Raw genomic sequence first — 67,604 nt, 5'->3', positions numbered from 1 at the left:
ACATTTTACTTGGGCAGAGACTGAAGAAGGATGCAAGTCCTTTACTATAGATTTACTGAATTTTTTAGGATTATCTGGATACCAGGTACCAAAAAAGAAAGCACAACTAGTGCAAACTGCAGTAACGTACCTGGGATTTGAGATCTCTCAAGGGACTAGAAAACAAGGGATGGAAAGAAAAGAAGCTATTTGTCGGCTAGGTCCACCAAAATCCAAGAGAACTATGAGGGTTCTTAGGAATGGCCAGCTGGTGTAGACTTTGGATACCAAATTTCAGTTTACTTGCTAAACCATTATAGGCGGCCATTAAAGGACCTGGGGAAATCCTGGAATGGACCCCAGAATGCCACGTAGGATTTGATGCTGTAAAGGAGGAATTGATGAGAGCTCCAGCTTTAGGTTTGTGCAATCTGAGCAAACCCTTTGCTTTGTACGTGCATGAGAGAAAACAAGTCGCGCTAGGAGTTCCGACGCAAACTTTGGGAAATTGGAAAAGACCAGTGGCATACTTCTCTAAACAGCTAGATGAAGTAAGCAAAGGATGGCCTGCGTGCCTCGGGGCAGTAGCGGCAGTAGTGTTGCTGGTGAAAGAGGCCCGAAAGCTGACTTTAGGGCAGCCAGCCACAGTATTGGTACCACACACAGTGATGGCTGTGCTTAAACAACAGGGACATCATTGGATCTCTCCTAGCAGATTAGCCCAGTATCAGGCGACATTAATTGAACAAGATGATGTTACCCTCAAACTGACCACAACTTTAAACCTGGCTACCCTATTACCAGCAAATGAAGAAGGAATACTAGAACATGATTGTTTACATGTTATAGAACAAGTGTATTCCAGCTGACCCAATCTGAAAGATGAACCTTTGACTAACCCCGAACTCGAACTTTACACAGATGGGAGCAGTTTTATGATAAATGGGGAGCGAAGGGCTGGATATGCAGCCGTAACTCCGTGAGAGGAAATCGAGGCCCAAACGTTGCTGCCCAATACTTCTGCCCGAAAGGCTGAAATTGTAGCACTGACCCGTGCCTTACAGCTGTCAGAATGGAAAAGAGTGTATATATATATATATATATATATATATATATATATATATATATATATACACGGACTCTAAATATGTGTTCGGAGTAGTTCATGCTCATGGAGCCATTTGGAAAGAATGTGGACTATTATCTTCCCAAGGAACTTCCATTAAATATGGATCAGAGATTCTGAAACTATTACAAGCCGTGTTGCAACCAAAAGAAGTTGCCATCATTCACTGTAAAGCTCATCAAAAGGGGTCAACTGAAGTAATTAAAGGTAATTGAAGGGCAGATGAAGCGGCAAAGAGAGCAGCCATAAAGAAATTGGTAGTTGGGGCACTGGTACCATTAAAAGAGGTTCAATTGAAGCTCCCAAGATATTCTGAGAAGGATGACCGCTTGGCTAACCAGCTGCAGTGTACTAAGTCCCAAGAAGGTTGGTGAGTAACCAAAGACGAGCGGGTAGTGATCACCGCTCCAATGGTGAGAGAAATCCTAAGGAAAACACATAATGAGTCCCATATGGGGGTGGATACTCTAGTTGCTAGTGTTAAAAGATATGCAATAGGGCCAGGGATACAGAAATTAGCCGACGTGATCGTTTGGCAATGCCAGTACTGTTGCCAAAACAATTCCAAAATTAGAAGGAAACCTCCGCTGGGGAAAGTGAGACAAGGTCGGACCCCAGGAGAATATTGGCAAATAGACTTCACAGAGTTACCGAAGAGTAACCAATTTAAGTACCTTTTGGTTTAGTAGATACCTTTTCCAGATGGCCTGAAGCTTTCCCGTGTCGTACCAATAAATCTAGGGAAGTAGTTAAGATTTTGCTTAAAGAAATTATTCCTACGTTCGGTGTCCCAGAAGGAATATCATCTTATAACAGGCCTCATTTTATCGCTGAGGTAGTACAAGGAATAGCTAGGTTCCTACAGATACAATGGGACCTACATACTCCATGGAGACCCCAATCTAGTGGGAAAATAGAAAGAATGAATCAAACTTTGAAGAGACAACTTGCAAAACTTCGGCAGGAAACTCAGATGAAATGGGTCCATGTGTTACCGACAGCACTAATGAGAATTACAATTACCCCTAGGGCAGGGGAAGGTGTAAGTCCTTTTGAAATATTGTACGGGAAACCATACCCAGTGAACTCAATGACAGGGAAAGGAGATCAAATGCATGTAAAAGGCGAAGGAATGTTGGTTGATCACTTGCTGTCACTATCGCAAACCTTATCCTCCTTGCATAGATACCTTATTCTACGAGCTCCTTTGCCTTTAGATACACCTGTACACGAATTTCATCTTGGCGATGAAGTGTATCTTTGCACTTGGAAAGACGAGCCATTAAAAGAGAAGTGGAAAGGACCTTATTTAGTCTTACTCACTACCTATACTGCTGTGAAGGTGAAGGGTATCGACTCGTGGATTCATTATACACGTGTAAGAAAAGACCCCACTGAAGGAAAAGGAATGGACTTCTGAAAAACGGGACCTTTGAAACTGAAAATTTCTAGATCTTAATGAACTGTACTTGGAACTCTGGGAAATCGTATATTAAAATAAGACTATACACAGGGTTTCATACTCCTGTATTGCGTTATATTTGTAGCAACCATATTCCTTTTCATTTATCTGTGCAGGTTCACTGACCTTTTAGGATAAGAAATGGAGGAACTAAGGGAGGTGATGCTCCTCTGTTGTCTGTGGATAAAACTAAACAGCTCTAAGGTACTTCCCGGGAAATTGGAAAACCCATGGGAAAAGAATATGCATTTTCGAATTACTACAAAAAATGGTCCAAATTGCAAATAAATCAAACTGTTGGGTCTGTACACACTTCCCAGAGCATACAAAGAAAGGAATACTGTTAATTCTAGTTCCTATACCTGCTAATATAAGCTGGGCCAATCCATGGAAAATATTACCTTTAGTGTCAGTATAGAACTGGAAGAACAAGAATGGGAAATTGATCTCCCAGACACACAAGAAAAATATTGTACTTGTATACAGGGGTGTAATCCACCAAAAGGGACCGATAAAATAGATTGTAAATTGAAAAGTACGTTTGTAGGAAACTGTACTCGGTGTCACCATACTATTGATGTATTAGCCCCTGTTGTAAAAGGAGAAGTTTCCTCTTGGCCAATCCCAGAAGGTCACAGATGGTTCTGGATTTGCGGAAAGAGGAAGAAAAAGGTTCTCCCCAAAAGATGGTCGGGGAGTTGTACCCTGGGAGCAGTGGTCCCGAATATAACAGTGGTTGATCGAATCGGTTCAGGCTCGGTGCGAACTTATTTACAAAGACATAAGCGAGGCCATAATCCTTTAATAGACAGACCAATGGCATTTCATCCATTTGCCAGGTGTTTTTTACCTTGGTTAGGAGTTAGCAAATTAGAAAAAGCAATAGTAAATATTTCAGCAGTCATTGAAAAAAATAGGGAATGAAACAATGAATGCAATATCTGCTTTACAGGAAGAAGTTAACCAGTTAGCAGAAATTACAGGATAGGATGGCATTAGATATGCTGTTAACTTCCAAAGGAGGGGTGTGTACAGTCCTAAACACCAGTTGTTGTGTCTATGTTGATCAAAATAAAAGAATTACAACCAATTTAAAAGAAATTTGGAAATAAAAGAGAATATTACATGAGCTTCAAAAGGATAACACCTCCCTGGGGTTCGAAGAAACCTGGAGATGGCCAACTTCCTTGTTTCCAGACTTAAGTCTGTGAGTTAAAAAATTGATTATCACAGCAATCATAGGATACTGAACTTTTGTTTGTATTTATGTAGTTGCCCCATGTATTGGGAAATGTTTTTTACTGGGAAGGCAAATATATGAAAGAATTGTGTCAGACTGATAGAGGAAAAACATAAAAAGTCTCCTCTATAAGTCTCAAAGGAAGGAAAATGTAATACGTAAGCTGTCACCATAAAGTAATCTTATCTTGTATGTGTACAGAGGATTACAAAAGGATGGCTGATCGCTTCAGGATGTTCTGGAGGCCGGTATATCTGGTGGATCTTGAAGGAAGATGCAAACAGACAGTAGTTAATCAACTTTACTTAGATAACTCTGAAACAGACTCAGCAGTATTGTGGAGTTAAGTTACCCTTTAACGAATTGTCTCATTGGAATACTTAGAGTCACACCCACAAACGTAGAAGCCCCTTACTCACAGAAGCCCCTTCCTCTCTGAGTATGTGTGGTAGAAAAAGGAAACTCTGTACCTTTAAATTAAACCAAAGACTACCGGGACCAATAAGAATCTTGAAAGACTACATGTAAACAGTATTGTCCTGATAACGAATGGTCAGACAGTATAAAACTGTCCACTGTGTGTTAACCAGGTGTGCTAGCTTTGTGGAATTACCAGTTAGCACCCATCTCGGCTCTGTGTGTGAGATTGGATTATTACACACCGGGTAAAAGAATGCTGATTTTGGGACAACAGTGGGGTAGGGAGAGATTATTCTATTAATTAGATCAGTTAATATAGCTGGGAAGACACTGACAGACTTTTCTACATGCAATTCCTTCATCAGGTCTGTCTGTGTAGAGAAACAACACATCTATTGGGCCAGTTCCCTAAGATGACCCTCTGTAGTAACCACACATACTTTTAAAAAACTTTTAAAAGTTTTTTTTAAGAATCATACTCTTAAAAAACTTTAAAAAAACATACTTTTAAAAATTTTTGGCAGTATGTACAATAACGGTGGGCAAAACTTGCAGAAAATAATTACAAAAATGGTTTTCTTCACTTTACTTGGATGTGAAAAGTTTCTAAATTAATCTAGTCGTTAAAAATGGGGGAAATAAAATGTCAAGTTGGTGTCAATACAGATTTTTTTAAAAGAAAAAGGGATAAAGCAAATAGATTTGGCTATGAAATGAACCTGCATTAAAATGAGATCTGCTCATATTTAAGTATGTGCAAGATCCTATTATCATGCTGGTCATCTGGTCTCCTTATTTCAAAATTAACATGCTTTAAGTTTACAAGTTAGCTAGGTTCATTTTAGGGAAAATACAGGAATTTCATTTTATAAAGAAAAGGGTAAAGAGAAGCATCTTATGAAAAATTAGTCACTTGATATTGTATGTTCAGTTCATAATTCCTTCAACTTATTCCTTTTCATCTAAACTGTTTCTTGTGATTAACAGTTATTATTTTGAGTTCTTTGTGAAATTTAGAACAGTAGGTATTCACTTGCTGTTATTTCACTTTCCTGGGTGGAACAGGGGAGAAGTTAAGTACATTTAGGATTTAATGGCTTATTATTTTAGAGAAGTTGTATACCATGACTTTATCCTTCAACAGAATAAATATCATGTAGACAGCATTCATCCGGGACGTATTTGAAGAACAGTTGCACCCTTTTAACCTCAATTCCTTAGCTGGATAACTTACGTGAAAGGAATACTACTTAATGCAGATAAACCATTAAAACAGTTTCAAATAACCCTTGGTTTAATACTGCCCAGTGTTTCTGAAATGCGTTCTTGGAGATGGATGCTTTTACTGCCAAAGGGAAAAAAGCTACTAGTCAGGCTATTTTCAGTTACAATATAGGTGAAAAACATGAAATGGAGAAGCTGCTCTTTTAAAAGCTTCGTTCTTAATAATCTTTTTACCTCCAATTAGTATAAAGAAAAGAATGGCCTCTGAGTTCTTATCCTGGCTTTTCACTAGTGTCACCAAGACATTGATTCTTTCAAGTAGAAACAGTCATTATCTTGAGAGAGATAAAATGATCAATTAATTTCAATAATATAGGTCAAATTTATACTGATGTGTCATTCAAAATTAATACCTAGGTATTGCTTCAAAATATAAACTGTTACCTACAGCTTTATTGAAGTCTTTGCCCAGAATGCTGGCTTACTGCTCCCCTCAAAGTCAGTGGTAATTTTTAATATTAAAGTTCTTCAGAAAAGAATGAGTCAATAAGCACTTATGTTTTAATTTTCAGACCTGTTTAGTACTTGCTAATTGTATTAAAGTGCATTGGACATGGAGATGCTCAGAACTCTTGAAAAACTGAATAACTAGAGGTTATACATCCTACGATGCAAATAATAATGGTCAATTCTTTAATGCAGTCAAATCCCATTGTCTTATTTGTGTAGGTAGACCCACTGAAATCCTGAAGCAATTGGAAAAGTCATCTTACCTTACTTTCCTGGAAGGGATAAGACATATAAATAGACAAGCCCAGATACTTTACACTAGTGTTCATCATGTTACTCCTAATGATAATGACTAGAGGTTGCTATGGACTTTTTTATAATCCTTCCATTCTTTTTATTTTATTACTTAAAATGTTTCACATTGTGAACATGCAGCTGGAAGATATTTAAAACTTTGCAGTAAGAACTGTTTATTAGAACTGCGTTTGTACTGAGGAGTTCTCACTGTGTTTGGGATCTGATTGTACAAATACTCCTCCGTTGAGAAGAACATACATTAGAATTGGGGTTTTATTGTTAATATTAGGTGGCCATTTTCTTTCTAGTTTTTAAATATTGGGCTCACTGCATCAGAAACATTTTGGATCAAATCTGTATTAATCAGATTTTAAACCTGCTATATGAAAATTTTGATTTTGGCCTTCTGCCTGATTCTTTGGTTGAGGTTGATTGTATATTGGGCACACTGGGTCTTTATTATAAGGTCAAGTGTTTTGTACATCTTCATGGAGTGACACAAAGATGTGTAACAGTAAGGAACTAAGTATGTTTCCATATTTTTCTTTGATATTTGCTTAATTAACAATCTGAGTGTGTAACATACATAAGTATCTTGCATTCTACTCCTAGAACAAATGAAAGTCAGCACATTTCAAGTGCCTGCCAAAATACATTTTTAACTTTTGGTCTTGTACTTCATTCCATGATCCAAGTTTGTGCAGTAAATAATTTAAAATTCATTATACATTTTTCATATTTAAATGAGTTCTAAAACTTGTATTTAAATATGGATGGTTAGTATTTGGTGGGAGTTAAAATGCTTCCAATTTCATTTCTTATACCTCAGCATTTTCCACACATTTTTGTTTCATTGTATTTATTCAATGCTTTCATATACTGATGTAGACAGTCCCTGAATATAGAATGAGCCATCTCTCTACAGTTATCTCACAGTCTGCAGTCTGATCTACACCAAACAGAACCTTAAATTACATGTAGTATTCAGAATACTAAATTTGGATGAAAGTGCTAAATGTGTTTTTTCTTCTCTCTTCATCAAACTACCCAGACGTACCTCAGTCATTCAAAACCAGTAATTCTTAGCTTGTTCTTAAATTTCAACTGTTGTCTAAATTCCACGAGTTACCCTTTGCTCATATCATAGTTCATTGAAAGGACTTTTAAAAACACGTGTGAGCATCTGTGACAAAAATCTTTGCCTACTTTTCCAAGCTTGCTTAACAAAAGAGAACTGTTCATATGGATATATCTTCCCCTCCACCCCCCCCCATTAATTTCCAACATAAATATCATCATAACCTCCTATAGCATTTTCCAAAATAGGCATGTTCTGCTCAGCCTACCTAGTTTCAGAAGCTGATTCTGTTAAATATCCATCACTTTAATGCTCTCACCCTCCTCTGTGTTCTATATACTTCTGAAGATCCAGGTATGGTTTGGGTTCAGAAGATCAAACAACATGTTTTACAACCAAAAAATGCTATAAATATTGCTTCACAAATTTGCCATTCTGGCAATCTTCTGTCTTTCCTCTTGTTCTTCATGACAGACAATGACTATGTTTATGCTAGGATTTCTTCATCAGTTAGGGAATACATACGCTTTTATCAGTGTAGTTTAATTATTCCCCACACAAGCAAAACAACCTGTATTAGTAGAAGCAATGTTTTGCTGGTATAAACTCTGTGTATACCAGGAGAACCAGCTGATATAGTTAGGCTGTGCATGGCAGAAACCTCTTCACAAACCAAATTCACATGCCAGCAGGCTTGCAAATTAATTCCTTTAAACTAATCCTTGCATGCTAAGAATGTCCTGTTGACTTTGCCAAACTGCTTGAATGCTTGTGACACGTAAACTAAAGTGCGTTAAAAGAGGAGAGCTCTTGATTTGAATTCAGTGTGAGGTTTGCCACTAATGTCAGTAAGGTAAGGACACCCTCTCAGCTGTTTGCTGGGTCAAAGCCTTGCTTTTCATGAAGTGGAAATGGCATTATACCTTCCTTTATGGAACAATTAGAGATATAAATCAAACCCATTTCCCATTACTACTGTAAAGTAATTGCCCCAATGACTATCACAGCTTTTCCTGTGGTTACTAAAATTGATGTGGTTATTGTCACCGGAAGGAAACAGAAGGACCATATATGAAGCAACACAAACAGGAACCTATTAGGAGGACCGATACGGATAAATTTATAATCTCCTGCTACTTACTGTGTTTCTCTTTTGATACCCACGGTATATAATGTATTGCAAAGCCAGAAGATGCTCAGAATAGCTGTGCAGTGTGGAGGCTTTAGCCATAACTCACTCAAATGAATTGAAAGGTCATTTCAGATCATTAATATAGCCTTAAGTGTGTGCGGTCAAGGTGGCCTGGAGATGCTTTATTGACTCTATACCCTTTGTTTTCACGTTGCTTTGGGTTCACGTCTTCTCTTGTTTTCCTAGATACTGTTACCCATCATATTTTAGGATTGTATATGTTGCTTTGGGACTTGTATATGATCCCTTTGGTCAGAGCTTTCTTGGTATCACATGTGTCTGAATCACACAGCATAGTGAGTTCTGGAGTGCCGAGATGTTTTTGGTGACTTCCTGATTGAACAAACCTGTTAGCTTCTAGCTACTACTGCAGCATATGTCTGGTATGGGTTAAATCGATCAATACATAGGTTATAAATTGCTATTTTGAAAAAGATGTTGATAATGAAACTTGAGAGCGTGGGCAGTTTTGGTACCGTGGTCCTGGTGACTGCACGTAGGCGCACTGGACTCAGCTCCTTGGCTAGCGCCGTGGTTCACAGTCGGGCCAGGTGGCAGAGCACTGCCCTGCCTTTCCTGTTCGTGGCTTCGGGCTTGGCAACAGACTGTGAAAATAACCGAGGGGCACGGGGTGTGCTCCGTCACCCTGCCTGGGAAGCCTCGCTTCTGCAGCACGGGTCAAGGTAAATAAAAGGAGAATCAATTTCAAGGATGAGGCCGAGAAAGGAGATTGCAGCGCAGTCAAGATTGTGATGGGAACCTAGAAAAACACCGTTGCCGTTAGAAATTGGAACCGGGGTTGACTACTCAGAGTTGAGCTGAAGGTAAATGTGACCATAGCAGTTTTGGAGTTTCTGTCAGTTTTTTAAAGATGAAACTCTCATGTATCTTTCTACTTTCTGATTTTCTCAGTTGTTGATTTTGAGTAATTTTTCTAGTAATTGTTGCTTTCTAGTAATTTTATCAAAGGATGAAAATGGGTTATTTTGACAGCATATATGTGCCTGCAAAATACATTAAAAAATCCTACTGTTTGTCAGGACTTTTGAGACATTTTTGTAAAAAATTGGTGCATAATTTCAGTTCCTGCAATCATTTAAATCTCACAGAGGAAACTGCCATTGCAAGAAAATCCAGAATCAAATGCAGGCTCTAAAAACACTTGCCAGTACCCTTTCTAATTATATTTAAACATAATTTCATATATTTTTTTTTAACCTATATTTAATTTTTCAGCTAATTAGTTGCAAGTTGACTTGCGTTGGGAATGAGACTTCAAAATTGCAAAACGTTAATTCAGACTTGGTTCCCAGGCTGCAAAAGGCCATCATGTTTCTCTCAAAAAGGCACGCGCCGCATGACCGCATGTGCGTTAAGCGTATTTCCACTCGTATGCTTGTAAATTGAAGCTACTTCTGCCGGTTCAGTGAAGATCCTGATTTTTTTTTGCTGTTGTTTGTTTAAATGGCGGCGGTTGGCTCTTTCACTCGCCTCGGGCCCCCCCGGCGCCGCGATCTAACCCGCCGCCTGCGCGAGCTGCGCGCAGCCTTGCTGAGGTGCGGGAGACCTCGGGTCCCCGCAGCGGCCGGGACCTGCGCGTCCAGGTGCCCGCTGCACCCCCGCCGCCCACGCGCCTCGTCACGGGGGTAGCGGGGCCCTCTCCGACACTGACCAGGCTGCGCCCGGGGCCGCCGGGGCCGGAGCCGCGCTCGCCGACCGTTCCCGCCCACGTGCGCGGCGCACGGACCTTCCAGCGGCCAGCCGCGGCCCCGCGGCGCCCGCCCGCGCTGGTTCGACCGGCCCGCAGCCCGAGCCCGCGTCTCGGTTTCGGTGGCGCGTTTCGGCACCTCAGCGTAGCCGGTAGGGGTGGCGCCGCGCGGGCTGCGGGGCTGCGCCGCTGCACGGTTAATTACGGCGGCGCGGCGGCGCCGGGGACTCCCGCGGGCGGGGTCCGCGCTGGGGATTCCCCCGCCGCCCGCGCGGAACGTTCGGGATTGTTCCGTGACGTCACGGCAGGGGGGCTCCCGCCGGCGGGGCGGGGGCGGCGCCGCACCCTCGGCGGCGGCCGGGAAGCCCCGCCCCCGGCTCCCGCGGGGTCGCGCGGCGGCTCTCGCGAGGCTTGTGCGCGCAGAGCATTGCGGCTCGGAGCGGCGCCATTTTGGGAGCGAGGCGAGCGGGGTGTGTGTGTGTGTGTGCGCGCGTGTGTCTGTGTGTGTGCGTGCGTGCGCGCGCGGAGGGTGTGCGCGTGCGGCGCTCTCGCGCCCCTGGCCCCCGCGGCTCTCGGGGGGCGGGCGGGGGGGGGCGGCCGCCGCCAGCCCCGGGGCACCCCCCCAGGGGCGGTCTGGCGGCGGCGGGCCGGGGGCGTCGGGGGCCGGGGGAGGAGGCGCGGAGAGGCCGGGGCGGGTACTGGCGTGCGGGGCGCCGGGCCGCCCCGTTCCCTCCCCCGCCGCGCGGCCAGGCCCGCCCTCGGGGAGGGCAGGAGGAGCCGCCCCCGGGCCCCGGCGGGGCGGCCGGCGGCGGCGGCGGCGGCGGCTGCTGCTGCTGCGCGGGGGCGGTGCGGCCCCCCCCCGGGAAGGCAGGGCGAGCGCCCAGCGCGGGCTGGCGGAGCCCTTCCCGCTGCGGCGCCGCGACAAAAGGCCGGTCGTGGCCGGGGAGCTGGGGGTCTGCCCCCGCGCTTGGCAGGCGGGCGGCCCCGAAGCGGCGAGGCTTCCCCGGGGCGCGCTGGGGCTTCCCCAGGCGGCTCCCGCCGCTCCCCCGGGCTCGTTCTGTGCTTCCATTCCGTGTCCCTGGCCCAGGTCAGCGCCTCCCTCCCGGGTGCTTTCTGCAGACCTGTTCATCTTTCCCAATAAAATGAGAAATACCCCCTTCTTTCCTTTTTTTTTTTTCCCCCCCTTCTTTCCTTTTTTCCTTCCGTGCTCTCGGGAATGAGAGGCAGGAGAACGTTTTCGCTGATGGGCTGTGTTCTCCGATAAACATGCCTGCTGTTTTCTCCGGGATGTGAGTGAAGGTTTAACCGAGGCTTCTGTACTCGGGTTCGGCTCCCTGATTGCATGTGTGTTTGCTTTTTAAGATTGAGGCTTATGTGTTTGTCTAACGCCAGTTCAGGTTTCAAAAGGGAAAACTGATTGTTCTGGTTCTTTTTACCATAGGCAGTTTGGATTACAGAGGGAGTCCTGGATGTTTGCAGCCTTTTGCTTCAGCTGGTAGGGAGGAAAAAAGGTGGAAACCGACCTGCAGCAGTTGCTTCTTGTGAAAGGGGAGAAATATCAGACACTGTTCCGGGATTATTTATCCAAGTGCTTCGTCCTGAAAAGGCTTCTGAAACAATCAGGCATCTGAGAAGTGAATTGGAAGTTTGAAGTCGTGAGCTTTTTCTTTCTAGCAGTGCCGAGCACGTCACCCTTGGACGCTCTTGTCCAGATGGCATGGATACATGGCTAAATTGATCACGTTCTGAATACTTCAGCTGCCAAAATAAAGTGCTTTCTTGCTTTTTAGATACTTTTTTTTCTTCTAGGCAACGTTCTGTCTGAGTCATAGGCATAACCAGTTTTGTTAACTGGCTCCAGCTTAAATGCAGCCTGAGTCACTGTGTAGACATTGCTGAAAAGTTTCATGGCAGATATTTTTCCCCTTGTCTTATTTTTTAGATTTTCTGACATAGCCTTCTGTCATTTTACAATGAGACCTGTTTTCTAAATGAAGAATCTAACAGACGTTTGTTTATCATTTTTTCTTTTATTTAATATTTTTGTTGAAAAATGTTGTTGCCAATAAGCAGTATGGAGATATCCAGATAGCTGTTGTTTACAAATGCCTCTGTTACCTGAAGCTAGGAAATGTTGCACAGTTCAGATGTGAAATTTGGATTTTTGGCTTCACAGTTTGTGCTGTAAAAAGTGTATGTATTTCACCTGGATCTGATGCTTCTTAGAGTGATATGTCCATGGAATAGACGAGAGAAGAAGCTGTCATAGGAAGAAAAAAAAGCTTTTTAAGACAGAGTTGGCAAACTTTGGAAATAGCCTTGCAGAATCTGTAAGCAAGAAGGATGGGTAGCTGATTTCTGTGAGGTCAAATCTATGTCAAACAGCTACGAATGTAGTATCAACAAGAACTCGGGATATTATCTCAAGGAAAACAAACTGGAAAAATATAAATCACGCAGTACTAACACCTTGTGCAGTCCTCTTGGATTAGGTAAGTGACGTAGTGTTCATAAATGAATTTACACTTGAATATACATTTTATCAGTAGAACGGTTAAACCAGTAACGTTTACTGCCTAGAGGCTGTTGGTTTTTTTGAGAACGTTGAAATTAGCTTGCAGAATCTAATTTGTACTTGCTGTTTTTAATAATTAATGGAATAATTCTTTAAGAATTTCAAGCATACATGTACAAGGAGAAATGTGTAGGTACGAGTGTCATTTTTCTGGGAGATTAAAAAATAGGTACATCTAGACTGAATCCGTAGGTAGCTTAGCCTTCCCGTTAATATCGTAATCTCAACAATGAGCTATTATACTTATTGAACAAGTCTGCTGGATGGCTTGCCCATCTCAATCTTTCCATTTGTATTAGATGTTTTTGCAGCATGAAGGTACTAATAATGTAGAGGTTTGGGTTGTGGTTTTTTTTTTTTTTTTTAAATTTCCTTCCACTATTCTTTGTCACTTACGGAAGCCAGATACTTTTTGCCAAAAATTAGTTTACTGCCTATGCAAACTAGCTTTTTAATGTGTTGATATTTTAAGGTTGGGTTCAGAGTAATTTCCTGTTCTGTAATGGAAATGAATGAGTCTGACTAGTCTGCAAGTGTAACATTACAAAAAACCTCCACCTTTTTGGAAGGATTCAAAACAAAATCTAGTGGTGAACTAACTAATTTTACATGTTATTTTTAGATGTATTGCTGTCCCCTTCCTCCCATAGTGGTTAAATGTTTCTGAAGATAGATATATGTTGAAATTAATATGTTTACAATAATTTTTTGTAGGTTTGTATTCAGCTGAATTGCTACTGCCTCAAAGAAAATTAAGATGGACAGAACAACTTAATTCAAAAGTCAGTGGTAATTTTACTTAAGTTCTCTCCCCCCTACTCCACCTTGATTATTCATAAAGCTTTAAATAATTAAAGCATTATTGGGTAGACTGTAAACTGAGTATCTGGTAAAGGTGACAAATTTACCTTAGTCGCCACCTTTTAAAAAATTTTTCAGAGCTTCTGCAATACTGAAGTATTAGTAGTAGCGAGCTAATGGAAAAAAAAAATGGTTTTCTCTAAGGGCAATGCAAAGATGTTTGGGAAAATGGCTTGTGTTAAAGCCTTGGGGGAAAAAATAAAGTTAAGCATGTGAAACTGTATCTAAAGATTACTACAGTGTTTTTTCCCCCTGTAACTCGTTATTTTGACCACAAATGAAAGACTTCTGTCTAAATAAGTTTTTTAAATTGTCAGGCTCACTGAAATAGTTCTATTCTGTGTGTTGTCTTGTCAATATCTAAAAGTTGATCTAGCTTGAGTATTTTGCTTTCTTTGCATGGCCTTGCTGTTTTGTTATTTTAACTTTTATTTCAGTGGTGGTGTTTTGAAAACATGGAAACTGTGGAACATACATAGGAGGCTGTTTCTGTAATGTCTTGTGGCTGTGGCTTGTGGCTCTTCTACATCAAGCCTCAGTGTGGCTGGGGATTGACTGAATGAACTGAGCCACATGTGAAGGAACTAAACCAACAGAGAAGAATGATCTTCCTCATTCCTTTAGTTGGATTAATCTGTGTTTTGTTTGAAAGCCTTTGGTAAATGGAAAGAGTTCAGGCATGGGTGGCCATTTCATTAATTTTTGTCTATTGTATGGTCGTAAGCAACAGTAATACAAGTACTTGCTTCTTAACTCAGAAAAAGTCATGTGTGTCTCTTTTCAAGCTATTAACTTTCAGTGCTGTAAGATACTTTTACCTCTTGACAAGAGGCTCTCACTGAAATCAAGGAGCTGCATCCCCCACTTACTATTTTGAGTGACATCTTTATCTGGACTCTTTCCCTTCTGGATGTTTTGAAGAGTTTGCTTTTGAGCTTCATTAAATTAACTCTGTCTTTATATCTCTCTGTTTACTGGTAGGATAATTCTTTTTTTTCTTTTCACCGTGTTTGCACCTGGGAAGTGCATTTGTTCTTATTTATATGCATACGTACTTGACAAGGATTCAGGCACGTTTTACAGCTGTGCCCTTGTACCCTAAGCAAAATTCATACATGGGTGAGGCCCATAGAGGAGAAAATGCCTAGCATGCTGGTCCACTTTAATTCCTTCTTTAGGTTTTTGTTTGTATAGTGCTGACAGTCTGTTAAGTGGTTTGCAGACAACTATGAAGATAAGGTCCTTGCCCCCAAGAGCTTACTTTAAGCCTTGATGTAAACATAGCTTTTGTACTGGAATAGCTGCCAGCAGCTTGGCTCTTTTACTGATGTGTTTATTCTGGTAAAATCTTAAAATGGGTACATTTGTATTGAGAAGTTATCTTGAATGGTGTAGGCTGCTCTGCTGTGTGAAAAAACTGTTGGTGGAACCTTTTAAGCGTAAGCAGAATTTAAACTTGCAGCAAAGCTTAAGTGGAATTACATCTGTAAAATGATACAGGGAAATAGTGTAGATACTTAGCTTTGTTAGTACTTCACAAGTTAATGTACTTTATGCTCCTTTTTTTTCCTCCATTCTAATGAAATTCTTCTGTTTAAAATGTGTGGATAGAACAGTGTGACAGTGATAGTTCATCAGTAACTTGTGGGGAAGTTGCTTTTATTTATTTTTTAGTACTAGGAGTAAATTCTGTCCTGCAAGGAGAACTATTTGCAGACCTTATTATAAACGAACTTGAATGAGACTTGGCATGCTTTTTGTTTTGGTTTTTGTTACTGTGTGTGTTTGAGCAGTAGTATTACACAGTAACTGATGATAATGCCCTATGTGGTGCTATCAACTCTTCCACAATCACCTCCTTTCATATTTTGGGTAAACATAGTCAGGGAAACAGCTGAAATACATAGAATTGTTTTTTTGCTTTATGTGCTCAGAATATGTCAAAACCGCTACCTTTTTCAGCTGCTTTTTCTTCAGATCCTTGTGAAGACTCCGAAGTGCAGAATTCCTGGTGGTTTTGTTACATAATGTATGCTGAATGGGCTGGTGATGTTATTGCACTAACACTTCAGCTTTTGGACTTTGAACCCTGCAAAGGGCAAGAGATTAGCGTTTATCTAGCTTTCCGCTAAATGGTACTGCAAGTGTGTGGGGTTTCAAGCAGAAAGAACCTGTTTGTAGTTTACCTTCAAATATGAAGTTATTCTGTGTTACAAAATAGTTTGCTTTTTTAATTTACATTTTGGTACAGTGCAAGAAGGAAAAACTTTTTTTGAAAGAAGTGATGATTAAGTTATTTGAAGCTCTCTCATTAATTTTGGCTGTTCTAAAACATTTCCTAAAAGATGTTTTGATTGTTGTGACATTAATATTTAATTCATGTAAACCCTGTTGCTTGTGAACCATATCTATATATAGAAAGGGAACCATACAATAAAGAACAGTGGTTGGGATTTTTAGAACACCAGTGTCTGCCCCCCCGCTGATCGTTATGCAAAACAAAGTGTGCTTTAGTTGATTCATCCTCACGTTAGGAACTTGAGCCCTAAGTAGAAATGAAAGTGGGTTTTCCTTAGTTTTTTTTGTCTGTGTTTTGCTAAGTCACTGTAAAGCTAGGTTTTAGGGCTGTGGCTATACTAGAGAATGTGTTGGCTTTAAATGGTTAAAAAATTGACTGTTACAGTTTGACTCCATACACTTCTCACACCTAGGTATGTCATAAGACTTCTGGAACTGTTCAGATTTGACAGAGGACCTTGCTTCTTCCTCAGTGTTCTGCAGGAAGCCTTAGTTCTCATACTTCTTTTTAAAAGATAAGGCAAGAAGGTAAATTAAAAAAACGTATGGATATTTTCTTTTATTCTTCCTTATTGTCCAGTGCTAGAATGCTCATCAGAACAGTTCTGTTTTGGATGGTGGGGACAGTAAGACTAAAACCAGAGATTTTACTTCCTCTGCAGTAGCACAGTTGAGAAAGTAGAGGCTTCAGCTGAATTGTTCAGAACCTCTTAATGTCTGGTGAACCAGCGGGACAGAAGACCTTTAAAGGTTCAGCTCCCTTTCCTTTTATTGGAGGTGTGAGTCTTTGACAATAAATTTTAGAGAACCAAAGAACTTGAGAGAGTTACCATACCCAAACTTAACCTTGTTTGTAAATTACATGTCTGTAAACTGTCTTCTATACTGAAATGTAGCAGGAGGGGCGACATGCACACTTTCCCTTCAAAGTGTTAAAAGGTTGGTTCTAAAGATTTAAGCTTATTCTGTTGTTGTGACTGTGCATTTACATGGAGAGAAAAGAAAGGAAATAAATAATCTTTAGTTGAAGTAGTTGTCATGCTTTTGCAGCAATTTGTGATCAGTAGAAATGCTTCCATTTTCAAAAACTCCATCAAGCTCGTGTTAGGGTTTGAATATTATTTTCTGTTTTATTAACATGCACATTTTGGATAGCAAAATAACCTGAAATTAGCTTGTTTTGCTTTGTTCAAACTAAATCACAGAGTGAGGAAGATCTCTAATAAGCTGTGTCTTTAAAAGAGGAATGAAAATTGAGATGTATAGGGTTTAAACAAAAGTATTTTTTAAAGCTTACACTTACCAACTTTACTTCAAATTAGCGCTACTCTTGAGTAGAGATAACAGGGAAGGATCTGTTATCACAAGAATTTTTTTGTTTAAAAGAGAATGTGTCTTGTGGCAGAAGGAAAAACTTTTGGTGGAGTGGGTTATTTTAAAGGCCTGCTTAGTTTGAGAAAAATCCTGAATGTTTCTGTTGGTGAAGAAGAGAGACTCTGTAGTCTGATGGCTAGGACCTGTGCATGTAGGTTCTTTGCCTAATTCAGAGCAAAACTGTAGTTTTTCTATGGCTGATGCTAAATAGGTGAAATAAACATTTGAAGCTGGCCCAAGATGGGAGAACAGAAGGGTCAATTTATTCTGTAGCTTGGTTATTCCAGAGTTGCTCTGTTTTAGTGCGAACTTTGCCTGCTGCTGCTGCTTCTTCAGAAGGAAAAATTGACCTTCGCAAATAGGTTTCTCTTTTTGTTGTCATGAAATGCAGTACAGTTGGTGTTTGGCATATCTCTGATAGTAAACATTCAGTTTTAATTCCCTCCTAGAAAATTGTGTGTCTCCTTTCCCTTCTTGTTAGATGGTCACTCTTTTCTAAGATGTCATACAGACTTGCTTATTGGACCCCTCTGAAATTCATATATACGCTTTGTTTGTCTTCCTGACTTAATAAGGATGTGATGTACTTGCTGTAGCTTATTACCAACGAAGCAAAGCAGTAGCAACAAACTGGAGACACTGAATAATAAGTAACCTTTTATTTTTTCTGCTGTCATAACAACACTGTAGTATACTTTAATTCTGATGGCTTACAACCTTCTTTTACCCCATTTATAAATATTATACTAAAAATTATGGTGACAAGGTGAGGGTGGGTTGTCAAACAAGTGTGTAGCTGAGGGGTGGAGTTAAGGTTCCCACATGTAGTTTGTGGTGTGCTGTACTTATGGTAATAATAATCTATGAAGCATTAGGTAAAAGATCATAGGTATACGCCACTTAGATATGCGTACATGCTAATGTTAGACTTTCCTGAAAACTGTGAATGTGCATGTATCCATGTGCTTTTAACATTTATTCTGTTCATGGGTTTCTTTATGCAAATCAATAGACTGAATTTCTAAACTGGTCTTCAGGGAGCATGAAGAAATTTGAATTCATATCTCCCTTCTAACTTCGGGAATTCATGGCTTGAAGCTTCCTTATTTTTTTTTTTCCCTGGTAATAACTTTGCTGCTCCACTCACAAGCTTCAGGTATTCCTAGCTATTTGAGTTTATATTGCCTCTTATTTTAATTGACTTCTGACAATCTCTGAAATACCCAGTGTCACAGAAGCTGCTTCCTGTAAAATAATATAGGCTATCCACAGAGCATGGGAAGTATAGAAGCTGAAAATGCAGAAGTATTTTTCCTTGTTTCTAGCTTCTGGTTAGATGCATTCAGCTGTCAGGGTTTTTTTTTTTCCTAATTTTTAGTATTATTTTAAAATTTATTTTCTCTATTAAATTTTGGTCAGCTCCATTTAAATTGGATGTATTTATTAATATGGTAAATCCATAAGATGGCCAAAAGCATACGATCTTTTAGTAAATTAAGTTTTTGGATTGAAGGTGTTTTGGCTATTTAACTATTATACTGACCAGCCTTTTCCTTATTATAGTGATGTCACCATTTTTATCTGTTTCTTCATGCTAGGACATTAAGAAAAAGCAAAGCTTTTTTTATTTATTTTGGTAGTTCAGACAAATAGTGTTACCAAATGTATCTCGCCAACAGTAATGAAACCTGTCTTAAATACCGAAGACAGCTTTCTGGCCTAGGGAAATATTTTTATTTTGTACACTTAAAGAGATCTCCCTGAAGTTGGATCTCTTCAATACCAGTGGGACTGTCTTTCCTCTGCCAGCGAAATACTGGTTAGACAAGTTAAACAACATGCCCTCAAAATTGGGTGGGGACGGTCTCTGATCTCATGTCCTTGTCATCTTAAAGTTCTGCTGTGCTTTTTTCTCCACCCTCAGTGGAGAAAGGATCAGGTTAGGGAACACTTGCACATAAATCCATGGGGCTTGAGACGATGCTCCCATGAGTGCAGAGGGAGTCCATTGCAAGGCCATTCCTTATTATCTTTGAGAGGTTTCACGGTCATTGGGAGAGGCTCTTGAGTACTAGAACAGAGCAAATGTCAATCCTGTCATCAAGAAGGGTAAGAAGGAGGATCCAGGGAACTGCAGGCCAATCAGCCTCACTTCAGTCCATGGGAAGGTGGTACAGCAACTAATCCTGGAAACTGTCTACAAACACATGAAGGACAGGAAGGTGAGTGGGAGCAGTCAGAATGGCTTTATGAAGGGGAAATCGTGCTTAACCAAGCTAATAGCCCTCTACAATGAGGTGACTAGCTCGATAGATGAATGGAGAGCAATGAATGGTGTTTATCTTGACTTCAGTAAGGCTTTTGACGTTGCCTTCCATGACATCCTCATAGAGAAGCTGACAAAGTATGCGTAGAGAAGAGAATGATGAGGTGTATCAAACACTGGCTGAATGGCCAGGCCCAGCTCGTCAGGGTTGTGATCAGTGGCATAAAGGCCATTTGGAGGAAGCTGTTATTGTTGTACCCCAGGGTTCAATACTGGAGCCCGTACTATTTAACATCTTCATTAAAGTCCTGGACAGTGGGGCAGCGTTTACCTTCAGCAAGTTTGCAGATGATACAAAATGCAGAGGAGTGGCTGATACACTAGATGTTTGTGCTGCCATTCAGATGGAGAACTGGATAGAGGGTCCTCGTGAAGTTCAGCAAAGGGAAAATGCGAAGTCCTGCCTCTGGGGAGTAGTAGCTGCATATGTCAGTACGTGCTGGGGGCTGACTAGCTGGTAAGCGGCTGCGCAGAGAAGGACCTCGGGGTCCTGTTGGACAAACAAGCCAACCATGAGCCAGCAATGCATGCTCATAACAAATAAGGCTAACAACTCCCTGGGCTACATTAGAAAGAGTGTTGCTGGCAGGTTGAGGGGAGCTCATCTTTCTCCTCTACTCAGCCCTGGTGAGGCCACATGTGGAGCGCTGTGTCCTGTTATAGGCTCCCTCGTACAAGAAAGGTATGTACGTAGTGGAGCGAGTTCAGCAAAGTATCACAAAGATGATTAAGGGACTGGAGCATCTTTCCTATGGGGAGAGGCTGATGTTCTTTTTGATCTTCTAAGGAAGTATGAGTTGGTCCTGAGTCTTTCAGAACATTCTCTGGATGTTATATTTTAATTTTTCAGAAGATACTTTCCCAATTTAAAATTAGTAAGCCATCAAACTCAGTTTTCTCATGTAAAATTCTGTGAAGGTGAAAATGATGAGGGAGGCTTCATCTTTATTAATGCTATTGATGGGGCTACAGACTGTTGCGACTAGTAGACAGTATGTCCTCAGAAGGCTGTTACAAGGTAGCAATGGTTCGTTACAAGGTGATGCTTAAAGTTCATAACCCTGTCTGTGGTAAATTGAAGAGTTGTGTTGTTGAGGCATTCCTCCTATAATCTGCAATGGAGGTGGACCTGGGAAAATAAAAGGTAGGATTACATGTTTTTACACTTGATTCTTATGAGTTGCAAAATTGTTATAGTGCTTATAGTTAAATATATTTAAAATGTGATACTAAATGCATTTGCTCTAGTTAGAGCTACTTAAACCAAATAATGAAAATAGTCTCAAAAAATCACAGCAGTTAAATGTGAATGCATATTGCCTTGTATGCCATAGTCCTTTCAGGATTCTGTACTTTAATAACCAGGCTCATTTTTTCTTATTTGACCTGTTTATAGAAAACAGAACATGGAACTAAAATTCAGAATGGTTTGATTATATCTGCTTGCTCTGCTCTCTGCCCTCACAATGTCCTAGAAGATCATTTCTTCCTCACGCATTGTGTACATGCATTGTGCTACACATTAAGCTCTTTAGTTACAATTATTAGTTTCTGATTTAGAGCATAATAGGAATTAAGAGGTTCAAATATTTGTCTTAAGTCTTAAAGTTGTTCTAGAGTCTTGTTCTTCTGATCTTCAGGACTGTGTGTCCAGCTTAAATCTACTATGGTTGGTATCTTCTTGTGATTCTTACGGTGTTTTGGATTAAGACATCTCTTTTCTTGGTGGAATTTACTGCTTCAGGTGTTTCTAACCACTGTTTAAATACATCTTAGGTCCTCATTTTGTGCGGTGAACCAAGCCAAGTAGTTTTTTTTTTACTTTTCTTGTTCCTGACCACTGAAATAGTTCATTATTGCACCAAGTAAAATTTTAAATTTCTGTGCTGTTATTCTAAGTGTGATTTTACTTGTATCTTTTTCTGTGATGATTAAAAAAAGAAAAATGTAGTAGTGCAGGGAAAATTAACTATACTGTTTCATATTTGATTTCTTCATTTGATTTGGTAAGCAGAAGATAAACTAATGATAGTTGTTTTAGTTCTATTTTTTGTTGTTTTTGCAGAGTTTTGGGAGTTGACTGTAGATGTTTTTTCTTAGCCTTTTCACAGAAGTCTTGACTCCAGATTCATGCAGTGGCTTTCTGCTTCCCTTTTCTCAGCATGTTACTTCTTTTTCTGAAACAGAGGCAATACATTAAATTTTCCCAAATGCTCTTCAGATGATGCAAATAAGTTTGTTTAAAAAGTAGTGTTTCCAGCTGCTTTAAAACTGGTGAAAAAATAGTTTCTGTCACAAAAGGACCTTACTGGCTCAACCGTAAAGAAGCCCAGCCCAACCTTTTTGGATGTGGGTTAAGCATGCTTGGTGCAGTGTTCCTATTTCAGCTGCTAATGTGGCTCAGAGTGGATGACTGAGTTGTATTTGTGTCAAATCTCTTCACTGCACATCATTTGGAACCAGCTGTTCATTATTCCTTGGCATTCACTGCCTTATTACTGAAGATGATACTTCACAAAACTATAGAATTAAATTTTATGTAATTGAATATTGGAATAATTTTTACATGTTACATATGAAACAAAATGCTTTACACACTTCTCTCAGATCCCCCACAAGAAGTAAAATTTAAGAACAGGGTTTTTTCTTTGCTGTAAACTATTCTACGATCTACAACACAGCAAAACATAGATTTTATCTAAATTTATGGGCTATGGAAGACTTTCTTTTCTGAAGTCACTATGCAGTACTTGAATCAGACACCTGAGGCTGTTGCAGAGATGAGACTGAATATTTTGACCACTCTGATTAAAGAAATTTAAATGCATTTGAGTGTTAATAGTACGAGGATAGCAGTATTTCAGTATCTTTTTCTTACCTTTCTAGAATTGTGCAGCTCTGCTTCGGTAATAGACAACCTGAGCCAAGTTGGCTTTTATGACACTTTGGTTAAAGAATGGCAGATGTATTTTGAGTTTGTGCTGCTAGGGAATGGTGACTTAAACATTCAGTGATAAATTTTGGGCCTGCTCTTGTTACCAAGAGAGTTCCTGAAAGCAGTGGAATCGTGTTTGGATCTGTGGTATTCACCTCAATAAGCTTACTTCTGATAGCTGTATTAATGCTGGGAGTACAACAGCTGTTTTATCAGTGTTAATGAACAGCAGTTGATCCATTGCGTGGTATATACGTAAGAGAAGGCTTGCTAGCAGACGAATGGGTTCTTCACATCTGTCAGTATAATTAAAGCTGTTTCTTGTAAATGATTGTATGGGTGCATACTACTGACTTTCATTCTAATCAAATACTTTTAAGTAGTTTTGGTTTTGTTTTTTTTTTTTAATTTAAAAGTAGTTCTATGTTTCTGAAAGGCAGAAGTGTTCTTCTAAAGTAAATTGCTGATCAACGTTACCTATTTGCCTTAGTAGCTCTTTGTAAAGGCAGCTCTTGTTTGAGGTCAAGCTGGAAGGAGGTATCAGGTAAGTTTCTAAAGAAGTCGCTTCAGTATTTTTATTAATGTCGTGGTTTAACCCAGTCAGCAACTAAGCACCAGGCAGCCGCTTTCCCCTCCCCCTCCCAGTGGGGTGAGGAGGAGGAAAGGGAAAAGAAAAGTAAAACTTGTGGGTTGAGATAAGAACAGTTGAATAACTAAAGTAAAATACAATACTAACAATAGTAATAATGAAATATAATAGTAATAATAGTAATGAAAAGGAATATAACAAAAAAAGGAAGGGGGGGGGGGAGAAACCAGTGATGCACAATGCAGTTGCTCACCACCTGCTGACCGGTGCCCGAGCCACGATCCGCGCCTCCCGGCCAGCTCCCCCCGATTGTATACTGGGCATGATGTTCCCTGGTATGGAATACCCCTTTGGCTAGTTCAGGTCAGCTGCCCCAGCTATGCTCCCTCCCAGCTTCTTGCACACCTGCTTGCTGGCACAGCATGGGAAACTGAAAAGTCCTTGGCTTAAGATAAGTGCTACTTAGCAACAACTAAAACATCAGAGTGTTATCAACATTATTCTCACACTAAATCCAAAACACAGCACTATACCAGCTACTAAGAAGAAAGTTAACTCTGTCCCAGCCAAAACCAGGACAATTAATAACCTCAATCATGAAATAAGAGTGTATGCTTATTAAATTTGTAGATAGTACGAATCTGAATAGAGGTTGCAAGTGCTTTGGGGGACACAGAATGCAGAAACGTCTCTGCTGGGGGTAGCTTAGGTAATGGACCTCAATAGCAGGAAAAAAGACTTAGGTCAGACCTGGTAGAAGGAACCTTTCTAGTGATGGGACGTGTTGCAGAATAACATGGTAGTCTCAGTTGTTGGTCTGACTTAAGTTGGAAAGCAAGCAAGGAACAAACTGGTGTTTGGCAACCAAGCTGATCACGAAGGGTTTAAGCGTAGTAAATCGTGCCTGTGGCAGCAGAGTGGTCTTGCTGACATCCCATTCTCACTTTGTGATCTGTTTTCAATTTACCAAAAATATCTTCCTGAGAACGAAGAGTATCCTAGAGCTATCGAATATTTGCTGGATCATGAAAACAGAGCTCATGCTTGTAATGAAAATGTTTTTGTATTAAAATACATTCTAGGACATACTTGTTGGCAACATCAGAAAGCTAACATCTGTAAGAGTATTTATGAAGCCTGATAAAACATGGAATTGGCAACTTAAAGCTGGGTAGGCTATGTACTCTAAAATACAGTTTTAAAAAAAGATGTTAATATTTATCCTTTCCTGATCTGCTGTTTGTTTCCCAATTTAATTATGGCTAGGGTGTTTGTGCCTATTAGAAGTTAGTAAGGTTTAATAATGAAAATACTCAATTTTCCCATGTCTAATTGCCAGACCAATAATATGTGCAATAAGATGAGAGAAAGTGTTTTCTTGACTTTGTGGTGTGAGGTCAATATCCTCAATAGTTACTTTTCTTGGTAGTTTTTGACTATAAACCTGTGAAATTGGTCAGGTAGTGTTCTAAAAATACATCTGTGCTTTTGTTACTGCTGTTCTATCAAAACTAGCTGGAAGAATTAGGCCTAGAAGAGTTTTTCTTTTATGGGCTTATTGAGATTTAGATATATTCTGCTGCTGACTTTGCACTCTGAGTATTGTGTAGTTTTGTCCCAGGCCTCTGTCTTTACCACTTCACTATACTCCTTTGTAGGAAAGGCCTTGACTCATCTCATGGAGCAGCACTATCAAAAACCTTTTTAGAGCTTTTAGTTGAAGAACTGAGGACATGAGGAAGACTTAAATCTGCTTCTAGAATAATTTTTGCGGGAAGAAATATACACCCAGTATCAGTGAGCTGTGGACAAAGCTCTGCTAAAAACACCTTTCCAGTCCTTTGGGTACTTGGTGATCACCAAATCTCACCTGAGCCCTTGATTTATGTGCAAGAGGTAAAGGTAGGGATGTTAGTGAGTTACGAATAAACTCTTTTCGTGGCAGTTGTATAAAAAGTAGTGTTAGGAAGCTTCACTGGTTTTCTAAAACCAGTAAGATGAATTTATTAAGAAATCACATTGTTTGTGCCTGTGTTGTCCCATACGTAATAGCTGATTCACCAATAACTCGGTAATACTTCCAGGATCCTTTGTTGTTCTTATTCAGTGTAAACCTAATCTCTCCCTTTGTTTTTAAGACTGTAAGTGCCTTGGTCTGAAGATTTATTGTTGTGCTGATCTTCCAGTATTGATAGCTGTCTTGATCCTTTCTAAAGATTTCATGATTCTCCTGCTTGGAGATGAGAACTGTATCTGAGGGAAGGAGAAGAAAATTTTTTTTCTTGCTGTAGTCTGCTCACACTTAATTTGCTGTTTCTTAATTTAACATGTCTTGTATTGGTTCATCTGTAAACGTATACCCTTTTTTGTTTCTATACCATTGCTGAACATGATTAGTCAGTAAAAGTGAACTTGGTTCCTGTTAGAAGGAGAAGCCATTTTTGTGATGGTTCTGTGACTCTAGAACTTCTTTCATTTGTGTTTTACTAGTCTGACATAATTGGATTCTTTAGAAAATTTCTCTGGAATTTTTGTTGAGGTTAATTTAGAAGAGAGTGTTGGATGACTTCAGCAGAGGAATTTATAACAAGTTATTTGGGTGAGACATACCTTTAAACTTGTCTCTATTTAATGATAGTAGATTTTGTGCATCTTACCTTACAGTATAATTCTGGAATTGGAGGTACCTAAAAACCTAAGTATGAGCTCACAGCATAAAAAAGAACCGGCAGCTCAACTAAGTGCAGTTTAATGCTTACAAATCTGTTAGACTTCCTTTTAGAAGCTGGAAAATTCTTTTCTGTCACTGGAAGTCTGCAATAGCCTGGTTCAGGCCAGAATACAACAATAATTATCAGTTATCAAGTTCAGATTCCACAGCTCCTACTAATACTCACGTTGCAGCAGCCTTAAAGTGAGGTACATCCATGCTCACTGACTAACAGATCTGCACTCGGTTGCGCAGAGATGTGGAATACATGTTTATTTGGGTCTCCCTATGAAATGCATGTGGGTGTTTATTATGTTTTCACTAGCTGAATTTCTAATAGTGTGTATATCATACTTAAAATATTTTTGAATCATTGACAAGTTTGCAGTGTCTAGCTGCAGAGCATGATTCAGATACCTTTATAATTCAGGCAGTATTTCATCCATTTCTTTCCTTTCTGTGCTATAGTTCAGCTTCAGGTAATATAGTTCACATTATCTTGCATTCTCTTGCTTATTGAGAGATGTTTTCCTACCTGTGGGGAGAGCGTGGGGTAGAAAAAGTATTCCTGGGTTTTAACCTTAAGCCATTACTTTCTCTTGCCCATTTTCAAACTACACAATTTTACTGGATTTTGACACTGTTTCTGGACATGTAGACTCTGTTTCCATTGAATCTAGAGATAATATGGGGTTTGTGGTGGCCCTGAGCATCTATTTTTTTCATAAGGAACCTTAATATGGCCTCTGAGACTAACTTTTAGGGACTAATGAAAAAAATCAGCTTCTTCTAGGAAGCTAGTGAAATAGCTCCTGAAATCCATTCTAGATAGTACCAGAAAGTATTTCAACAAGCTAATTTTGCCACAGCTTTCTGGATCAGACGTTACACAAGATGCTTCATCCCATTAGTAAGAGAAAATAAAGGGAGGAATGTTACAGTTGTATTTTCATGATACCTGTGATATATTTGATTCGTGTGACGCTTTGGTAATAAAAGCACAAATGTGATGCTGTAAACGAGATCAGGATAGTTAGGTTCTAAAGTAGATCTGTGTCAGAAAATAATACTGGAAAACAGAAGGGAAATAATGATCAAAACACCACAAGTGTAATCCTCTTGTAACATAAGCATCTGGAAAGTACTCATTTATTGTTTTTCTAATTACAGGAACTTGCTATGAGGTGCTAAAGCCTTGTTTCATTGATTCGGAGAGACTGGACCTAAATGGCGCAGCATGACTTTGCTCCAGCCTGGCTTAATTTTCCTACTCCACCATCATCAACAAAGGTATGTTCTTTGTTGTTCTTCTGAACAGGCACTCTTGTTATTAGAGAAGTCATATACCTCAATCATAGTAAAAATGCAAATCTCTTTGAGTAGGGTGATAACAGATGATATCTAGCATTTCTCGTTGTCATGATTTAAGTAGTTGTACCGTGCTTGTCAAGCTCATACCTCCAGTAGAGTTTTTTGCTTGAGCAGATGAGTTCATGGAAGGAAGCATATGCCTGGCCATATTATCAGAGCTGTTGTTGGATTAAGATTACCTTCATTAGGAGTTTAAAATGAATTATTGTATTTTATGCTAGAAGTACCAAGACAGAGGCATGTGCTTGATGTTCTTGCTTCTGATTTTGGTCTATGTCCTATAAATTTTACAGAATTGTTATTCTATCATCCAAGTGATTAAAAAAATGCTTTTGAAATAAACCTTCTGAAATGGCTCTTCAGTTGCTGGTGGGATGGTTGTTACTACTGGTGGAGTGTGGCACTTTCAAATAGTTGTGCATCTTCACTCTGGTTTTTTCATCTAGATGACTGTTACTTTATACAATGGGACAGTTAGCTTGGAAACAGGAAATAGCAATCTCTGAATCATTAGGATTTGCAAATATTCTAGGAAGTCATGAGTGTGTCTATTTCTCAAATGTTTCTTTTTTGGTGGCCTATGCTTCCACTCTTTCTTAATTTGTATGAATGCAGAAGCAGAGGCAGCACTGGATATTCAAACTCCTGTCATCTGTTTCCCTATTTGTACACCTGTCTTCTTCGTTATAATCTTTTGAATGCAATATCCATATCTGCAGCTATGAGAGTGGAAATGCCTTGCTTTAATGTATTTATGTAAGTTTCTTGCTGTCTTTCGTGTCCATGGAAAATGTTTAGCCTTTATAAACTTACGGAAATAGGCTTGTGCTATTGTTAAATGCAGTTAGCCATCAGTATTAGTTGTGTTCCCATTGCTTTGCTTATATATGTCTACATACACATACACGCATGCATTTTTTTAGTCACGTCGTTGAATGTCCTTATTCATATTGTTCTATTTATCTTTCTTCTACACTGACCTAGCTAGCTTCTTTGTTTATTATAGTCTATCAACAACTCTCAGTTGCTGTTCTAGGAACATCAGGCCTATCTGTTCCAGCATGGTTCCTGCAATCTGTTTGTTTTCATTCTACTTGATTTCTGATATACTCAACTCTTTTGATCTGCTTTTTCCAATTTAATACATTTTCAACTGGAAAAGTAATCAGAGCTTAGTTTAGTATGGTGTCACAATTACAAAATCTTCACCACATATTTCAAGAATCTGCTGGAAGAGCTTTACCTGCGTGCTTGAAGTGTCAATATAGCAGGATAAAAGTAAGTTTCAGAACTAGTCCAGTATCACTCGAATACGTCTGAGGTATGGGTTGTATTTGTCACCTCATTCCTGAATTGTGGCAAATTTCATTGCAAGCATATGTTGTGGATCCTGTTCTCTTCCATGATTCTTTGCCTCAGGGAGTTTAGATAGACTTTCTTTCATCTCTTCCAAAAACTCCATAGTTGTATGCTTTCTCCATTATAGTCTTTGTGCTTCATTGTTTGAAATGCAGCTTATTTCCTTGCAGCACTTCCTCCCTCAATGATCAGCATTCTGTGATATACAGAATATGAATATATTTGGATATTAAACACTTGCAAAGTCTTTTTGGTCCTACCCAATGTGTAGTAGTTCTTAGCTTACAGAATAAGGCTTGTCCTGTCATTCCTCTACAAGACAGGTCTCAAATGTTGTGGCCCCCTGTCCCCTCAATTTCCTAGAACAGATTTTTATTTCTGCTTCCCATATGTCAACAAAGCAGCTGAAGAGAAGAGCAGATAAGAGGGATGGAGATGAAGAGGAAGGATGGGGTGAGGAAGGCAAGGTGTGTCATGTTTCATGCAGAATGGAGCTGGGGTAAGGCTGTGGTATCAACAACATTTAGACTTGAGGAGGAGAAACTGAACTCTGCTGGGTCGGTTTTTATTTCCCTGAAGAGGCACTTCTAGGAATTGCATCTTTAGGAGATTGGTTTCCCACCTCAATCCTGGGTAGCCGAGGCTTTTCCTTACATAGGTAAAGGCTGGCATTAGAAAAACCTGATGCCAGGAAGTTGGGATTGTGAATGAGCTTTCTTAATGTGACTACTGATAGAGATTACAGCTTGACTGAAATCCATCTCACCTATTGCTGATTATTTCCTCTTAAGGATAAGCTTTTATATCGTCTCCCTGTCACTGACATAGCAAAGTCCACCTAAATAGCTGGGTATCCATTGCTCAGTAGCTTTCGTTCAGGTCTGGAACTACTATATTTGCATCGGTGCAGTATTGCAGTTGGGCAGATGGAAATGGGAAGGTGTTGTGAGTAGTGACGCCAACTTGAGATATGGATGAAACTTTTAAGAAAGGATTGCTGTAGAATGTGGATGGGGAGATTGCAGACAGACTGGTAAACTCGGTTTTTGCAAGCTTATTTTTACTTCCTGTTAAGCAATAAGACTTCTTATACTTCAAAAATCTGTGTTGCTTGCTTTCTTGGCTGGCTGAACCTAGTCAGATAATTTCTCAACTTCCAGAAATTGCCAATAGATTTCCTGTTGATTACAAAGTTTACTGTCATCTCTGCCACAAGAGGCTTGATAGACTGATACCCCCATCATGTGGGGAAAATGCAAACTGCATGATTTTTGCACACAATTTAGACTTTAGATTGATTATATCATGTACAACTCAAACACTATATATAAAATACTGTCAGTTATACTTTGTGAAAATGTGATTGTTCTTCAAAGTTCATACAAAAAAAAAAGTTAAACTCAAAAGGCAATATTAGAAGGTTGTCTTATGTAAATGAACACATGAAGCTATCTTCTAAAATTTCACCTATGATCAACAGATCTGGAGCTTTCTGAAACTTTTGGTAGCTTATTCAAAATCTGTTTATAAGGATTTATTTTTTACTTAAATATTGAGATTCATTATCATAATTTTTGAACTACTTAAATCTTTTGATAGTTTCGTGTGGTTTTCTGTTTTTCTCTCTCTCCAAGTTTGTCAAGGAAGTAATTCACTTCCCAGGTCTCAAAATGAGAGGGCAGTCCCTTTTCATTTGACTTCTGTATGATTTGGAAAAACATGCTTTGTATTTTAAACATATCTGTTGCTTACTTGAGTTTTAATTTTAAGCAGTGAATTTCGAACAGCACCTTGAGCTCTGCCATGGCATTGTCAGTAGAACTTGAGTATCATTTTGTGTGAGTGTCGTTTGCGGGGGTGGGGGAGGTGAGAAGGAGGAAATAATTTTCTTCAACATATTTTCCAAAGTAGTTAAACCTATTACTGTGATTCCTCCCCCCCCCCTTTGATCAGTGGAGTACTTTAAATATTAATATAGCTTGATTAGACGTTAGTGGATAATAACTGTTGAAATAAACTTAGGGCTTTCATTTTCAGACATACACCATTACTGCTGTACTTTTTTTCCTGAATGTTACTCAGTTTGGAGAGGGAGTGAGCTTCAGGCAGCGAAGTTGATACTTTGGGTGCAGTAAAGTTGATACTTGCTGGAATCATTAAGCTTAGTTTGCTGACACAGTACATTTCCACACAGCTGTGCGTTTATGCATTTGTAGCTCTTATGGCCCTGGGACATGTTGGATCTCTTGTACATGTGCAATACAATGGACATATATGCGCACAGTAGGTCTGCTGGGAGGGAAGAGGGCTTTGGTTCATCTGCATCAAAGGCTGGCTGTGTGGCAGGGAGGTGCTGGGTTAACACAGCACTCTGCTGTCGCTCACTGGGAGATGTGTGGTGTGAACAACAGTGAGGCTAAGCACTACTTTTGCAGAATGAAAATTTATTCTTGAATTTTTAAGATGGAACAGCGAAAAAAATGTTATAGTGTTAGAATAGTAAAGCCAGATACAAGTAATAGGGAAGACAGCTCCTGTAAGACATGATCTTTTTTGGTTTAATCCCCTTAGGTATGAGTTCTAGTCAGGATGTATTTTGATTTCTGAGTGCTGTTCTCAATATAAGGTTTTAGTTTATAAAGTACTTCCTACTGATATTAAAGATTTATTTCTTTAAAATTTCTGCAATGCCTACTTATAAGCTGAATAATTTGAAGTATATTTATGAATCTGTACACTCTTGACTCTAGGTTTTCTTTGTATTTCATAACTAGTTGCATTTGCCTTATTAAGTTATAATGACAAGACTAATTAATTGAGCCTTTTTTGGGTACAGCTGCCTCTGGTGGAAGTGACTCCTTGCTTTCTATGGAATGCACATGTGCGGTCTCTGACCACCCAAATTAAGATCCCAGACTTCTTCTCTGCCTTCCAAACTGTGATCTCTTGTCCTTTCTTACCTTTTTTATTTTTCCTCTCCTGCAACATGTGTCACTTGTGCTGTGTTCTGCTGCCAAAGCAAAATAGACACTTGGGTTTTTACCTTGTGTCACAAGCATAGTCCTCAGCGCTGTTTCAGTGTCCTGGAGCAGAAGGTAGAGCTTCCAGTTTGCTGGCATGGGAGATGGTGTCATAGCTCTGAACATACACATACTTGAAGACTGCTGCATTGTCTGTCATTCAAAGTCCTTTTAAAAATGAATGGTATATACCATGAGTAATGTGCATGTTAAAGTTCTGATAATTCAGTTCTGTTATTAATCAGATATCTCAGGTCTACCACTTGTGCTCCTTTACAGTCATCACTGAGCTTTGAGAAACATTCTGAAAATTTTTCGTGGACAGGGAATCGTTATGAAGCAAATCGCAGAAGACACAACTCTTCAGATGGGTTTGATGCTAACATCGGACGGCCTAATGGAGGTATAATTTAGCTTTCATGGAACACTTTGAAATGTTTACATCATTGCTTTGTAGCACTCTTGCTAGAAAAAAAGTCTGATGATAATAGCTCTCCTATGCTAAATTCTTATTCTGTAGTAAAATAGAGGTAATGGAAAGACACATCTTCTGGGAGAGGATGTGATGACTAAGGGTTAGTTAAAGTAGTGTGATTCCAGGTGTATTTTTCTCTTAAGAAGAATAAGAGTGTAGAGTTAATATTCTAGCCAACAACATATAAATGAGCAGCCAGAAAAGGAGGTTGACTTGTCTTAATGTTGGACTACTATCCTCTTTCTCTGGCACTGTTTTGTAAGATTCTTCCCTGCTGCTTATGTGAATGAAAACTTAACTTTACTATGCTATCACATCCCAGAGTATAGAGCCGCTGACTTAACTTCTTTAACAATTTTGCGAAAGTAGACTATTCTTTTAAAATGGTTTGTAGTGACATTGCTTTAAAATTTAAAAATTTAAGGGCATTTTGGGAGAAAAGAGAAGAATGGTTGGCGTTCACAAGGCAGAAATGGTGCAGAAAATATAAACCATCGTGGGGGATACCGTGGCGGAGGTTCCCGCGCTCGTACCAGCACTTTCCACTGTGGAAAAGGCCAAGGACTGCATGAAAACAATGTACCGGATAATGAAACTGGGAAAAAGGAAGACGAAGTACCCAAACAGTTTGAGGCTGAGGATTTTGTAAGTTAATTGTAATTATAATAAACAAGGTTTCATTGTTTCTGCAAGTGCCATTTTGTCCATTACAAGCTACTTCATGAGATTTCACCAGTTTCAGATCATCATATAAGGGATCACCCTTCCCATAGGTAAGAGGGTGTTAGTCGTTTGTCCACTAACTTGTTTCTCCTTTTATATCCAGTTTTTATCATTATATGTTTATTGTTGTCCCTTAAGTGTGTCAAGTGAAACTACAATTGGGTTCCAGTTTACTGTGGTGTGTGTATGTATTAAATTCTACACAGTTACCTTACTGGAAATCTGAAGTACTAACAAAGTGGTCTTTCTGCCAGTGGCCCTTTGAGATCCCATGCTTCAACCTAGAATTGTAGGATGTAAGAGGAACGGTGAGCTTCCTCTTTGAAGAACCATACATCGCTCTTATTTGCTTTCTCTGGACAGTTCACGTAATGGTATTGACTGCTGCCTGAGATGTTTTGTTGGAGAAGATAAACAAGTGAGCATTGGCCTATTTGGGTTGCAGGAGAAGTGTCTAGTCTGTCTCCGTTTAAAAATCTTTGACAGCAGAGGTCATAGTGCCGATATTACTGTGATTATTTATTTCATTGGTCCCAGAACTGAAGACTTATTTTTTTAATAATAATAAAATTTTCTTCCAGCCGTCTTTGAACCCTAAGTATGAGAGGGAACCAAACCAGAATAAATCTTTAGCTGCAGGTGTGTGGGGTGAGTATCTGTGATGTTTTTAAATGTAAAAACGTAGCAGAGATCTGAAGTTTATTTTATTTGAAACATGGGATTTTTTTTAGAATTATAAAGGTATAGATTGAAATTGTGGAAACTTCAATATTATTACAATATAAGTATCTTGTTGTTAGAGAGGTAACAATTCTGTTTGAATATCAGTCTGCTGGTCTGGAGATGCAGCCACAACTAGGATTGTATCCCAGAACAAGTATACATCTGTTTAGTAAAGATGTCAAGAATTTATCTTCACCTTTATTTTCAAGAGGAAATGCAATGAAGGTGGGTCACCTGAACTAGCGATGTGATTGCTAGCTGAAGACTTTGTAAAAGAATGCTTGTGACTGATTAGAACTGTTGGAAGAGTTTGGAGAGAAACCTAGGATGGCTGGGAAGAGCAGATTAGCTTGCAGAGGTTTAAGGTCTCTTCCTGGAAGCAAATGTCTTAAGCTGTTGGTTTTGTTTACGAATTACTTGTTACAAATCCATTCCTGAGAGTGGGCCTTGAACTGAACTGTATTATGGGATTGTTTTCTCATCTCTCCTGATGAAATTTGGCTACCACTTTACAATTCTGTGGGCTTTATCTAGTCAATTGTTCACCCTTAAGAAGGTGGCAGCTTTAGACTGCACAGGTTTTAAAGTAAGAAACTTACTCAAAATAAGAACCTTTCTCTTTATGAAGAAATAACTTTAGTTAAACATAAAAGCTACTACTTAAACTGTTGCTAATACTGAGATCTGAAACTTGTTGCTCATTTTAAATGGTACTTTAATTTGCTGATTCTTTTTCTCATACTTCCCCAGTATGTTTTGTGCTCTTAGGTAACACTAGATGTAGGCCAGCCCCTCAATATAAATATCTCATTGCTAAGAACTTTTGCAGGAGCCTAAACAATTGGACTGCTTTCCTGTTTTGTGTGTTTAGCAGCTTTCATGTTGTCGTGGTTTAACCCCAGCCAGCAACTAAGCACCACACAGCCACTTCCCCCTCCCCACTCCTAGTGGGGTGGGGAGGAGGAGGGGAAAAAAAAAGTAAAACTCATGGATTGAGATAAGAACAGTTTAATAACTAAAGTAAAATAAAATACAGTACTACTGCTAATAATATAATGGTAATTGTAATGAAAAGGAATATAACAAAAAAAAAGAGATAACACCCAAGAAAAGACACGTGATGCACAATGCAGTTGCTCACCACCTGCTGACTGATGCCTGAGCAGCAATCCATACCTCCCGGCCAACTCCCCCCTGTTTATATACTGGGCATGATGTTCCATGGTATGGAATACCCCTTTGGGTAGTTCGGGTCAGCTGCCCCGGCTGTGCTCCCTCCCAGCTTCTTGCACACCTGCTTGGTGGCAGAGCATGGGAAACTGAAAAGTCCTTAACTTAAGATAAGCACTACTTAGCCACAACTAAAACATCAGCGTGTTATCAACATTATTCTCACACTAAATCCAAAACACAGCACTGTACCAGCTACTAAGAAGAGTAGTATCTCTTTTGAAGATTAGGTAACTATCAACAACTAATAGTATTTGGACTTTAGATTTGCAAACAAGTACTGTGTAGCTGGCTTCTTTGAAGAATATCTTTGCTTTCTGAAAGTAAAATTCCTGCCACGGAATTTGCCAAGTGAAATATTTTACAAATGGGGGTTGTAGAAAATGGAACAGAACTTGTGTTTATCGATGTTTGTACAGTGTGTTATTTGTGGAACTAATATTGGACTAAGTTCCTGATTTATGCCTTTTTGCTCTGGACCATGTGGCTGTCCAGTACCTTATGAAATAGAAACTTAAGATTGTATACACATGCACACACACATATATATATATATACACACTTCTTTTTTTTCCAGAGTACCCTTTGAATCCTAAATCTAGATCACAGAGAATGCTGGTCATTAAAAAGGGCAGTACAAAAGAACTGCAGATATCTGGATTCCCAGTAGTAGGAAGTCTTCATTCACAGCCAATAAGGAATGGAACTGGCACAAGTGTTTATAAAGGATTAGTCCCTAAACCTGTCACTCCACCCGCAAAGGTGAGTCTTAGATACCGATGGCATGAACAAGATGCTGAAAAAAATCATGCTGTAATTCTGAATGTGCTTATTTCACCCCTGAGAGTACTCTTCCTAGAGTATTATGCTTTCAACTCTTGCTAAGGGCAACACACCCCAAAAGTGAATGGAAACAACTTTTTCTCATTTTTCTTTTTAAACTATACTGTAATTGGATCTCTTTGTTTCTCATTTACCTCTTTTGAGAACTGCAAGAGCTGTCCAAGTGAGAGTGAAAAGGATGTTTTTAACTTATGGAATAGCAAGGCCTTTTGTATATAAATGTGTTAACAGAAAAATAGATACCTAGTGGAGAGATATAGTCAGCATACAAATAACTTCAGAATTTATCCCAATTACTGATAGACATGATGTTGCAACCTGTTAGTGTCATTCTAGTCACTTTCCAAATGCAACTTTCCGTGTTCATGTCTTGATTTTTGTTTCAGGAATTTTTCTGTGCTCCTGAGAGCATATAATGGAGTAGTTCTTAACTCTCTAATATTCTACATTAAAAACAATACTTTCAGCTGTTGAAGACTCATATTTTGATTCTTAATACCTCAAATATGAAGGTCTTAATTGTTTTGAAATTTTAGTCTTTATATAAGAAGTGTAAACTGTATTTGTGAGCGGATGAATTGCTCATAAACAGTCTCTCTTCCACAAGAAAACAGGTGTTTGCACTAAATCATGGTTGTAGTTACAGTTTGCTTTTGCTTAATCATATTTCTGGAGATTCCTGAAAATAATCCTGTTGTAGGTAATGACTCTTTAAGTTTCTGTTTAAATTTTTGTTTAGCCTACACAGTGGAAAAGCCAAGCAAAAGAAAATAAATTTGGGAATCCGTTTCCTCATGAATCTGCATATGGCGTTGGCAATTTCAGTCCCTTCAGATCGACTGCCAAGGCATTTACTGTATCACAAAATGCAGTGAAAGAGGTAAAGCAATATCTGTAGTTTTTATCAACTCTATAAAATGTTGAATTTGGTTAGATAAGGGGATCAGTAAGTTTTATGCAGAATTCTATTAAATAGGTTTTTTTTTGGAAGTTAATGTGTGAGAAATATGGAAGGCACATGACTGGCCTCTAAGTACTGCACAGTTTGCTTTGTAGGTTTGATTTGGAGTAAAAATGGTGCATTAGGAAGTATAACCTGATAGGTTTAAACTTCAAAACTGCTAATGGTATGATACACTTCAGAAGGTCTGCTGTTCATTAGCAGTGCTCCATAAAGCTGCATCTCTGGGTTTACATGTAAGAACTATATATACTGAAATACAGACATCTTCCTTCTGCTTTTGACTGTGGATGTATGTGGAACCTGAAACTACAAGTGCCAGGGAGTCTCTTTCTTTCATTCAGGGTTTTCTAAATGAATAAACTTCTGATATTCTTTCTTTTTCTGACTCCCTACATTAGCGTAATAGGTCAAATTCTTCATCCCCTGTTGACAAAGTTGGTCAGCCTCGTTTAACAAAATTGACAAGAACGCGGACTGATAAGAAGAGTGAATTTTTGAAAGCACTGAAACAAGATAGAGTGGAAGAGGAACATGAAGATGAGAATCATGCTGGGCAAGAGAAGGTAGATGTATTCATACCTGTTGTAGATCCAGCAGTAGTAGTTTTCAGACGGACCATAAACTACTTTTTATTTTGCTGTAAACAGCTGTTAAGTCATGGTCTTCGATCTCTAAATGAAGGAAAGGAATTATATTTTGATGAATTTCAAAAAGCTGTTCCAAGTACTGCTCTTCCTCCAGTGCTTCTTAGTAGTTTTTTTTTTCTTTCTGCAGTATCTGTTCGTACTTATTAATAACTCAGGTACATCTGTGTCTTTAGCAACAATAAAAAGAATAAATTAAGCTTAGTACACTAACCTAATCATAGAATCATACAATTGTTTAGGTTGGAAAAGACCTTTAAGATTGAGTCCAACTGTAAACCTAACACTGCCAAGTCCACCACTAAACCATGTCCCTAAGTGCCACACCTACACGTCTTTTAAATACCTCCAGGGATGGTGACTCAACCACTTCCCTGGGCAGCCTGTTCCAGTGCTTAACAACCCTTTTGGTGAAGAAATTTTTCCTCATATCCAATCTAAACCTCCCCTGGCGCAACTAGAAGCCATTTCCTCTTGTCCTGTTGCTTGAGAGAAGAGACTAACACCCACCTCGCTACAACCTCCTTTCAGGCAGTTGGAGAGAGCGATAAGGTCTCCCCTCAGCCTCCTTTTCTCCAGACTAAAAAACCCCAGTTCCCTCAGCCACTTCTCATAAGACTTGTTCTCTAGATGCTTCACCAGCTTCGTTGTCCTTCTTCGGACGTGCTTTAGCACCTCAGTGACTGTCCTGTGGTGAGGTGCCCAAAACTGAACACAGTATTCGAGCTGTGGCCTCACCAGTGCTGCGTACAGGGGGATGATCACTTCCTTAGTCCTGCTGGCCACACCATTTCTGATACAAGCCAGGATGCTGTTGGCCTTCTTGGCCACCTGGCCACACTGCTGGCTCGTATTCAGCTGGCTGTTGACCAACACTCCCAGGTCCTTTTCCTCTAGGCAGCTTTCCAGGCACTCTTCCCCAAGCCTGTAGCGTTGCATGGGGTGGTTGTGACCCAAGCGCAGGACCTGGCACTTAGCTTTGTTGAACCTCATACAATTGGCCTTGGCCCATCGCTCCAGCCTGTCCAGATCGCTCTGTAGATCCTTCCTACCCTCAAGCAGATCAACTCTCCCACCCAACTTGGTGTCATCTGCAAACTTACTGAGGGTGCACTCAATCCCCTCATGCAGGTCATTGATAAAGATATTAAACAGAACTGGCCCCAATACTGAGCCCTGGGGAACACCACTTGTGACTGGCCGCCAACTGGATTTAACTTCATTCACCACAACTCTTTGGGCCCAGCCATCCAGCCAGTTTGTTACCCAGCGAAGAGTACGCCTGTCCAAGCCATGAGCAGCCAGTTTCTCCAGGAGAATGCTGTGGGAAATGATGTCAAAGGCTTTACTGAAGTCTATGTAGACAACATCCACAGCCTTTCCCTCGTCCACTAAGCGGATTATCTTGTCATAGAAGGAGATCAGGTTAGTCAAGTAGGACCTGCCTTTCATAAACTCATGCTGACTGGGCCTGATCACCTGGTTGTCCTTTGCATGCTGTGTGATGGCACTCAAGATGATCTGCTCCATAACCTTGTCCGGCACTGAGGTCAGACTGACAGGCCTGTAGTTCCCCAGATCCTCCTTCTTGGCCCTTCTTGTAGGTGGGTGTCACACTTGCTAACCTCTGGTCAACTGGGACCTCCCCAGTTAGCCAGGACTGCTGATAAATGATTGAAAGTGACTTGGGGAGCACTTCTGCCAGCTTCCTCAGTACCTTTGGGTGGATCCCATCCAGCCCCATAGAGTTGTGGAGGGCAGTGTTTCATACCTTGGCTGTTATCCTCCAAAACAATTAATGGAAAAACTTGGTTCTACTTCTCAAACCATTTCCTTTCTAATTAGTGTTTAGATAGCCAGAAGTTCTCTATTCTTGATCTAGTCATAGGAGCAATAGTTCAATTTATGCATATATAAAGAACCTGGTTTTACTTCCTAGTTGAGAACTTGCAGGCCTACACTGTCTGTATATAATATGTGTGAGTTTTCTTTCAATCTGGATCGGTTTATGCATTGCTTGGCTGGCACCAGAGAATATTTGTGTCAGTGCTACCAGCCACCAACAAGCACAGTTATCATACATAGTCCAACTGAAGATAAGTATTGTATTATTCAGGATGAGGTGATTACAAGCCTGTTTGCTGTAAATGAGTGGTTTAAAGTGTTTTAACAAAACAAAAAAACCATCATAAATTACAAATCAGCCAGACAAATGAGTGGTTTTGAGGAAGGTTTATTTGGATTCAGAGACATGAAAAAAGAAACAGTGCCAGTGTGCATTGCTCATAAAAGTAAGATTGACTTTTCTGATACTGTTCCTATTTCAGGCAAAATAAAATTTGCTGTAATGAGACTGTACAACTTAGCTGTATGTGTGAGTTAAGAAAGGTCTGCATCTTTCCATTAGTTGTTCTGTGGCTGAGCACCCTGAGATTGGTGTTGGGGGTAATGTTGGTCATGTGTTTTTCAGAAATAATAAGATTTTGACTTAAGATTAAAAAGATATTGGGAAACACTGTCTTGAGCTTCAGAATTCTGAAAATAATACATGAACTTGGTGGGGGTTTCTGTTCCTGAAATTGTCTTGAGTTCATAATATCTTTATGATACATATGTCAAATGTATTTGGTTGTCCCGTTGTACACAGCTGGTTTTCAGAAGCAAGTGTATTTTTAAAAAAAAAAAAAAGGCTTTTAGTAGTGGAAGCTGTAATGTCCTTGGACAGGTGTATGTAACATGTCGCCTGGAGTAGTTGTTGGTAAGTGCATTCTTCCTTTTTCCTGCCATTGCTGTTTCACTAGTCGATGTGAAAAGATGTTAAATCATGTAACTAATAGTTGTCCTACTTCCAACATTGATTTTAATGATCATCAGTAGAAGACATGGTGTGCAACTGAGTGGATGGGGAGATAACTGCACAACAGTTTTCTATAATATGATCCTCTTGATGGAATTTTAAGGCCTGCAGTAACAGATTTCACGTCTGAAATAACGAGGCATAATCAGCAGCTGAATCATGCTTGGAAGAAGCTATTTTGCCCTATATATATTAAAATTGTTTAATATTTTTATGAATTTTGTTTGATAATGTGAGATGCATTCTTCAGGTGTATGATTTAACAGCTGAATGTATGTTTACTGGGATACTTGTTCTTAAATTCTTGCTGAGCATTCTAAAATTTCTGGAAGCAGACAACACTGTGAGTGGGAGGGAAATGATGATGATGGTCTTGATCCTGGACTCTCAAGTATGGTTTCTTACAAGTGCAGAACTGGCTGATTAAGTCATTGCCTCCTGCTATGGATAATGCTGTTATATGCCCAGTTTAGGGATTTTGTTGTCAAAGGGTGTTAACTAAATAATGATCGTACTCTCCTCTGTTTTTACAATTGGTAAGACTTCTGAGGCTATTTGGCTCATTATTAAATAAGAATTGCAGGTTGCTGAATGAGTACAATAAAAAGAAACTTCTCTGGTTTATAGGATTAAAGAGCTTTTAATATTTAAGTGAACCTGAACAGTCTGCTTTCTAAATACTTTCTTCCTAGTTCTTACTTCATGGCTAGGAAGTTACAGTTGCTGTTAACAACAGCCTCAGAAGCTGTGGTGAGTGTATGTGCATATGGGAAGTTGTTGTTTGAATTTAAAGAGCAGTATCCAGTCTTTCTGAACTTGTGGCAGATGAATTTGCGGGTTGAAGTGTGGTGGCTGTGACCTCCCCCTTACACTAAGTAAACTTGAGAGCTCTATGCTTTCAAACTTCTCCTGACACACATGGCTCTGATATTTAATTAGGAACATTGTTTGTAAGTTCAACAGATAACCTGTTATTTCTGTAAGTATGAAAGGCAGCTTAAAGAAGTTTGGAATTTAAGGTATGTTTGAAACGTTGTAGAAAAAAGTTTGAGGCAGAGCATGGAAATTGCTTTCTACATTACTTGATGAGTGGCATAACTTAAGATTTCTGTAGTATGCAGGTATTGCAAACTCTAGAAGTATGAACATAGTTACCCCTGAAGTAGTATAGAGTGTCTCCATTTAAAATTAAATTAAATGGAATCACTGAATTGCAGCACTTGCAGTCATTTCCTTGTGAATGGAATTTACTTTTAAACTTTGTAATATATAATTATTTTTAACAGGATGATGAGTCCTTTAACTTGCATAACAGCAACAGTCCTCATCATGAGAGAGATATAAACCGAAACTTTGAAAATGAAATTCCACAGGAGAATGGCAATACTTCAGTTACATCTCAACAGATCATTCGATCTTCAGCTTTCCCTCAGGCGGATGTTCTTTCAAGCTCACTTGAGGCAGAGCATAGGTATGTACTTTACACAATATAAAGAGTGTTCCTGCATGGTAAGTGAGCATGTCATAAATTTTTACTAGTTCAGAAGTCAGAATCTGAAAACTGAGAACGCATAAAATGTTTAACAAGTACTGTCAAAGTTTAACTTTTAGACGTGTACTAATTTAATGTGAAATATACTTTGTTTCTACTAGACTTGTATACTGACTTAAACTTACTTTACTAAAAATTTGATGTATTTCCTTATAAAGAAATAAAGCAAACTACATAGTGACTTCATCCCTCTGATTTTGGTCTGCATGTCTAGGAGGAACAATGCATGTAATTGCTATTTGTATTAATAATACTTTAAATGCTGCATCTTATGTAAAACTCCAGTGAGTTTTTCCTCATTGTTAAAATAGTTAATTATTTCTGTAGCTGACTAGTTGAGACTGTCAGTGATATCACAAGATGATGCACTGGAAAGGGAGAAAGTAACTTCAAAAAAGGATTGAAACAATTCTAGTATCTCATAAAAGTAACTGCAGTAGCAACTGGTAGAGATGAGAATGATGCTGCTGGGAAATAGCAACTCAGTCTGGAGATGAGCTTGTCATGAGCTCTGTCAGATTCTTATTGTTTCTGGCAACTACAGAATTGTGGTGATAGATTAGATAGATTTTTTTTTTTTTTGGTGATAGATTATATGTATACATTGGACGAGAGAACTTTCCCTTTTGTAGTACCTGCAGAGGAAACTTTCATGACTTCTTATCCCTCATGAGTATGAAAAGTGAAATGCATCCTCCTCTGTTCCTTTTTTTGCACCGCTGGCTATGGAGACAGAAATCTTTGGCCACTAGAGGCTGCTGACGACGATTTTTTGACTAGAAGATAGGAGTCAAATCTAACTCTCATTTTTCAATTCAAATGACTTTGAATGGCCTTCATAGGGTTTCTGGGCAAGTGTCTTTCCTTTCTGGTATCCTAGAGAGGCTGTGTCTCCATACTGTCCCAGCCCTTTGGCTGTGACCTCTGCATGCATGTAGACAGATGTTATGGTTAACCCTTTTTGTGGTAAATTGGACTTGAAGTGACCAGCTTAACTCACAGGATACTTGTGCATACCTAGTAACAGTATTGGCACATCTTGTACAAAATATGTCTTGGGCTTCCCTTCTGCTGGGGAAGTTCCCAACATGCAGCCATCCTGTTGGTGTCAAGTTTGCTAATCTGAAGTTTTAATTTTTTTACGTAGTTCACACTTTCAACTGTTCTAGAAGCCTAGTGTCGCTTTAAAGGGACAGCAGTCCTGCTAACTTTAGACAGTGTTGCTTAAAAGTTAATTAGCCATTGCCCTAAATTTTATTTACATTAACAGGTGCTCTGCAACTATTCACTTTATTGTACCTAATACTGTTAACATCTTAGCTTGCTTGCAGTAAAACTTTCTAACTCAAATTCCTGTTGGAAGAAATATAACTAGCATTGAACTGCATTTGGTATTGCGAGTCTTTTTCTGTCTGTCTATACAAATGCACGTATTCTCTTAAAAGAGAGTTTTGGATGACTTGCATATTATTTCTGCAGCTTCCTGAGGATTTAATTGTTCCTGGCTGTCACATTGTCCAATTTGGTCCAAATACTACAGAGGATGTAATTTCCATTTCTATTATTGTCCTGTTAACTTTTTTTTTAAACAGAGTAGTGCTGTTCTCCCCTTCTTCTACAATTCCAGGCTTTCATTATGGTTTTAACAACAGTCATTGGTGTCATTGGTCACCTGCAAGTTTGCCCAATGCACATCCATTGTGTTGGGACCTAGAGTTCTTTGTGGGGAGGGTTATGTTGAAGGGCATTTTTTGCTGACATTTGGCTAAATGAAGTACCTGGCACATGACATCAACTGTGAGTTCATCTTACTTCCCTGTTTTAATATATTCATTGTTCTTCAGCTGTAAGTGTCAGTTTCTTGTGTCAGTTCTGGCATATACTTTAGAAACCTCTTTATTTTTTGTGAAATAGCTTTAACCTCCTTTAACATTTAAGGTCAACAGGCACATGGTTTGCCTGAAGAAGGTGCTAATCCTTTTGGCAAAAACTTTGCAGCAAGAGAACTTACTATCTTCATTGTTAAATGTCACGGTGTCTTCACCCTCAGATAACCCCTGTCTTCACACTGTCTTCACATGTAAAACCACCTTCTTCCTGCTCAGATACTGCTGTCCCACTTTTGGCACTAGCTAAAACACGTAGATTATTGCATCTTTGGATATCTCAAGCTTAGTCATGAGAGAAATCTATCTCTTGTTTCTTTTCCTCCCCTTCTCCCAAAACTCACTCCTAGTTGTAGTCTATCTGTGCTGAAATATCAGCATCTGCCGTTGGGTGAGACTCAGTTGCAAAGAAGTCTGTCCTGGCTCTGACGTTAGCATGTGCTAGAAAAAAGAAACTGTATGAGGCCATTGCATCCTGAATTGGTTCCTGTGGAGGGACACCACCCGTATTCCTCATGGCTGCTCTGTTATCCAGGAAAACCTGCAGATTCCCTCAGTGTGAATCTTTGTCTCTTCATACCAAGGGGGTACACTGCTGCTCCACCAGAGCAGTTTTGCAAAGGAAATACATTCTTACTTTTCCACCTGACAGATTATTATGAATGAAGATTAAAATGAAGATACAGTTTTTACCACATATAGTGGTAAAACAAGATCATCTGCGAAGGACCTGAGAACTTCTCAACTTCTATGCTTTATGTATCTTTTTTAAAGCTTTTAACCTACTTTTATGTAATTAAAAAAAATTATGGACTTATTAATCCATTTGTTACAGATCTTTACACATATATGTAGGCAGACCTTGAAACGTCTGAGTGTGTGTAGCAAATTCCTTAATGTTGTCCTTTTTAATTTCAAGGTTGTTAAAGGAGATGGGCTGGCAGGAAGACAGTGAAAATGATGAAACATGTGCTCCGCTAACAGAGGATGAGATGAGGGAGTTCCGAGTCATTAGTGAACAGGTAACACTAAGTTAATGTTCCATTATGAACTTGTAGTTGGCTACCCTAAATGCCTACCTTTGAGGAGGATCTGCAGTAATTTTGGTGGTTAGGGATGTTGCTGTTTCAGTACCATTTCAGTATTGTGCTTTTGGAAGAATAGTTCCTTTAAAAGAATACGGGACCAGTGCTTATTGTAGGTAAGGCCTATTCTCAAAATATCAAGGGAAGGGTAAGGGAGTGCTTCTGAATAGTTTCAGCATTGCTGATAGTAGAATTGCACGGGCTTTCCAGCTCCTCAGCTTAGCCTGAGGAAAGGGAATTTTCTTTCAAGGTTTTTATGCAGTTTCCTTGGTTCTCCAAAATCTGAATTTTCTCTGTTGGAAATTGACAGACATTTAATTCACTAGTAACAAAGTCTGAAAAGGCAATCTAGACTTGATTTTTTTTTTTATTTAATTAGGAGTGTTGTATATACTGATGGGGTCAGTGAGGAGGAGCTGGAAGGGAGAATCCTGTGCAGTGTTCAATCTGAACATTTGATATTTCCATAAGTCTAGCCACACATATATTAATTAGAGCATTTGGAATATTAAACTCTTAAATGCTTGGCTTATTGCCCAGCTTCTGCACTATGTGTGGAAATGCAGTAATTCCTTTCTTGTTGTAGAATCAGTTGTTTCCTTTCTCTACAGTATCTTTGACTTTCCAACTGCATCGGGTAGACAGATGGCGATACCCATTCCTTCCTGCTGCTTCTCCTCTTCTGGGCCCCTTCCTTATTGCAGGCCCTGCCCTTCTTAGCACAGATGTTTGCAGCACTGTGGAAAAAGGGACTGCATCACAGGAGAGACAATGTGGGAGCAGGGATCACTGGGGCAAGACGTCTGAGGAAGTGGGTGAGAAGAGGGTAGGCTCTTGTTGGCTGCAGGAGCTTAGCACGATTGGAGGTGCTTGGACAGGTGGCTGGCCCAGAAGTGAAGGCTCTCAGGGGAGTTTTCCTTTGTGTGTATATATGAAAAGGTAGCGCTGTGGATCTAACGTAACCCAGAGGTGAAGATGTAAAGAATGTTCAAATGCAGTGGATTGTTGTGTTTAGCTTTTTCTTTCTCTAAATAAATCTTGTTTTCTCATTTCAGTTACAAAAAAATGGCCTTCGGAAAAACGGCATTTTGAAAAACGGCCTCATTTGTGCTTTTAAGTTTAGCCCTTGGAAAAACAGCACTTTCAAACCTGCTCTGGAGAATGAGGATTCTGAGACGAGCAGCAGCGATACATCAGATGATGATGATGTGTGAAGACTTCTGTAACATCTGTAGAAGCCAGTTTTGATCTCATGAAAATTTGGGGATGTGTTGTCCAAAAAAAATTTCTAATTTATGTAGTAATATACCCACTAGAGGAAGAATAATGGGACTTTTCACTGAAGAAGGCACGGAATGTTGTGTTGGGTGTGGTGAACGTTACCATAATTTCTTTGTAAACGAATGTTGTAGAATGAGAACTTGGGTTGACCCAGCATTGACTTTCTTCATCACTGAAGCATTTCTGACTAGCAATGTGACAATGTAACAAATCAGACTTTCTCATTTAATAATAAAAGCAAAGAATTGTGTAATGTCTTGCAAAGCTTCTGTCTTAAAATGTCCAAGTCTATAAGGAAAAAAGGGCAGCTTGACACAGTGTTTTGCTTGCCAAGTCATTCTTTCTTACAATGGAAATCCTTGAGTCCACTTTGTACGCAAAAAGGGCAATGTAGCATGTTGGCTAAAATGAGCAAAGTGCACTAAAACTCTCTTCCTTAATTGAGCTGTTGTACTGTTCTACTTCTTCCACACATAACTGCTCTTTAGCCATTTGTAGTGTAGTCGTTGTTATTAATGGCAAAAGACCCTGATGTTACAGTTCCAAATTTCTAGAACTAAACTGTAAATTGAAAGCTTTATGGGGTATTGCAAGACCCAGTATTCTCACAGTGAACACATTTCTTGTGGGAAAATAAGCACTTTTGATTTTACTATTCACATGCAGAAGAATAATTACACTGACTGGATTTGTCCACTACATGGAAAATAAACTGATTTACAGAGTATTGTCTCAGTGCATAGCATCAAGGGTATTGTTTTTAAATCTGGTACGTTTTGTTTGCATGTACATTAAATGTACTCTGGCAGCAGTGACTGCATTTCAGAATGAGGTAAAAATATTTTTATCACCAGATCTTGCTTTTATAGCAGCAGAAGTATATCTATGCAATAAGCACCTGTTTTGTTTACTTTATGTCAAACTTTTTCTTTATGCTCACACATTTAAAAACCAACATTGTATTATTTATCATTTTATTTGGTTCATTTTAGTTCTTTAAATATTTTGCACAGGGTTGTACAAACTATGTAGCATTAATTCATAAGCACAACTGCTCTCGGTGATGTCACATACGTTTGTAACATAGCTTTTATATATAGACATTCCCCCTTCAAGATATTTTTGAATTATACTGTTTCTTATAGTAAGTAATTTGCAATTTGAACTCTAAAGCAAAAGTATTTATAAAGCTGAGATTTTGTCCATATTTAACTTGTTCAGGAAAAGACATTTTTTATAAGGTGGCTTCTATCAATTTTGGGCCAAAGGTGTGGGTTTTTTTTTTAAATTAGTTTAAATAGAGATTTCTATTCAAGAGGTCAGTTTGTGTCTTGGAACAGGCATGCAAATGTTGATGTTGTTAATTTTGGCACAATGTATTGAAATACGCCATTTTCTTGTCTAAATTTAAGAGGATAAAAATGTTTCTTTTTTTTTAAAGAGAAAGCTGCCATATCAGTAATGAAGTCTTTCCTACCTGTATGCCTTATACACCTTTCTCCTTCCCCTCTCCTGCAGTTTTTTTACTAACTTTGACACCTTGGTGTAGTCTATTCCCTTTTTGGTTTTCACATCCTACCAACAGGATCTTCTGCCTATCCTAATTACTTAGTGGTATGTGAATATGCTATTTTTATTGCTAAGTGAGAACTTTTTTGCCTTGGTATTTCTCAAAGTGGGATGTAGACTTTTTTCCCTCTTTGTTCAGTTTAGTAACAAGTGTCACCTCTGTAATTAACCATTTGGGAAGATACTATAATTACAGAAGAATTGTGTTATACTAAGTGTATAGACTTTGGAAATTTACAGGTTGTAATTGAGAAAATTCTCTTTAGAGAAAGTAGAAACAATAGTTGATACTTCTGTTTCGCTAGTTTATATCCTGAAACTGGTAATGGAAGCACTGTTACAATGAGGTGTGAGCAAAGGAGGTGACAGGAATTGAGCAATGGTTTTGCTTTGTAGCATGAAACACCTTTAGAGCATTTAACTTCTTTTCTGTGTGTGGCTGCTCTCTTGTATCTGCTGTGTTGTCCATCCTGGCTCTGTACATGACATAATTACTCTGCACTCCTACTACACTGTGTTTGCATTTCTGAAGCCTGGCATGTTTGATACTGTGATTTTATGTTGTGCAGACATATGGCCTTCACCAACTAATACTTGTGGATTCAGTTCTAGTCCTATACAGTGGTCTGTTCTGCTAGTTCAGAGCCGTGTCAGAGGCCTGCATAGCCCCCAGCTTAAATGGCTATCTGCCTGCTCTGTTACTAAAGTTTGCCCTTCACTGCAGCATGGAAGAGGGGAAGCTTTGATGTTTCCACTGAGGAATCTGATTGCCTTATGTTATATTTACTTATGGCAAAGCTGAGTAATGTGTTGGTTCTCTTTTTTGCCGCCTTAAGAAACGCTTTCTTTAGTTACTCACTGAGGAACTCTGTTCTCAATTGAGTTTTTGATTTTTATTTTCCTGGGAAATGTCCCTTGAAACAAAGTTTGGTTTTCATATTTTACTTCCATAAAATGTATGAAAGCATTCTTTTGTGCTGTCCCCCCCCCCCTTTGTTCAGTGCTTGAGGATCTAAAGCAGAATGAAATCTGATTCTCTAGTATGTAAAAATGCAAATTTTTCCATCTTTGACTTTGTTCCTTTCCCAGGGCAATTTTAATAGTATTGGTCTTTCTCTTCTGTTGTATGTAAACCACGATCCATTCCCAGGATACATCGTTTCTTGTTTTTCTGCCTGAGCAGATTAAACACCAGCAAGGAAGTCTACCTTAAAGGCTTAAGAAGTTGGTAGACTAAGCTGGCCCATTCCCTTAGGAGGTTCTAGTAAGCTTTGGATGTTAAAGAATGTCTGCTGGAGACAGTTTGTCAGTGCTGGGCTGAGCGAGCTTGACTTCAGTGACTAATCACTGATTGCTGCATGCAGACGTGGCACTGCTGTATGATTTGCAGTCACTGCCGTTTCTCCTCTTCGTCCTATTGGCAGAGAACCGTATCTTCCTGGTTCCCCTTTCCATCCCTCTTCAAAAGGGAAGGTGAGTGATGAGTCACTTGCTGATGTTCTGATCTGTTGGTGATGAGGGATGTGTCCTCTGTGCCTGCCAAAGCCTGCTTCCATTGCAGCCTCTTGTGCAGATCTGATCATCTGATGGAGATGTGAGGTCTTGCAGGGTGTGTAGAGGCATGCATTTCTTAAATCTCTACAGCTATTTAGGCTTCATTCTGTATGTCTTCCATGGACATCCTCTTAGTATGCAGCTATTTATTCGCCTGACAATAGCATGATTGTTACAGAGAAATGATGTTCCATACTTGCAGGGCAAATGCCCATTTACTTTCCTATCCTGTCCAGGTCAAAGATACAGCTTTGAAGTGGAAGGGAGTATTTTTGGCAACTGGTGTGATTGCTGATGTCCAGAGAAGCATCTGCACATCAGGCTGATGGAGCTTGTTTGAGTTCCCCTTAGGAGGTGTAGGGAGATAAGTGGTTCTGGTGGTACTAAGCAAGGCACTACAGGGTTTCAGCTTGGGAAGCAAAGGAAAACAAACTCCTTCCACTCTGCCAGGAAGCATTCAGACGTGAGAACTGATGCAAGAAATTCCAAATGCTTGAAAGATGAACTTGGAGCAGCCTGGTGGCCTGACCTATTGCATTTTGCTAGATTACCAGACTGGCTGTGTGCTGTCCTGAGTTATCTTCTAAGCCTATAGATTCTGAAACAGGCCTCTCTGCATCAGGTACCAACAGACGGCTCCCGACCTGCTCTGAAGGCAAACAGTATCCACTGTTGCCTTAGTGTTCTCACAGTTGGGTTAAGGAAGGTGATGTAGCTTTTCCTCCAATCTGTTACTCAGTATAGCCAACAGCAGGACATGATGTGCAGCTCTGATCCTGCTTATTCTAGTATGGTGGCTTTGGTACAGTGGCTTCCTTTTGATTCTTATTCCTTCTGTGTGATACCTTGATGTCTGGGAGCTCTGTGCTCTTCTGATGTCTGCATCTTCCATCACCCATTGCTGCCTGATGCAAGACTGTGGAACCATCTTTAGCAAGTTACAGAACATCCTGTCTGAGCTCAAGTGACTGCATCATGGACAGATGAAAAATGATTGAGCTTTGAGTCATCTGGCATACATATGCACACACATAATTTGAATGTAGTAGAAGGGGACATTGTAGAATGGTTAGCAATAATGTTATTTTCTACGCTTGCCATTTGTACCTGTTGGTGTTATTGGTGGCTCTTGTCATGAGTATCGTGTTCTTTCCTGCCCAGGATATACAGAACTTAAATTAATAGCCAGGCTGAAGGGCCTCTCCATCAATTACTGGGTTCACTTTTTTCCCTGTAACATTGTTTTAGGTAACAAGGTATACTGTTTGAAAGGATAATGTTTGAAATGAGCTGGTCTGTAAGGAATTGACATGTACTGTAAGCAGCCTACTGAATCAAGCCACTGTTTATGCTAAGCTGTAAACACTTCATTACCAAAAGCTGAGAAATACTTCTCTCTGCATTGGAAAGCTGTTTCAAAAAGAAGCTCGAGTATGAATGTAAAGTACACAGATATTTTACTAAGTCCTTCTGTGAGCATTTTTCTCTGCTCTGATTTTTTTCATTGTCCACCTCCAAAGTGGGCATGCACAAGTAATCTTTGTACAGAATAAAAACATTTTCTTAGTTGAGATTAGTGAATTAGTTATTCTAAAAATGCAATGTGGAAATACCTTAATGTTCCGGTTAAACTATAATTTCATTTTTAGTCTTGTGTTTGATGAAACTGCTGAAAAATGAACACATTGTTGCAGGTGGAACTGGTGATACTGGCTGTTGTTATGGTTACCTTATGCTTCCACTGCAAGCTTCTGGTCTCAGTCACTTCACTGCCAAATACTTAACTTTGTGGGATCAGTTTTCCCTGGCTGACCAGGTCACTGGGGATGTAACTGCAGGGTGCCAGAGCGCAGCAGGTGGGCTGAAGGCAACTAAAACTGGGGAGAACTCAATGGCAAAAGGGGGAAAAGAAATTTCAGTGGCAAGAATAAATGGGAGCAAACAGGAGGGGGCACAAGCTTGTAACTTTGAAAAGAAAGGTCTGCAATATGTTTCCATCCAGATCATGTAGCTGAAAGCAAGAGTCTTGTCTTCTGATGGCAATGAAGTGTTCCTCCCTGTCTGTTAGTGGCTAGTCTTGTGTTAGAAGATTACAGTCAACATTTGCTGCATGTGATGATCTCAAATTATGCAGTTGCATTGTAGGAAAGTAAAAATCTTAGATGGCTCATGTAGAGGTTTAATGTGGTTCTCTTATTTCTGGTCTCTATTTTTTACATTTTTTTTTGCTTTATGTTGAGAGAACATAAAGCTGGTCAGGACGTGCCAGGTTTAACAATAAGCAAGCAAGATGTTGATTTTAGTGGATGTTTCTGAAAAATTTTATCTTAATCTTGGTAATTTGTTTAATTGAAGAAAATGGACCATAGGCTAACCACAAGGATATGAAGGTAAGTTAATGTTGGTGAAGGACTCAGTACAAGAGTACCAGAGGCACGCTTATGAGGAGGGAAGTAGTTCTGTATTTTGTGCACAGTGTGGATGATGTGTTAAGTAGGTAAAAACAAAATACTGAGTAAGGCAGGTGTCCTGCTAGGTGAATGGTAGTGCTTATGCAATTAAAGGCTAACAAGTAACGCGTGCCTGCAAGGACTTGAAGGCTGCACGGGCTTTTGTACTTCCTGGCCTTCAGTCAGGTTCTGTATTTCTCATCTTGCAAGTGCTTCACCTTAGTTTTCTTTGAATACCTTTCTCTTGCCGCTTAACAAAGGTGGTCCTGATGTTAGAATAGTTTTCTGTTGTACGAATGGGAAAATTAAGATTGAAAAAGGGATTAGAAAAAAGCTGGAGCTTCTGTAAAATCCTTAAGGGATTTTAGGAGCAGGCACAGTCCTGGGGGTGAGGATGAGGGCATCCTCCAGGTAACCTGGGGTGTAGAAGTGCCCTTACCTAAAGGGTGCATAACTGCTAGAGTAGGGCAGGAGCGGGAAAAGGCCAGAGCTCTCCAAGGAGGTGAGGCTGGTCCTTGACTGAAATGAAGTGAAAAGAATTATGTGCAGCCTGGCTTAACTCGTGCATTGATCAAAACTGGGCAGCTACAGTGTAGGTTAAATCTGCATTTTTCTTCAGCTTTCTTTTTGTCTGGCTGCAATTAAGACTTCTGAAAGGCAGATGGCCTCACCTTTGAATTTTTGGCAGATTTGGTGGTGCAGAAAGAGCGAGTCAGTAGCAAAAGGACAGGCCCAGAAGCTGCCCCACTTGGGCTGAGGGAGCAGGACATAGACCAAGACACCTTCACCCACTAGGCCTCTCTCACTGGCTTCTTCCCCTGGATGCCCAATGGCAGGTAGCAATTACAGCTAGAGCTGGCTTCAAGGAGCAAGGGTGTAGAGAGAAGGCTGGAGCAGAAACTGCTCTAATATAGAGTGGAAAACAATTTCTAAAGAAATAGAACAAAGGGCAAAGAGGACTATGCAGAGGCATGGCTTGTGGGGCTGGGCAGTGGAAGAGCTCGGTGTTTAGCAGAAATGGCTGAGTAAAATGAAGGATGAACAGCTTGATTCTGCTGCATACAGGAGCTTCAGCAGTGCTGCAGCTGTGGGTCAGCAGCTGCTCGTTACCTCCCAGGTGGGCCTGAGCTGCCTGGTGGGGCTGTGGGAGCAAACTGGCCTCGGGGGGAGAGCCGTGAGGGTGGCCAGTGAGGTCTTGCTGGAGCTGCAGGAGCAATGGGTGCCATGTGCGTGGGGGGCTCAGCAGGGTTTGGGGATCTCAGAAACACTCCTGAGGGAGGAGAAGCTGCAAGGAAGAGGAGGATTGATGGAAAGCGGTGGCTTACAGCTCCAGGCTGAGCTGGAGGGCTTCATAGCACAGCTAGTACCTGGTGCGGGCAGTGAAGACCTGCAAGCTGGTAAGTTGGTGTCTGAGTGCTTTAATGGTGTTTAAGACCTGTCAAAGAGTAAATGTGGAAGCAAGTGGAGGAAATGTGGGTGAAATAGTTCTGACTGAGCAGTGAGTTGCTGGGCAGTGTCTGAAGGAGGTGTGTGGATGGGGGAGGCATGGGAGCTGAGCAGAGGAGCCCAGTTCTGCAACTGTTTCACTGTTAACTGTTTAAGAAAAAAATGATAAAACCCCATCTCTGCTATGTGAGGCAACTGTGTTAGCATTTGCCAAACCAGGATGGACAGATTTCATTAACTAACATGTAGAAACCCTCAGCAAAGAAGAAACCTTCTTGTTTACCTTTGAAACAGTGGCAATCTTGGCAGAGCTGCGGGGTGACGGGACAAATAGTGTTGTTGGCTTTATTGGGAGGTTGTTGTGGTTTAACCCCAGCCAGCAACTAAGCACCACGCAGCCACTCCCTCACTTCTCTCCCCTCCCGGTGGGATGGGGAAGAGAATCGGGGAAAAAAGGCAAAACTTGTGGGTTGAGATAAGAATGGTTTAATAACTAATGTAGAATATAATACTAACAATAATAATGAAGAAATATAATAATAATAATAATAGTAATGAAAAGGAATATAACAAAAAAAAGGAAAAAAGAAAAGGAAAAAAAATAAAGCTCAAGGAAAAAACCAAGTGATGCACAATGCAGTTGCTCACCACCCACTAACCAATGCCAGAGCTGCGATCCGCCCCTCCCAGCCAACTCCCCCCAGTTTATATACTGGGCATGATGTTCCATGGTATGGAATATCCCTTTGGGTAGTTCGGGTCAGCTGTCCTGGCTGTGCTCCCTCCCAGCTTCTTATGCACCTGCTTGCTGGCAGAGCATGAGAAACTGAAAAATCCTTAACTTAGCATAAGTGCTACTTAGCAACAACTCATCAGTGCATTATCAACAATATTCTCACACTAAATCCAAAACACAGCACTGTACCAGCTACTAGGAAGAAAATTAACTCTATCCCAGCCAAAACCAGGACAGAGGTGACAGGGAGGACCAGGTGTGAAGAGTTGAATGGTGAGCGGGGCGAACCCTTGCTCCACAGGGCATGCAGGGAGTGCTGTGGGGGGAGTGTGTGTGGACTGAGGAAGGGTATTTCATAATGTTTGTTCACATTAGGGGTGCCCAGCAGCAGCAATATGCTGGCTGCTGTCGTCGCCATATATCAATGTATGTGGAGTTAATGGTTATGCTTATGGCTGGTTTTCCTGGTCGTTAATGGTGTGGGGAATAGCAGCTTGGCTTGGAGTGCAGGGAGGGGTCTCTGGGCCTTACTGCCTGGGCATCTGGCTGTCCTCTCTGCTCTTGAGGAAGTTCTCATTCCCAGGAACTTATTCAGCATGAGCCTGGTCCTCCTGCAAAGCTCTTCTGTGACTGGCACCCGGCTGGTATTATGCCCCCATCATGCAAGAAAACTTGACCATGCAGGGACAGACAGGTCATTTTATCTTTGGCTTACTTTGGCAAGGTCCTAGGGTAACGTCAGTCCTTGGCCAGGCCAGGTGACCTTCCCCTTCAGTTGCCTGGCCAGGGCCTCTGCGTGGTCACCCCTCAAGGCTGCTTTCTGTGCCTTAGCTCCGTGCAAAATGATGAAAGTCTGGGCTTCGGGGGAGCTCTAGTGACTCCAGGGAGAAAAGACTGTGGTGTGGCCAGAGAGAACAGAGGTGAGCTGCTGCTGGTTGTTTTTGAAATATCTGGTCCCCAAGATAAAGAAGCTGCTCAATGTTGAGTGACCCCCAGACCTCAGAGCGATTGACACCAATGACCTAAAATACCAGTGTGACAGGGAGAAAAATGAATGGCTCCACGCGGTGCAGAAGCAGTATTGCTTAGCCAAGAGAACAAACTTCCCAATCAATGGTCTGGTTTCTATTTTCTTACTTTTAAATAGTATCTTCTGACCATTTCACTCTTCACTTCCATTCCTAATTATTAACTTGTTATCTTGTGTCTCTCTCCCTCTTTCACAATCTGTGGGTTCTCATAACCACTTCTAGCTGTTGCAGATCTTCATTGTATAACATCTCTAAGGTATAACCTATTCTGCCCATGTATCTCAAGATCCTTCACCGGGGCTCTTCTCATCTGCCCAGCACTCAAGTCAGCAGTGTCATCTCTGGCCTCAGCACCATGCTGCCCCACCTGTCTCAGGGTGATGCTGCACAGGTTCTTCTCCCATCTTTGATCCTCTCTGGCTCCTTCCATGTATCTCCTGCCCCTGACTACATTAATCATGCTTTTGAGCTCCCTGCGATGCAGACACTCCCACTCAATCTGTGGCTTTTCACTTGACTTCAGGAGGATGGCACCTGCCTTTGGCCAGGGATGCTGGATTGCGTCATCCATGCGGTCAGGTTTGAAAAGGGCATCCTTATACTTTCTTCCATGCTGTCTCCAGAGGTCAGTGAAATTTCACTGTTATCTTCCTTCCTAGAGATGGTGTCTGACACCCCGTCCCCCCTCCCCCCATCCCCAACCTTCCAAAGTGGAATGAAGCAAAATGAGGAACCTTGACAGCTCAGGCTACTCTGATCTCTGCCTGGCTCTTGGACCATACTGCATGTGAATTGTCTCTGCTCTCCTGTCGGTCTCTTGTAAGCAGTTTTTCCCAGTTGTCCAGTATGTTCAGGTTCTGGCCCTGGATCTATGGCTTCTAACAAGTACAGTAACACAAATAATGGATGCTGAGACTCATAGGAACAATATCACAACAGTTGAAATTTCTTCCTGAAATTTTCAAAACAATAGGATGTCCTATATTGTTCACTTTAGTGCTGCTGAGAGCACTGGCATCCTGTTAGCTTGCATCTAGGTGTGTATTAACTGGGTCTATCAATATCACTTGAGCAGAAGGGAGGTTTCTAGCTGTGGCCGTGCCTGTGGGCTCCAGGAACCAGAAGAGGGTGCTGGAGATCTTCGGCTGGCTCTGATCTCTGCTCCTGCTCTACTCAGATTTTGTGCAACTATTATTAATTAATCTGGTTTTGTTTTTCTAAACTAGTGTAACTAAGTATTCTAAGGTTTTTTGATACTTTACTATACCAGCCCCTAAACGCAGAGACAACTGTACTGTTCATAGAACTGCTCTACTTTGATACAATTTATGACTATACTCGTGAAACAACTGAAATAACTGCCTGTTGTAGGTTGGAGTTTGGCTAGAGATGTTCTTAAGCAGAGCAGCCTCCATGTATAGGTATATTGTAAATCAAGGAGGGAAAGACAGTTCTGTTATATTTTTAGCTACACAAACTGTGCATACACGAACATTTGTTTAAAGAAAAGCCAGGAGCAAACCAGTTGTGTTTTCTGTTCTGCTGCGATTCTCCCCTGAAGTAAATCTCCTGTTTGAAAGCTGCTGGTCACATTCATGTGCTGCAGTGATGCTGTCTGAAACTTTGCAGTTGGGTTTGGGGAAGGCTGATGTTTTTCAGTCAAAACTTGGCCTCTTTTCAAAGGTGTGTCTACCGGAGTTCAGTGTTCACAATAGGACAGGTATTTCTTTGCTTAAAAAAAGCAGTTAAAATGGACAACAGAAAAAGGCTTATTCTGATTCTGTTCATCACAAAAAGCTGACACTAGAGGACAGAAAAGATATAGTTGAGGCGTGCTCTCATTTATGTATTTGCAGCTAGACTGCTTCTCATCAGAGTTGAGATGAGATGGCTTTTTACAGTCTGCAACTTGCAGCCCACTTAAAGGAGTTTTCCACTGGATTTTTATAACAACTTTTTATCTCTCTCCTGCGCTGCAGTTCTGATGCTGATGCATGCTTGTTGGAAATGAGCTGTGAGCACTTGTTATAAGTTTTTGTGGCTTTTGGACAAAATCTTCAAATCTGGGTGGCTAGCATGAAGCACCTTTATTTTGACATGTAATTGCCTCGTTTTTCAAAGGTGGAGAGCAACCCCATTCCTGTTCCTCAGTGAGAGTAACAGATACTCTCTATGATTGAAAACAAGACTTCACAACTGGGTTTTAGACTTTTAATTAAAGCAATTCTGTTTTAACTATCCAGACCTAAGGGAGTTAGGGAATAAGATGTATTAATGTGCCAGCCTGTCTCTGGAATGTGAGGTGATACCCTGTCTCTCTTGCTCAGGGAGGAACACACCACTTCTCACTGGTTTCTTCTGCTGTCACTCTAATTGGGTAAGAGGTGTTGCAGGTGTTTGCATCCTGGGTTAAATGCCCTCTAGTTCCTTGGTCGTGTGTATTTGCAGTTGTGGGCACATCCCCTTGCTGTATGAACAGAGATGTGTGGGGCTAGAAAGCTGCTTAAGGACTTTTATAAATAAAAATCCAAGGCTACATGTGTAATGGAGGTCATGCACTTACACAGAACAAAGCTCTTTTATGGTAAGATTTTGGAGATTCATGGAGCCTGTGACTGAAGGAGAAGAGGCTGGCTTTTATCCTGGGATCAGTCCAAGTGAGATAAAGCTGCCTGCTGCTGTCTCCAGCTCCTTGGAAAACAGCAGGAGGTGTCCATCCAAGAGGGGAGAAATAAATCCACAGGTCTTGTTCTTGTTGCTTCTGTAGTGGAGGAATTATTTCCCATCTGCTCATGCCTCGAGTTAAGGTGATACTCAAGAGTTTTTGCTATGCCTCTCATGCAAACCTTCACTTCGTTCACCATTTAAATTAGGGTCTAGATCTTCACTCCTTTAAAAAAACCCAAAACACATCTGCAAACAGTCATTTAAAAGAAGCCCTCTCCCCTCATCTTTCACCACTTCTTCAACTGCTTTTTTTGCCCTGTAAGAAGAGCTTGGGCATTTCCGTTCTCCTTCGCTCAGAAGCAATATCATGCAGTGTTTCAAATCTAAGGATTTCTCCTAATTATGCCAGAGGCAGAGAAGATTAGATCTTTCACATTTTGATGATTACAGCGATGCTGCACAAGTTGGGGCGTGCACAGTGCATCACGCTGCTGTAAGCAGGTAGCATCGCTGTGCGGCAGTGCTCGAGTCAGAGCTGCGCAGCAGAAGGAAGTCTAAGAGCTTCAGTCCCATAACATTATTTTCATTGCCTGTAAGATAGGCCCAAATCTTTCCTTTTTCTAGGAAAGAACATTTTGTAGCCTATCTCGCTCTACAGGTAAAAGCAGAATACGTAAAGCAGACCAAAATGTGAGGGATCAGGCTACCAGGACAGTAGGTGTTTGAGTGAAGACACTGGGTGTACTCACCACTCTCTCTTTTCTAGAGGAACTGGACAATAGAGAAAAGTAAAATATATGAGAACTGAGCAACCATCTCATAAATGTCACCGTATGATGTGATGTAGGATGCAGTATGTTCTGGAGATGAGAGTTTTAAGTAGGAAATGTGCTTTTCTCCAGCTGAAGACTTGAGGCTTTTTCCTTGTTAAACCTTTTGTAACTTTCTGTTGGAGATGGAAATCTATTAAAAAATCAAAGATATACATTGTGGGTTTACTGATTTTTAATTCTTACCCGACAGAAAACTCTTTAAAGGCAATGCGTATGTGTGTGTGTGTATATGCATGTACACATAATTTTTTAAGCTGTATGAGGACTTAAAGAACAGATCCTGTTTCAGTCCTTAGTTTCTTTTTGAATCATCTCATTTTCTGTGGGATGTTTCATTGTTTCTGCCTTCCCTGTTAAAGGACACACTGCTCGGAAGTTTAAAACTATTGTTGTAGGCACTAAAGCCCAGGTATCCAAAGATGCATAGGTTGCTGCAGCAGGCAGAGATGCAGCTTTTGCTGAAGGCGCCTGATTTGAAGAAACATGAGGAGGTTCAGTGGAGCACCCAACTGCAGCATGTGCTGCCTTGCGTAAGCAGAATATGCCCTTATCCTCCCTCCAGGCTGGGGCTACCTCCCAAGAGTCATAACAAGTTAGTGTCTGTGTTTGTTACTGATTAAAACCCTGCCTTGGTGAAGCAAAATATAAACTCTCTGCTGAGGCTTGAGTGCTCACAGGTTATTTTCAAGTGTGGTAGGTATGGACTGAGTAAGGCTGAGTGAGGATCTGGAAGAGCAGATTAGGAGTAATCGTGCTGTCTCCTTCCTGTGCTGCCTGTTTAACAACCTGCAGGAGGCACCTGTGCCAGTGTCATACCTACAGATCTTTCGAAAAACATTTCTTCAGTGGATACTTCTCGTGCTGGCCACTATCATTTTGCAGGATATACTAAACCACATGGTTACTTTTGAACACGTCAAGTGGTTCTCTGCGAAGTGAGGAGGCTGGTCTGTCCCTCTGCCACGCTCTCCCCAGGCGTGATGAGCATTGCAGGGCAAAAGGCTGTTGCTGCGAGTCACTTCTGGAGTCACCGCTGCCAAGTGCGCCCAACGAGTGCAGGACAAATGGTTCCACTTTTCAGGACTTTTCAAGAAAGCCAATTCTTTTTTTCCTGAAGTATGTGATTTATATTCATGTTTGAGTAGTGAATTGGCTTACTATGTAGGGAAATTGGAGGCAGTCTTTCCAAAGGTTGTTTACCATATGTCTAAAAACCACAGTGTATAATTGAGAAACAGAAAGCTCTTCTCACACAGTGTTTGTACATACAGACTAATATATTCTGGGGTTAAAGCGAATACTTAGTCCAATGAACTCATCATTGTTGGTTTTATAGACCTTACAATGTGCATGGGTTTACATTTGGGAAACAAAAGCAGCAATCAGAAGCTCTTGGCTTTTGTGTCTCAGATCTTTCCTAAATGGAACGCAAGTACATTTTTGTAATATTTAGCTTTGTGTTGACAGTATTTATTCTACTCTTTCCTAACCATCCATGCTGGTCACATCAATAAAATAAAAAGGTAGGGGCAAAGTAAAATTTTTTTTTAAACTAATATCACTGTAACTCATTACCTGCAGGTGTTAAAGCTTCATTTTCTTCCCTGTTTATTGAGCAATGAAAGTAACTCACTCCATGTCTTATTGATTTTGAGCATTTTCATGCTCATATTGATTTGAGCAATTTTCACTATTCTTTCTGTATCTGTAGTATTCCTACAGGCAGGTGGTATAAACTGCAAAGCTCCCACGCACCAGAATAATATTTGATTTGCAGCCATGCAGAGACAGCTTGATTAAACCATTTTTCTTTTCTACTCCTCAAGAAAATATTTCCTTTCCTACTGGGCTCTTACTAAAACCATATTTATATAGAAAGTAAAGATTTTCTTGGACCTAACACTAGCTGGCAGTGTTCACCTAAGTATGCTGATTTGCATTTTATGAGTTTTAAAATCTGTTACTGTATTCTGGTTCTACAATCCTCAACAAGAGCACTGGGTGGAGTTGGTCACATGGTAATTTTTATAAAGTTTATATATAGCTGAACCAGAGTTACACAACTGTCTTCAGTAGGATCTGACAGATCTTAAGGTTTCACAGAATGGTGGAGGCTGGCAGGGACCTTTGGAGGTCATCTTGCCCAACCTCTCTACTCAAGCAGGGCTGCCTAGAGATGATTGCCCAGGACCATGTCCAGAGGGCTTTTGCATATCTCCAAGGATGGGCAGTGGGTTCAAATTCATCAAGATTACTCTTGTCTGCTGAGGTAATGTGACCCTGGGCTACCTGCAGCTCCCACCTTCTGCTGGGGAGCCATCTCCGGGGCCGTGCCACCTGGGCTCCTCTCTGTGGTGGTGCCAGCTGCTTGGGGCTGTGTGCAATTGCGGTGTGGGTGCAGAAAATTTAAGGGGCTGCAATGGGGCTGTGCATGGCCCCACGGGCTCTGCAGCACCATGCCATGCTGTTGTACAGCCAGCGTGACCTGTACTACAGGGTGCCAAAATGCGTTGTGTCCTGGCACTGAGCTCTGCTCTATGGAGCTATGTCCCTGCTGAAGGGAGGTGATGTTCAGAGCTGCCAGCCCATCCCGCTGCTTAGAGATTTTCCCTCTTCTTGCTGCAGTAGGGACAGTGTGAAAGCACATGTGTGCCCCAATTATTATTGCATGCAGAAGCCTGCAAAGCCACCCTGGACATTGCGGGGTGTTGGTTCTGGCTGGTGCTCTGCCAGAACTGCAGCGGTGCTGGGAAAGGGTTCGTCCCTAATACTGGGTTGTGCGAACGTGGCCGCCCTACTGAGCCTTTGGTGCTTGCCAGGTGCTAAATAACTACTGACAACAGAGAGCTGCCCGTGTTCACTGCTATCAGTCCTCTGTGTTTATCACTAGCATAAAAGCACACTGAATAAAGCAAGGGGAGCGAAATGGATAGGAAGGCACAGGAACAGGCTTTTCTTTGTCTTTGTGCAAGGGTTGTAGGAAAAGTTCAAAAAGGCCTGCATATCTGGAATTTGTCCACCTCAGAGGTGGTCCTTTTTCAGATGAAACTGCTCTCCAGGGTCTAGATATTGGATAGTACTCTGTTGTCAGGAGTGCGAGAATTAATCCTTGGAGAGGTGGAGAAATGGTCCTTGGAAAGAACTGCGTAAGCCATGTCCAGAAGAGTGGTACCAGCTGCCAACGTGATCACTTTGAGATTATGGAGAAAAAGGATGATGTCTCTTGGATTCCTTCAGGTTCTTGAAAGTTTAACTGCAAATACTGGAATGTTTTTGCCAAGACAAACAATCATGTGGATATTCAGGAAAGCAAAACAAAACAAAACAAAAACCTTCTGGAGTTTGGGAAAAAGCTTATGAATGGTTGGAAACAGCAGCAGGTGAAAAGCTTGTGTGTTAGTGGTAGTGCCTAAAGACCTAGTAATGTCAAACACTCTCCAAAAAGGGGAGAGGGGAGAGCTATTGCCCCCAAACAGCTTGTAACCATTTATTCAGGGCAAAACTCCCTGGAACTAAGGACATGAAAGATTTTGTGTGCAAGACATGCGATTTGCTTGAAAGCAGCACCAGTGTCTGACCTGAAATATCAAATACTATACAAATGGAAGAAGTGCAAAAGTAACTGGGAGGACAAACATGTTAGCTCTGCATTTCTGCTGTGCCAGGGCGTGAAGAAAATGAGCCTTCCTGACATCCTTGCACAACTTTTCCCCATTTTTCATAGAATGCTCCATCAAAACGGAGTCAGCTCCAGGCTATGTATCGTCTTCAAAGTGAGGTTGTAGGTACTTCCCACCAGCTATATGCAGGCGTGGGAAACTGGAGCCAACGTGACCGCTCACGTGTGCGCTGGAGTTGGTGGTGGAACTGGAGATGGAAACTTTTCTGCTGGCACCCGGGCCTCTCTGCAGATGGGGCTCCATCCTTGCCGCAGGTTTGTGGTACCATTAGCTGATGCTGGGGAACGTTGCCAGGTAAATTGGCCTGTGCACTCCTGTGTATTTATTATTCCCCTTGTTCGTGTTCCAATGGCCTTTGTCTCACTTAAGTAGAGTGGTAGTTTTAGCTACCTTCCTTCTGGTTTCCAGAGTAACTCTGGCCAACTGTCCTGTGATAATTCAGTTGCATACCCCTGGCTTATAAAGCTTATAAACCTCTCTTTTCACAGTGCAGGTAAAAATGAGAATGAATCTTTCTGCTTATTAAAAAGTATTCATAAAATTGAGCTATTTTCACATTTTTCTGAGCAGTCCTTAATCTAGTGTTAACAGTTGTACAGTGTTACTTTTCATATTGCTGTAAGATGGCTCTATTTTATATAGCAGTGGAACAGAGTGGAAAACAGGCAGCAAGTTATTTCCCCAGCCATACTGGCCTCCCTCTCTCCTGTTGTGCACTCTTTGCAAACAAGTCAGACTTTCCTGAATCGCTTCATTTTTTGTGAACGTTTTTACAATCTGGACAGACTTGCACAGAACTGTTTGTATTAATCAGGCCAGAAAGAAAAGGCGAGATCTGGGTTTTTAGAGCTTAACATACAGAAGAGATGGAAAACAAACAGGTGGCAATTCTTCTAATAGACATGTATTTGATGCTCTGAGCACTGTGTAGGGGAACCAGTGCCCTGCATAACTCTGCCAGCTCCCTTCCATCACAGTCAATCAGATGTGCATGCAAATTAATGAGCCCTTTTTCAAACAAGTCCTTAATCAGGAGCTGGTGCTGTAATAATTACATCCTAGTTCCTCGAGGGTTTGTTGAAGTAGTTACTGATTTAAGGACATCTTTGGCTTGAAAGTGCGTATGTGAGAGAGTATTTGGAAAGCAGTAAGTAGCTCTAACCTTCTCAGAGGCCACGTTTATTTGATTTTAATATAAACCATGTAGCACTGTAAGGTCAGACTCTTCCAACAGCTGGGAAAGGTTGTTCCTCGTGTGTATTCTGGTATAGGCGAGCTAAGTTTAGTGTTTGAAGAGGATACACCTTGGGACAGTTGGCTATATTTAAGAGTTGGTGTCAACTTCTAAATCAATAGCTTATTTGGGAGCTCGTGCACAGATTTCATAAAGTGTGTTCCTGTAAGGACCATGGACAAGCACTGCCTGCAAGTGCGGTATTACCTTCACAGTGAAGCCACACCACGAGAAGCTGCACATAATGCATGCAAAAGGTAAAGCTTAGTGATTGGCATGGAAGATGAGATTTCAGGCAAATGCTAAGCATGAAGAAATCATAGCTCATCAGAAACTGATTAGCTCCAACTGTGCCGGATGTTGTGTTCGATATCTTAATGCTGAAGTTAAATGGCTGATCCTGCAGGCCATCTGCTGTGTAATAGAAGGGCAAGTGCTTTAGATTATTTGCTCATCTGTAATTATTTATCCCAAAAAATGACAGAGCTTCCCCCAGCCTCATTTAACAGAGGCCATTAATGCTCAGGGTGGTTTCTTGTTCCTTCACCTTGCAAGTCTGGCAATGCTCGTTTTGGGGATCTGTGAGAGCCAGTGTCCACCAGAAGGTACGGTTTGCAGGTGGATTACATTTGTTGTACTCAAAGACAATCAACTTTCTTTTGAAGCATGGGGAGTGTTTTCCATACCTTAAATTAAAGAAGTTCCATCTACGTCAAACTCTTGATTTCCAGGAAAGATGAGGACTGTTCAGCAGGATTATATCAACACTGGATTTTTTTTAACCTAAACACTATCTGACTAAATGCAAAAGCCCTAGCAGAAACTGCTGACCTTTTGCATGATTACAGCCTCTGCCCTGCTGAAGAACCATAAATGAATCATCCTGCAGTGAAACGTAAACAGGATGCTGCCCTTCCATTGCTGCTTTGTTTACCAACATGTGCTCATCTGAACTCCAATGATATTAAATTAGGTGGCAACAGCAGTTCACAGCAACACAGAGATCCAGGGTCAGAGTTGTGGGAGTGGCTATTGCTCCCCTTCTCCACCCCCTTCTTCCAAGCACAGACTGAAGCAGAGGAGTTCTCATCCTCTTTTACCAGGTCTGAATAGTCTTGTTTTGAGACTGGTTAGGATAAAAGTTAGCAATGATGTCTGAAGTGCATGGAGTGCATGATTTTGGGCTCTCTTCCTTTTGTTCAGGTTTCACCTGGAACCACAAAACCCAACCAAGTCTCACAGCAAAATGAGAGTTGTTGTGTCTCTCTTCTCCTGCCAGGTTTCTTACCCACATGAAAGTGAAGCAGCAAGATGCCCAACTAAGTCCTAAAAGTTCAAAGAACATGAAACAGGGTAGCCAATATAACTATGTTGGTTTGGTTCACATCCATGCAGGTTGGCTGTGTCTCAACTGTGCTTCCCCATGCTTCTTTTTTTTTCTGCTCAATGTGGGTGAAGCCATGGAAATCCAGCTTTGCCTCTGTCTTCTGTAATAGCAATAGGAAAGCAACCTGATGGTGGGTTGAAGCAAAACAAGTAACAGCTGAGCCAAATGGTTCAAGAAGGCCTTGGGCAAATTGATGGAAATAGATTGAATACACAAACTCTGATTCAGGAAAGCCTGTGGGTACAAACTTTTGGAAGCTGAGGTAATGTTCCAAGGAATTATCACTATGGTGCCATTCTTCTTGCACCCATACTTCTGTTCCTGGCTTCTGTGGGAGGCAGAGTACTCAGGTGGACCTAGTCCAAACATGAAATTGTTCTTACGGGTAGATTTGGTGAGGTTGGGGTTCATAACAACAACTTCAGTTTTCTGTGCTGAGTTGAGTTTATGATATTTTTTGGACTCTATCATGCTTGTGATTAGCACTACTGGGCTTTAGAAGGGGGTACTGACTTTTATGCTCTGGGCATCCTGCTGCAGTTTCAAGGTCTGAGGTTCTTAAAATCGTTTGCTTGTTATGAAAGCCAGCATCAATAGCAAAATTGTAGTACAGTGTGAAGGCAAATAAAGAGGAAAGAGACCAGTGAAGTCTACGGATGAAAATTATTTGGAGATGCTTTAGGTAGTGAAGAGTAAAAGGCTGCAAGGATACATTGGTGTTTGTAAAAAATGAATTCTCGAATTCAGCTGTAGTATCTCCTGGGAGTCTCTGTGCATTTTGCTCCCAGTTCACTCCCTTTTCGACAGTCTTGTGTTATATGACATCTGTTTGCATAAGAGGACATGATTGAAAGGAGATTGAAATCTGGTTGCAGGTCCCAACCCACAGGACAACCAAAGAGTTCAAAGATTATTAATGACTTTCCTGAATCAAAATAGCTCATGTTTGGTTTGGTTTTTTAACATTTAAATTGGATACTCCTGGAGATAGTGTTTTAGGATGCGCGTGTTTGTTTCTTGCCCTGCTACTTTCCTCCTTGAAACAAATTTGGCTACAAAGTGACTGATTTCCAGCCCAAGCATAGAATTGAAAGGGATGGCAGGAACTGGATGCAGGAGTCTGAAATGAACCTGAAGCACAGTGTTAGGCCAACTTGTGTGAGCCAGCGACACGTGCTCATGAGTCCTTCTCTAGTCCTGCCTGGTTGTGCGTGTATTTGTTTAGTTATGGACTTCAGTTTGGTTGTTACAGCAGGCGCACTGAAAGCTATCTGGTCTCTAAAGGTATCATAGGGTGGATATAAGCAGCCAGAAATCCTGGCATTAGAGTTGTCACTTGCTCAGGAGACAGAAAACATGGGAGCAGGAGCACAGCAATGGATCTTTTCTCCACTAGATTCATACAAATGAGCAAATCTTCACAGGAAACTTCAGGTTATCTTTTTTTCTCTGTGATCCTTCTTGGGATGGTGGGAGGGGGGCAGCTCTGTTTATTTTGGGTTTGGTTTTTTTTTATGTAGTTGGATTCTAGGAACCGCATTGTGTTCTTTGTAAAATATGATATATGCTGAGGTTTGTTTACTCCCTGCAAGATGACAGGAATGAATCTGAAGAGTTTTCATTCATATTAGGGCTTTTTTCTACATCAGTTTTCAAAGTTTGCATGTTCATTTGAACAGGTATATGCTGTACACTCCTGCTAGCAAGGGATGCTCTTGCCATTCATGAGAAGGAAAATAATGTTCCAAAAAGGCGCTTTATGTGACTTATAATGCTCAGTTGCAAAGCACACTTGTACCATGAAGAGCTAAGGTCAAGTCCCATATGCCTATGAAAGGATAATTTTCAAGTTTTGGATTTGAAAAATTTAATGTCTTGTCATGGGATCCTTCTCAAAGACTGATCAGTGAGTTCTAATTTCTGCAACAGTTGAGCTGGAGAAGGAGAGTTCCACCTTGTGCAACTACAAAGATAAATTCAATTGCAGTTACAAAGTGACCTTGTCTCTGTTATGTTAATTTGAGAATTCATAGTGTAATTTTTCCACAGACTGGTCCTATTGTGCACATCCAGTGCTAGTTTGTGCCACTGTGATTCCTGTTGTTTTTACTCCAGGACTTTTGTACCAGAAAACAGGAAAATGGCACTGATTTAAACAGTGTGTTACAACAGGTGACAAGGATTTGCAGTCTGACACTGATAATCATGCACACCACAGACACCTTCAAAAACATACTGTCCATTTAGTTTTGTCCCTTCATCATTATTTCTCAAAAATGATATTTTGCTGAGAGGCGGCAAGCATCTTACCTATTGCTGTATGCCTCTACTTTGTGGTAGTGGTTGTTGTGAAGTTACCTGTGTTAAATACTGCCCAGGAAAATCCTAGCTTTATGCTGATCCTTCTGCCTGGGAACTTCTGGTGCTGCGTGATTAAGCATCCTCCTGGATCAGCCAGATGGTGCTGTTAGGAAGAAAGCCCCTTACCTTTTATCCATTCGCTGCCCATCTTTATCTCTGCTAACCTGGGGTTAAGATACAAATTGGGGTGAAGTTTCATGGCACCGGCAGAACCAGTATGTCAGGTCATTGCTATCAGGAAAGGGTTTTACTTCTGGGGCAGTTGCCTGCTGGCTATGTGGTCCTCCATGCTCCAGTCCTCCTGGAATTGGCACGGATGTTCTTGACCCCTCAGTGTGCTGATTCAGCTTGTTAAATTGGGGAAAAAAACCCCAAACCTATTTGATTTTTTCTGAGAAGAGAGTGCAACTGTATCTTTTGGTGACTGTGAGCTGTTTGCTTGACCCATCTTGTAAAATGTCTCCCTGGCTTTCAGACAATCTGTTTACACGCAATTACTGCTACACTTTTTTTTTTTTTTTTTAAAGAAAGGAGATTGTTCATGTAGCTCTGCAGCTGAGCCTTTTCCAAGTGTTTTCATGTTAGCATGACCCATAAGTGTAGCATCTCATAAATCACCAATGTGATCTGAAACCGACTGAGCCAGAAGGAAGCACACCAAGTGCATACAAGCAGCGTGTTGTTTGGAAGCTGCATGGTTGATGGAAATGAAATGGTCTTTAGTGTGCATCTTATCCTG

At 40.6% G+C, this 67,604-nt stretch overlaps 1 protein-coding gene across 2 annotated transcripts; it reads left to right on the top strand.

The window, feature by feature from the left end:
- Window positions 1-10,676: 10,676 nt before the first annotated feature.
- GPBP1 (GC-rich promoter binding protein 1) lies at window positions 10,677-46,170 on the top strand. Of its 2 annotated transcripts, none has more exons than XM_050912974.1 (13): window positions 10,677-10,706; window positions 11,678-12,728; window positions 13,526-13,593; window positions 27,075-27,194; window positions 31,934-32,057; window positions 32,554-32,774; window positions 33,434-33,500; window positions 35,383-35,567; window positions 36,388-36,528; window positions 37,011-37,175; window positions 41,400-41,584; window positions 44,471-44,573; window positions 45,692-46,170. In XM_050912974.1, exons 4-13 carry the CDS (start codon window positions 27,132-27,134, stop codon window positions 45,848-45,850), a joined length of 1,413 nt encoding a protein of 470 aa, XP_050768931.1. In that variant the 5' UTR covers window positions 10,677-10,706; window positions 11,678-12,728; window positions 13,526-13,593; window positions 27,075-27,131; the 3' UTR covers window positions 45,851-46,170. The 2 variants fall into 2 exon arrangements, with proteins under 2 accessions (XP_050768931.1, XP_050768930.1); XM_050912973.1 differs by lacking the exon at window positions 10,677-10,706 and adding an exon at window positions 11,262-11,323.
- Window positions 46,171-67,604: the final 21,434 nt, after the last annotated feature.

This window comes from Gymnogyps californianus, chromosome Z (assembly GCF_018139145.2).
Source record: "Gymnogyps californianus isolate 813 chromosome Z, ASM1813914v2, whole genome shotgun sequence".
In the NCBI taxonomy this organism is placed as follows: Eukaryota; Metazoa; Chordata; class Aves; order Accipitriformes; family Cathartidae; genus Gymnogyps; species Gymnogyps californianus.
This window is presented reverse-complemented; position numbering and strand designations above follow the sequence as displayed.

Excerpts from the sequence above, each read along its gene's own strand:
- GPBP1 (XM_050912974.1), top strand. The coding sequence starts at position 27,132 with ATGGCGCAGCATGACTTTGCTCCAGCCTGGCTTAATTTTCCTACTCCA. Across the intron at positions 33,501-35,382 it reads TTTAGCTGCAGGTGTGTGGG|AGTACCCTTTGAATCCTAAA; the intron begins GTGAGTATCTGT and ends TTTTTTTTCCAG. Across the intron at positions 37,176-41,399 it reads ATCATGCTGGGCAAGAGAAG|GATGATGAGTCCTTTAACTT; the intron begins GTAGATGTATTC and ends TATTTTTAACAG.